The sequence below is a fragment of the Saccopteryx bilineata genome, chromosome 11 (assembly GCF_036850765.1).
Source record: "Saccopteryx bilineata isolate mSacBil1 chromosome 11, mSacBil1_pri_phased_curated, whole genome shotgun sequence".
Classification (NCBI taxonomy): domain Eukaryota; kingdom Metazoa; phylum Chordata; class Mammalia; order Chiroptera; family Emballonuridae; genus Saccopteryx; species Saccopteryx bilineata.
In genome coordinates this window covers 3,499,927-3,562,759 of record NC_089500.1, presented here as the reverse complement: position 1 = coordinate 3,562,759, position 62,833 = coordinate 3,499,927, and the positions used below count along the sequence as shown (strand labels likewise).

At 49.7% G+C, this 62,833-nt stretch overlaps 1 protein-coding gene and 1 long non-coding RNA gene across 2 annotated transcripts; both read right to left on the bottom strand.

Moving 5' to 3' along the window:
- Nucleotides 1–6,079: 6,079 nt before the first annotated feature.
- Nucleotides 6,080–10,964, bottom strand: LOC136315552 (uncharacterized). The gene is made up of 3 exons (XR_010727524.1): nucleotides 10,827–10,964; nucleotides 7,014–7,073; nucleotides 6,080–6,231 (listed from the first exon to the last, which is right to left on the bottom strand). It is a non-coding gene; the product is annotated as an uncharacterized lncRNA (long non-coding RNA).
- A 21,261-nt stretch (nucleotides 10,965–32,225) lies between these two features.
- Nucleotides 32,226–61,731, bottom strand: CYB5A (cytochrome b5 type A). Its single transcript, XM_066246348.1, has 5 exons — nucleotides 61,475–61,731; nucleotides 39,660–39,788; nucleotides 38,262–38,291; nucleotides 34,144–34,178; nucleotides 32,226–33,572 (listed from the first exon to the last, which is right to left on the bottom strand). The coding sequence occupies exons 1-5, from the start codon at nucleotides 61,601–61,603 to the stop codon at nucleotides 33,491–33,493; spliced, it is 405 nt and encodes a 134-aa protein (XP_066102445.1). The 5' UTR covers nucleotides 61,604–61,731; the 3' UTR covers nucleotides 32,226–33,490.
- Between the last annotated feature and the right edge of the window lie 1,102 nt (nucleotides 61,732–62,833).

Sequence of the window (62,833 nt, the reverse complement as noted above, 5' to 3'; positions counted from 1 at the left end):
CTTGGCGGAGCTGACTGCTTACCAGACAGTATTTCCGGTCCTCACAGGCCGGCCAGGGGCTCCCGTTTCACCAACGGAAACATGGGCCTCTTGGTCCTTGGGAACCAGAAGTAGGATCTCTCACTCAGGCATTCAGTCTCTTGGCACCTTTTAATGCCTCCTGGGTCCACCCAATGAGGGACAAGCTGCTTCCCATGAGAGGACTGGAGCCAACCCCTTCTGATTCCACTTCCATTCATTCCCCCACACACATGCCTCCCAGGGTATAGATGCCACAGATTACAGGCACAGTGTAAACAATATCCCAGTAGAATGGATGGCAGGACCGAGTGAGGGAGAACCACTGAGGAAATGTGCTCCTTCCTATTCAGTGTGGTCATCACTGAGCTGCTGAGCACCAGGCTCATCACCAGAGAGTCATCAGGACACAGACATAAAGAAGTCACAGCAAGTGACGCAGCCCAGGCTGAAACCAGAGCATGCATCCTCAGCTGGCCTAGTTCAAGGCTGAACCAGATAACGGTGAGCTCATCCTCTCAGGACCCTCAACTCAACATTACCATGTCATCAGCCTTGCAAAATGATACCCACAGGTCTGGGGAGGGGAAGGTGGGCATATCTTTTAGCACCCCATTTTTCAGGAGACAACCAGTAGTGTCTACTAGGCAGTGACTGGCTCAAGGTCGTCCGCTTGGTGTGAACTTGGGACCAGGGATTTGACCCCAGGCTTGTCTGATTCTCCAGTCCTAGGAGTGTAACCATTGTCTGATGGAGTGTTTCACCTTGACCTGTCCACAGGTCAGTTTCCTTGTCTCTCAAAGGAGGATGTTGTGATAACCATGTCATCTTCAGGGTTTCGGGGGGGGGGGGGGGGGCTTTGTCTCTAAGGAGGCTGTCCTCTTACTGAGGACAGAACCTTAGCAGGGATTCAGTAAGCACACACCCGTGAGATCACCACAGCTCTGAGATGCTTCCCGGAGTGAGGTGGGGGGGGGGGGGGAGACTGTAACAGAGATTTCCCCAGAACTCCGACGTGACATTATGTGCCCCTGCATGGCTCTGCCACTCTGGGGTCTGCTCCCGTGTGGTCACTCGGCATCTTGGTGATTTAATAGAACCCACACACAGGAGGTAACTTTCTGAAGGATGTTTAACTTGCCGCACAGGTCAATGATGGGACTGTGCCTGGTGAGAGCCAAGAAAGTTGCCGGAACACAGCTTTACTGGGCTCTCGTGTGTCGGAAGGGAAGTAGGAAGCTGAGGGTGAGACACGGTTTCCAACCTACCACCCCTCCATTTCCCTCCACCCCCAGCTGAGCTGCCCCCTGCTCCAGGCTGCAGAAAAGCCATTCAGGGCAAAGTACCAAAAAGTAAGAGAGAGTCCACTGTGTTATAAGTAACAAAGTCCTGCAAGGGAAAAACCTCGCCTTTCATGGTGCTTTTTCTGCCCCTACACAACCAGAAAACCACAGATATTAATTACTCTGCAGGGATGGTACACCGTCTGTCATGGGGCAGATCAGATGTTGGGAGCCTTGGTTAGAAATGACCACAGAGATTCGGTGGTCCATGATGACCACGGTTGCCACCTGCTCAAGGTTTGCACTACAGTGGATGTCCTGAGTCCCAAACAATAAATCAGCCTTTCGTTCAACTTAGTGCCTTTTACAGATGTCATCACAGAGTCCTCCTGACATGACAGCCAGAGGGAAAGCTCGCTGGGACTTTTCACTAGCAACAGATGTTAGAAACACCCTTTGGCTCTCTATGGAAATTACGACACTATGAAGTCGTATTCACAGAAACCAAACAGCACATGACAGTTCACAGGAGACCGGCCTTCAGATCTGAGCGTATTTGCAGCACAAAAAGCAAGATTGGGTTGTTGAATGTGTTTAAAGGGTTTAGCTTTATTAGATTCTGCCATTGGGTCAAAATAATTTACATAGCAAAAAAGGAAATAAATCCTTAGCTCAGAAGCCTTTTTAATGCGCCCATCCAATATCTTGTTTGAAATTATATTGAGCAGAACTATGGAAAATGTATTCAAGCTATTTTATATGCCTGCTTTAAAACCTTGTCGTAGAGTTCAACTGTGTGTTAAAACTGTGGTCTGGAGTTATCACTGAAGAGACATGATTTCTTTATGCTGTGAAGTCTGTCTTCATCCACTGCACTCTGCACATAACACTTCCATGATCACTGTCTTTTTGCCCTACCCTCGCTCGTTATTAGGATGTTAGTTAGAGGAGTCCTGCTTCGTCCTGCCCTGTGATTGTTTTCACACAAGAGAGGACATCAGCTGCCCAAGTTCAGATGCACCAGGAAGTGCACTGTGGGAGGTGAGGTTCCGTCTCACTGGGGCAGGTAAGATCCTATCTAACTCTCCCGCTCAGTGTGCTGAAGGAGGAGCCTGTGAGCTCCAAGGCATCAGCTCTGCACCATTGATTGCTTCTTATTTGAGCCCTGACCGGGGCTTGAACCAGCAACCCTAGATTGAGCCAGCGACCCCAGGATACAGCTGGTGACCTCAGGATCCAGCCAACAACCCCAGGCTTGAGCCAGTGACCTCAACACTCTGGGACAACGCTCTATCCACTGCACCACCAGCCAGGGCTTTTGAGAAATCTTGACAGAACAGTAAAAATCAAAACAGTATTAAACTATGATCTGAAATTATTACATTGATTGTGGTCATGTCATTAGGGAGGGGCACAGCTTCAGAGCTAGATAAGCCCAAGAATGAAACCCTTGTTCTGCCCCTGACTGGGCTGAGTGATGTAGAGAACTTTACTTAACCTCTCTGAGTCCCAGTGAATCTGAAAGTGACATGGAAACAGGAAGTGTCAGGCGAACACACATGAGTCTGGCATCCAAACAGCTCATACACAGAATCTGCAATCACCACTTCTGTTCTTGGTTTGCTCAAATACAGCCATTCACATTGACTAAGACTGGACATTTCGGGAATAAATCACAGCCTGTCACCTGTGATCCTGACCCATTTCAGCTTACCAGGCAATGCTGGGACAACAGGAACCCCTGAAAGGCGTCTGAGGGTTGCTCGGCGGGAGTGATGGATCGGTGTTGACCTCGTGACTCCGAAGGCTGTGTTGTGGTTCTGTACTGAGTTGTGCAAGGCTCACAGCTCTCTCGGGAGGCCATAACAAAGCGCCACAGACTCAGTGGCTTAAACAATGATTTAATTTCTCATAGGTCTTGAGACAAGAAGTTTGAGGTCGAGGTGTCAGCGGGGTTGGTTTCTTTTGATACCCCTGTCCCTGTTCTCCCTGGGTCTTCATGTGGTCCCCCTTGTGTACATCTCTGTCTTCATCCCTTCTCCAACGAGCCCCATTCTTACTCGATTAGAGCCCATCCATAGGACTTCATATTCACTTAATTTTATCTTTCTTTGAGGAACCTGTCTCCAAACACCATCACATTCTGAGGTCCTGGGGCTCAGAACTTCAACTTAGGAATGTTGAAGGGATACAATTCAGCCCATAAACTAGGGGAAAGTCCTTGTTTGCGGGAAATGTGCACTCAAGGATTTAAAGTCAGCCCTGGCTGTTTGGCTCAGTAGTAGAATGTCAGCCCAGAGTGTGGAAGTCCTGGGTTTGATTCCCGGTCAGGGCACACAGGAGAAACGAACATCTGCTTCTCCACCCCTCCCCCAAAACCCTCTCTCTTTCTCTCTCTCTCTCTCTCTCTCTCTCTCTCTCTCTCTCTGTTCCCCTCCGGCAGCCATGGCTCAAATGGTTTGAGCAAGTTGGCACAGGGCACTGAGGTTGGCTGCATGGCCTCACCTCAGGTGCTGAAATAGCTCAGTTGTCGAGCAATGAATCAGCGGCCCCAGATGGGCAGGCCATCACTGTGTAGGGGGTTTGCCAGGTGGATCCCAGTCAGGACACATGCGGGAGTCTGTCTTTGCCTCCCTGCTTCCCTGCGTCTCACATAATAAATAATAAATAATAATAATAATAAAGATTTGAAGTCATGTGACATCCTGCTGGCATCTTATTCTCAGATGATGTAAGAAAAAAAAAATGAGTTCTTCATTCTGCACTTACCTGCAACTTTTCTGTAAGATGGAGATTGCTTCCAAAAAAAAAAAAAAATCTTCAAGAAAAGTAGCCAGTAAGGGACATTTAAAATGTTGCTAGTACAGAGGTGAGTCTCCCAGAATGAACTAGACGATGCCAGGAGCACTTAGAAACCTCAGTGCTGCACGCCCTGAGCTCTCTCTTCCTATCCTTTTACCAAGATAAATGTTGCACTAAGCAAAGCCTGCTTCCCGTGACCCACTAGCAAATGTTGTCATGAATTGTTAATATTCTGAAAGAAAATGACCCAGCAAAGTATAAAATATTCACAGCCCGCTGTCTGTTCCGCCTCACTTGAGGAACATTCTCGTCTGTACACAAAGGCTCTCCAGCACTTGGGAACAGATGGCGGAAAGGAAGAAAAGGACTGAAAAATGCGAAGATGGGCATCGGAGCGCGGGGCCCAGCAGAGGGTGCCATTCTCCTGGGGCAGCAAGTGTCTTCATGTCCTTGAGACAAAGCACTTGAACTGGTATTGTCGTTTTTAGCTCACCCGACACTGCCCATGACTCCTCTTAATTTTATATAAACCTCCCCTCCACCCCCCGTCACGATGTGTTCTTACCCAAGGAGAGTGCCCGACAGCAGGCTAGAACCACCACACAGGTGTGGGGCGCAAACGTATTCATTCCCTCCCCTCTGCAGGATGGCTGGCTGTTACAAAGAGGACATATGTGTTACAAGGAGAACTCCTTGTTACAAGGAGTCCATCCAAAATACCCTCACCTTCCTCACTCGCCTCCGTGCTTCGGCGGGCAGCCCATCACTGGGACCCGGCCCCCATTCACGTTCTTCGGGTCCATTGGACCTGGTCCCAATATCATCTTAATTGAAACACGCTGCCATGAGGTCCCACCATCGCATCACCAGCTACCTCAGGACACCATGGGTCCCTTCACCTTGGCAACACCGCAAGACGAGAGAGCACATCCGTGCTTCATGAACAAACATCCACACAACATGCCCACGTACACTAACGTACCCCGACTTGTTTAGACCAATAAAAGTCAAGCACGCCCTAGGACACTGACCCTGCTCTATGGTGCATTGGATATTAACATATCCTTCCTGAGCCTCGTTACAAATCCATAGACCTACGGAAATTAATTTTATTTGAGTTCAGGGCGCCATTTCCTTTCTGAATGCTGAAATGTCATCATCAGATTATCAGGAAGCCCTCTGTGCTGGGTCCTTTGTGCTCACATCACCGAGAACGCCCAACACGGGTTATAGTACCTTCCTAGGAGCACTGGTGGGGGTGGGAGGAGAATGTTGAAACCTGTCACCTGCCTCTGCCTGGGCACAGGGAAGTTGGGTGAGTCACAGTGATGCCCCCCGCTGCCCGTGTTGGGCCACTTTTCTTGACAATCCTGGAGGAAAGCATCTATTTTCAAGGTCATCATTTTAAATGAAAATTAACTTCAGTCTAATTGGATTTGATCAGTTAAAATTGAAACTGAGTTTAAGTAATTAAATATTTTTAATTAAAAAAATTTTTTTCCTGTGTCTACTTTATTTTCTCTGAAACATTGACGTTTTAATTCTCAAACCTCTTTCTAAAAATATAACCATGACTCCTTCTCCTTAAGAAGCTCCACTTGACTTCTGAACAACTATTCTGCAGTCAGTGTGTTGACAGTTTCCTTCATGGAGCCCACCAGCCTTGTGTTTGTGGAATTAAAATCATCTTAAACAAAAGGGTGGCAGCTTAAGACTGTGGAATATAAGGCACAAGCCAATGGGAAGGGAGGGGTTTTTTTGGTGGGCAGGGAGAGTAAGCCCTTCCCAATTTCCTTAAGACTCCCACCTTGGGCTTGGTCACTCTGGCCACCATCACAGAAGGAGGCCATTTCGAGGACCTCTCGGGCCACCCCACCTCCGCAAGGCCAGTCCCCAAGGTACGTTCTGTCTCACAGGAAGTTAGCAAAGTGGGAGTCTGTCCTCTGGTTTCTGGAAATCCCATGCGGTAGGTCCCACTGCTCACGTGCCTCAGGAAAGTGAGACGGCTCTGATGTGGTCACCTCAGCAATGCGGATGCCCGACAGCTCCCTGGAGTCTTTAGGAAGCTCTTTCTCCACTTGCCTCACTGCTCTCTAACCCGTGCTGGGACGGAGTTGGGCTTCGATACCTAGAAACACAGGAGGAAAGCCCGCTTCTGACATGGGACCATTGGCAGCCATGGAAGGGCACAGTGCTCTCTCCTTCCTTCTCCTAGCCACTGTTCTCCTCCGACGAAGCACAGATGTGCCCATCGAGGGGGAAAGGGTGGCCACACAGGGCCCTCTCATCACCCAACACATCAACTTAGCTTGCTCTACAAAGCAAAACCCTTGACGCATCCCAGTGACGACTTCTGTACCATGGGACGCTGTGAATGACATAGGGAGGGGGATGCTGACGTCAGAACGCCTCAGGGCATGAAGGGCTAGAGGGTGCAGGGGGGACCCTCCTTCCATTGCAGATGTTGTCCCGGGTAGCGCTGCTGCTTCCCTTTGTGCGGAACACTCCAGAAGGGTCTGGGGGACTGTCGCTTAGGGTTAGTCTCCGTTTCCCTCAGGAAAGGAAACCTGGCTATTTATAGCACAACCTGTAATGACATGCTTGCCCTGTCGTCTGTTTGTTCTAGATCTGTACGTTTATGTTTTTGAAATTAGTAGGTTCCCTAGAGCCAGATGTTGCTGCTTCCAGAGCTGACAAACACCACTGTTAAAATTTAGAGACATGTTGCATATTCTTATCATGTCCCCAGTTCTAAGATAAAACGAGGCCTAGGTGTCAGAATACAAAGCTTAAGATCGAAAAATTTAAAAAAAAAAAAAAAACTGAAAACTACTAGAAAAAATAAATAAAAAGGTTTTGTTGTTGAGCCAATATTTGGAGGTAATAAGGAAATGTCAAATACACAAGTACCAGGTTAAATCTGCTACCACATCTTCCTCCTCAGCCGTTATAATCGACCAGTTTCAGCAACTATTGGAAAAGGGGAAAACAGACAAAAATACATTAAGCTAATTATTTCAGAATGGTGACTCTGAGGTCCTAATTATCTTAATTAAATTTTCAACTGCTAATTGGGTTCACCAATTCGATTTATATGATTCACATGGACTGATATTCGTGTTCTTTCATTGTTATGGTGGCGGGAAAACCCTCTGGAAAAGGGCCTCGCGGCCTGGGAGCCCTGAGAGGCAGGGCGCAGGGTCACGGAGCTGAGCAAGCCTGAGTGATCCATGGCTATGATTTCAGATCTCTAAGGGCACAGGCTACTGGTCATTTAGCTTTTCACAGCTGTATTCTAGAACAAATGGAAGGCTTTATTTCTCTTAGCATTTCACAAGAAGAAAAACATCTTAAGACGTGGGGATACCAAGAGAAAAAGCAACGGCCGCTCATCGAATGACTAGAACATATTCACATTGGGCAGGGTTCTCTCTGCCAAACTCATGTAATAAACAGGAAACAGGCAGAGAGGAGCATTTAGAAAGCCTTTCCTCTTACAGCCACTTGGACTCGCCTGGCGGGCACGCAATGGTCTAGGGCGACCAGATCGGGAGTGGGGATGGGGTGGAGCTCCACCCAGCACGCAGCCCTTCCCGTCCAAAGGGGCAGGGCTTTCTGCACACTGGCCTGTTAGAACAGCACGGGATGGGACAAAGTCCAGTGTGATAAGAACAGAAGCTCTGGTCCAACAACACACCCTTCCTAGGCAGCCAGGCAATCCCCAGGGGCTCTGAGAAGAAGGAGAAATTCAGTCACATGGGCCCTGCAGAGTTCTGGGGAGAGTTTGGCAGCGGGACGGGTTGAAGACAGTGGGGGACTGTCCTGATACACGAGGGTGATGGGTCAGAATTTATCCTCCGGGAAATGGGGGAGTTGTAGGCAAAGGACATGCAGATTAGACACATTTTAGGGAGGTCACCAGCCCTCAACGTGAGATCTTTACAACCACAAGGTCCTGGCTTTAGGACCTTTACCTGATCTAAAAATGCAGCCCTTTTTCCTATAAAAGCAAGATGTTCAGGCATAAACGCAAATATCTGGAATGCCCGAACTGTCAGGAAGAACACATTGATGTCAATCCATGGTTTTGTTTTACAGTGAATACTTCAATTGCTTCATTTCTTATTGTAACTATAACGTGTCTTTATGTTTCCTGACTTGAATCAGTTTTGCCTGTTGCAAACTGTTTGTAACCCTTGTAACACAGGTTTGCTGTAACCTTATATTAGTGGTGATGTATAATTTTCAACAGTGGTATTCTTGTTCTAGAATTACCTAATAACAAGTCTTTAATAGAGGATTGTGTTCAAGTTCAAATAAGAATGATTCATACCCTAATTGCTAAAGTAGATGCATCCAGAATATTCCCCCAAATTTGGTGTGCAGTATCTCTGCTAGGATGCTTATTATTGCAATTTAAAAGACCCCATCAACATGGCTTAATAAAGGGAACTTCTTGGCTTGCATAAAAGAAAAGCCCGAGGCTGGATATGGCTTCAGGTGGGGTGGACTCTAGGAGTCCAACCTCAATGGTGACACAGTGTTTTCCCGGTCCCTCCACTCGGACTCCCAAAGGATCAGCTTGGATCCCAGGTCTGGTCTTCTCTGGCCCGAAAGATGTCCGCCCACAGTACCAGAGATACCTGCCTCCTTGCTTACAGCCCAAGGGTTAAGAGCATCTTCTCCAACCATCAGAGCCTCGTTCTCACCCCACGCGCTTAGATCACAAACCCTCCTAAACCACTGTGGCCAGACGAAGTGTGGCCTTGAGCGGTTTAGAGAGATTCTCACTGATCCCTGAACCAATCACTAATGACTGCCCACAACTCAAGCTGGGTCTGGGTCTATGTGAGCCCAAACAGCATGGTTACTAAGCCGTGGGAGGGAGCAGTGGGTCTCAGGGAGACAGCCCCAATGTGCCAGTTTCCCCGTCTGGTTATTTCCCCACTGACTGGCAGGTGGCAGGAGGGGTCTGTGGTAATCTATCCTGCCTATGTGGGCTACAGCAAAAAAGTCCGAGACCAGGCAAAGCTGTGTATGGTATTTGTGGCGGGCTGATATCCTCCAAAATATGTGTATCCACCCAGAACCTCAGCCAGGGGTCTTATTCGGAAGCCAGGGCATTGGAGACATAGTTGAAGATGAGATCACACTGGGTTAGGTTGGGCCTTACATCAAATATAACTGGGGTCTTATATGATAGAGCAAAGGACACAGAGACAGAGCGAAACAGCCACGTGAGGATGGGCGTCAAGTTTGGCGGGACATCGCTTTGAGCCCAGGAACACCTGGAATCAGCAGAAGCCTGAGGAGGCAGGAGAAAAACCCACCCCAGAGCCTTCAGAGGGACCATGAGCCCGGAGCACCCGGCTTCAGACTGCCAGCCTCCGCAACTGTGGGCAAATAACTATGTTGTTTTAAGCTGCCAGGTTGGATAAATATTGAATAAAGAATAATATATAGATTGAATAAACATTTGGAAAATCTCCTTTCCAAAAAAGACTGAGAAGTGGCACATAAATTTTAATGCCATGGCAGTGGCTGAGCTGACTAAGGGTGATAGTAGCGTGAAGAGTGGAAAAAAAGGTCAAGCCTGACCAGGCGGTGGCGCAGTGGATAGAGCGTCAGACTGGGATGCGGAGGACCCAGATTTGAGATCCCCGAGGTCACCAGCTTGAGCACGGGCTCATCTGGTTTGAGCAAAGCTCATCAGCTTGGACCCAAGGTCGCTGGCTTGAGCAAGGGGTTACTTGGTCTGCTGAAGGCCCGTGGTCAAGACACATATGAGAAAGCAATCAATGAACAACTAAGTTGTCACAACGAAAAACTAATGATTGATGCTTCTCATCTCTCTCCATTCCTGTCTGTCCCTATTTATCCCTCTCTCTGACTCTCACTCTGTCTCTGTAAAAAAAATGGTCAAGAAGAAAAGGAGATAGGTGCCAGACACAGCCAGCTGCCCGAGTTCAGGAAACATCAGCTGTGGTTCCTTCCCAAAGAGAGAGTCTGGTGCCACCTACCTTCCAGGTGTAATAACTTTTTGCTCTTATGTCTATGATGACATCACCTTCATTTGACTCTTTTTCTATAGATGTCCCTCACCTCGTCATCTCCCGACAGAAAGGAAGAAATCAACATGATAGTATTTAGCGTCACTACACATGTTCGTCATGGCTGACTCTATTTGGTCCAGTCGAGCCAATATGTAGGACTGTGTCCATGAGACAAGCCATGTTCTACCTGCCACTGAAACAGCCCCCGTGACACACCCTGGGGTTTGGACCACAGATCCATCCATTGCAGTCCTCTGATAAATTTTGAATCATAAATCAAACTGGTTTGTCTCCCCAAAATGAAGACTATGTCTGATGGATGCTGTCATGTCTCTTCCGCACTTTGTGTGCAAGCGCGCGTGCGCGCGCGTGTGTGTGTGTGTGTGTGTGTGTGTGTGTGTGTGTTTCCACTTTGTGGTAGATGATACAAGTGCCCAGGCATATGCCCTTGTCTTCACTAATGTTGTGTTATCGCCCCGTGATTAACTACCGGCACCTGTGTCAGCAGAGGGTGGGTGACAGGTTCTGAGCACCGCCCCAGCCTCTGCCATTCGGGGACTATCCATTTCCTGCAGCCACCACAGCAAATGACCACAAACTCAGTGGCTGAGAACAACCCACCTGTATTATTTCACAGTTCTGGGGGTCCCTGGTTCATCGTGGGTCTCACCTGGTTAATTAAAATCAAGCATCAGCAAGTTGAAGGCAGGTCCTTCCCGGAGGCTCTCGGGAGGGTCTGTTTCCTCAGCCAGCTGGGTTGCAGACAAATTCCGTTCTTTGCCATTATGGGACCAAAGGCACTGCTTTCTCGCCGTTTGTCACTTTGGGGACATTCCTGCTCCTGGGTTCCTGGTCCCTTCTTCCACCTTCAAAGCCACCAACAGTGGCCTGAGTCCCTCTCACACTGAATCTCTTCTGCCTTCCTGCGTCAGACCCAGCCAGGGGGCAAGGCTCCACTTTCAGGGGTCACACGATGAGGGTGATGATGAACCCTGCCAAGCGTCAGGGCCCTGGCCCGTCGCAGCATCCGGTTTGAAACGCATCTGTGTCAGCTGCCGAGGTCGAGCCTGTAACCCCTCAGACACCCCGTTTTCCTAACAAACCCCATTTGGGTTCAGAGAGAAATCGGTGCCTTGCTGAGCCACACTGGAGACTGAGGGGAGAAAAAAAAGTCAGTACTTTTGATCCTGTCTTTACCCAAAATATTTTTGTTGATCATGGCATTTGGTATTAATTTTTTATTTTAAAAATATTTCTTAAGTGTTTTATTTAACTCGGTTCCTGTGTTCTGGGCACCCTCCCCCAGGCCCCGAGACACAGAGTCCTTGACTCCGGTCCAGGTAAGCAAACAGCGGCCCAGATCCAGATTTACAAGCTGCTTAAAAGTATTAAAATGACTCCACATGACAGAAAGATGAGACCTAGAACTGAAAACTGTTCAGAAGACTGAAACATACCCAGTCGTAAGTCAGAAGAGGGAGCTCTGGTTTCTGTTTCCCCAGCACCTCAGGTTTTTCGGGAGGGGGGGGTCTCTTTGTTTTGCTGCCTGAAACATTTGTCTTTTGCCATTTTTCTGTTCTGTCCCCAAACGGCTCCGCTCCACTCAGGGGAGTACGGTCACCCAGGAAGCACAGCCATCTTGAGAGAACGTCTGTGTTTCCTGCACCGGCGACGAGACCAACGCCTTCCCCCTTCGAAGCCACTAGAGGGCCCCCGGCACCCACAACGAAGAACGCCAGCTCCACGGGTCTTCATCAGCCCGTCTCTAATTGCTTTAGAGAGGCATTCTGTTTCGACAGTGTGTCTTGGCGATAGCCTTCATGAAAGGTGTTTCTTTCGCAGGTCCACGGTATACATGATTCACTGTAACAGCAAGACCCATGGCTCCTTAAGCGCAATTCAACTTCAGTTGTTTACACAGCCTCCGTGGATGCAGCAGTTATTTATAAATCGCAGCCTGCGTCTCTGTAACAGCCTGTCCTGGCCAGTGAGGCCCCAGAATTGCAACAGACTCCACGCTTTTCTTCCAGAATGGAAGAATGAGAGGCATAAACTGGTACAGTATCGGATGGCAAGGGTCAGAGTCGGTCCCTGCGCAGGAAACGCTACGGCTGGTGAGACGGGGACCAGGAACCCTACAGTGACCTACTGAACACCACCATGTTAACTTTTTATAACCTTTTAAAAGCTTTTTGTTGTTACTGTTTTAGAAAAGGGAAAAACAAGATATTATTTTCTCTAAAAGCCATGCCGTGTCGCCGGGTCAGGGACTACACCCCCTCCTCCTGCCTTGAGAAGTGGGTGCAGTCTGAAATAGGCTAGCTGTCACTGTGTCCCCCGCTGGGGGATGGGGGACAACAGATGTGTCTTCCCTTCTGTTTTGCATACGGGAGCTGGAGGAGTCTGTCCTTCAGCAAACAGGGGCAGAGCACGAGCCCTGGAATTGCTACCATTCTGACTGAAGGCCACCCTGTGTCCTGCTCGCCTCTGGCTTGGTCCTGGAGCTGCTCACCTTGGAGAGCAGTCAAGGGACTTCTGGAGAACTGGGCTCAGCCCCTCTGTCTCCAGACGCTCGCAGGGTTGTAAACCAGGGACATCAATCAACTGGATGTGGACACCAACCCGGAAAGCCAATGCCCAACAGCCGTTCCCTCTCACTCCCAGTGATCACAGCCAGGGGGCTGGGGTGGGGGGCCCAATGGGGCTCACAGGCAGAGGGAGGGAAGGGCCAGGCAGGCCAGGGATGGGGAGGGCAGCAGGGTGCTCAGGAAGCGCTGGTGGAGGGGCCAGGCAGACGCACCCACCCAGAGGGCCTGCCATTCAGACTCCCGAAAGGAGGAGGCCACTAAGCTTTTGGGAAGGAAGGGCCCACGGTCAGACTAGGGACATCTGTGGATCTCTGAGCAACAGAGGACGACCAGACAGAGAGAAGAAACGCTGAATGCAGGCACCCCAGAAGGGATGCTGCCCAGATGACAGTCTAGCGCAGGAGTGACCTCTGGGCTCTAAGTACTGACGCCTAAACCCTAGGGTCCCGGGGGAAAGGGGGTCACTCAGACACATGATCAGTGCAGGTTTAGTGCTTGGATTAACAGCGGCGGTACAGACACACGTGGACACCTGCCCTACACTAACCCCCATGCAGCTGTGCTGCACAGAGCCCAGTGGGCCAGGAGGCCAGGTGGCCGATCGGAGGGAGCTGACCCAGACACAGCGGAGGGTATCTGTGCCTGGCAGGAAGTGGCTTCTGGCCTGGGGACCCAGGTGACATTTGGCCAACAGACCCTGCCAGAAGAGAAAAGAGTCAGAAAGGAAGTCACCAGTGGGCTACCGTGACAGACCCCAGACTGCTACTGTGCAGACCCTGTGACAGGTGGTCCGATGAGGGCTGGGGGTCCTGCATTCGTGGGCAGGGCAAGAAGACCCAGGTGACAGGCTCTGAAGGGGGTTTCTCTGGCCTCAACGACGAGCTCCTCAGTGGGGGAGCCACGAGCTCCCTTTGTGGGATCCCATGCCCCACAGAGAGCTTGTCCTGCAGGAAGCTCCGTTTTGCTGGCCCACGTGTGACAAGAGCATGAAGGCTGAGACATGACCGTCTGATGACCGACAAGCACCTCAACAGAGGAGAAAGGCATGGGCAGTCCCAAAGCTGAAATGGCCGGTTTTCAATTTTATGTTCCAAGGTGACCACGTGTGGCCTTACTCCTCTGAAGGTGAGATCTCTGTTCCTGAGATGTTTTCTTTTCCTTTAATTTTGAATTTCATCTCCACCTCGGCGTGGTTAAGTCCCTGGAAGAGGCTGCGGCCCCCTCACCTTGGCCTCCAGCGGGCTGCGCAGTGGTACTCAGTCGGGGACGCTCTCGGCGACCCGCACAGACACGTCCGGTCGGCACCTTCCTTAGAGCAGAACGCGGCAAGGCGTACTTGAGTGGCCCATGGAGAAATGTTTACATGTGGGCTGCAGGTGCAGAGGGGACCGCATGGTGCTCCAGAGCCGCCTGGCCAGCAGGAGGGGCCCTGTCTCCAACTCTGATGGGAGCGGCCTTGGACCCTGGCTCTCCATCTCCCACAAAGGACAACCTGAGAGGGGCTTACCTTTGGCTCCCTCACCTGTAAAAGGATGGTCCTTGTGGGGGGTTAGCTGTGTCCCAAAACAGGCATGACGATGTGGCATTATATGGAAATGGTCTTTGCAGATGTAATTGATAGGTAAATTAAGGTACAGGTTTAAGGTGGGCCTTAAATCCAGTGACCCTCTTACAAGAGGAGAAAAGACAGAGACCCTCAGGGGAGAGGGAGGTGGAGATTGGAGTGACAATGACAAGTCTATAAACCAAGGAGCTCCAGAGAGCAAGAAGGGCCCTCTAGATAGCCTTCGGAGGGAGGGGCCCCACCACACCTTAATCTGAGATTTCTGGCGTCCAGAACTGTGTGCTAGTAAAGCTGTTATCCTGAGCCCCCCAGGCCGGGTATGCTGTTCCGCAGCCCAAGAAACTCAGACAGCATCCCCTCCCTCACAGGCTGCTTAGGAGGATTAACAGAGATTATGTAAGTGAATTCTCACAAAGTGTTGGCTATCTATCACCCCCTTTTCTCTCCTCTTCCCCATGGACTGGGAATATAAATACACCCAGAAAGGGCTTGGCTGTGACCTGAGAACGCCTGGCTTTGACTGATTTGATACATGCACAGCCAGACTGCATTCAGCTTTGGCCTGCCCTGCCCCTGACATCTTGTCCCGTGGGACAGATTGTTGGTCCAGGCTGGTCACTGGAGGTTTCTGTTGACCCAAATCCCAGCCAGATTGGCACAGAAGCTTGGGGGCATTGTGCTAAGTGAAACAAGATGGAGAGAGAGACACAGTGCGTGATCTCACTCACGTGTGGGTTCTGCAAAGTAAAAGTCACACTGAGAGAAAGAGAGCAGAAGAGCAGCGTCCGCAGACCCGGGCGAGTGGACTAGGGAAAGGCTGGGCAAAGGATGCAAACGTTCAGCTAGGAAGTGAGCGAGGCCTGAGGATCTGTGGTATCCATCACCGTGGTTATAGTTGGTAGCACCATACTGCATCCACATGAAAAAAGATAAAACACGTGAGATGGTGGTTAACTGACCTGAGGGGGGAACCCTTCCACAATGTCTGTGTGGCTTAAACCACGACGCATGCTTTAACTATCTTACCATTTTATATGTCACATATGCCTCAGCATAGCTGAGTCTTTAATAATGTTTTTAAACTGTGTCTAAGTGAAGAAGGATGCTGTTAGACTAAGACGTGTGTTCTGGGAAGGTCGCACACTGCAAAAGTGGAAGGTGAGACTTTGTTGGCTCTGTCTCCCGGGCATGAACGCCACGGTTATTAGAAGACACAGGTGGGGGCACCCAGGTCCCTTCTCACCGGCACCTGCTCCCCTTCTAATCGCCAGTTCAGTTTCTTGGTTCCAACACGGCCAATACACAGATCTGTGAGCTACTGGGGAACAAACTGACAGCGTGTCTAGCAAACCAATCTTGTGTAAGTCAGGCTTCGGTAGCTGGTCAGAAACCAGCTCATGCAAGTTTAGGCACAAAAACAATTTGACAGCCCCCTGCACCACCACCCCAATCCAAAGTAGACTTAAACAGCCAAATGCCAGGAAAGTCACAGAAGCAGCTGGGCCACAAGGCTCTCTGCGGCCAGGCCTTGAAGCTGGCAGGAATGTCCTCTGGCAGCTCTGCTTAGAGCAGCTGGGTCTCTTCACCACTGGAAACAGCTAGCCTGGCTGCTCTGGCCTCAAGGCCTGGCCCCTCCTCCAGTAAGTCCTGGGAGATAACCACCCGGACCACCCTGACTGTGTGCTCAGCGAGAGCCCAACAATTCCACCAGAGCCACAAACACTCGTCCCCCACAGAAGGGGCAGGTCGAGTGAGGAGCAGAGAGGAGAGGGTGGTGTCATCACCCGGCAACACACAGAGACATGTGTCATGGCGAGGCAGGTGGCCGGAGTCACTCTGTAAGGGCTGCTTACCTCCCAAAAAGCAGCTTACTGACGTCACCAGTCTTACATACTGAAAATTCAGACCCTGGATCAGGACCAAACTGTCAGGGGCTCTGGGACACAAAGTCTGTCTACAACAGCTTGGCATCTTGCCTGGTAGGTCGCGATCCAGATCGGAGCATGCTGGAGAATCTCATTTTTTTATTCGGTATCCAAGTGACAAGGAAGTGAGCTAATTTGGGGTGGTGTTTGCTTGTTTGTTTGTTTCTTATGGCAATTTACTGGGGTCAGAACATACACACCTGTTTTCTATGTTTTTAATCCAGAGTCTCAATGTTGAGGCTGCTATGCAGAAGCATGGTTGTCAGCAGGTACTTAAGGCGGGTCTAGCTTGTTTCAGGCTTAGGACAAGTGCTGAGGAACCAGTGATCAGAGAGGCCTGGGCCTTCTTATAGACCCTTTGAACTCATTGGCCAAGTCCCTGGGAGAGTTAGTCTCTCAAGATGCTAGCTTCTGATCAGAATTCTAGAGATCATTAACACCCACTCTAAGGTGGTCAGCAATGGGGGACAGTCACATGAGAAACCCAGACCCAGGAACTTTGGCTGGAGCCACCCATACTCATGAGCGCCAAAAGAAACTTCCCAGGAGTCCACTGGAAAAAGAGCGACCGTCTGCCAGCCAGTGAGATTTCACCAAGTCATATTAGCTCAACCACCCTAGAGACCCTTTAAATATCCCCCATGCAGGTCACCTCATGTGACTTCCCTGGCCTCTGTCCCCGAGACCAGGGAACATCATCGGACAGGATGCGCTCTGTACTCAATAAAGCATTTATAATTCCACATTTCAGTGACTATGCCCTTCCTTCTTCCTCGGCAGGGAAAAAAAATACCTTACGCCCACCTTCCCCGCTGTAGTAAGCAGACATACTGCCCGGGCCCAACACTCTCTAAAGCATCCAAGACCAGCTACGTTCTACTAACTTTTTGATGGTAAACTGGTATTACTCTGATTCATCTTCATTGTGGAAACCCAATCATGGCAGAAATGGTTTCCCTTCAGTCGTTTCTGCTATATTAGATGTATAATAATACTTGTTTTTAAATTCAAGTGATGTTTGTAATGTGACTGACAGTTCAGGACTATTTCCGCTCTCTCATTAAATAAGAGTTAACCCAAAACATCCTGCCTCGTGTACTCTGAATAGAGACTTAAATAATAACAGCAGGATGAGAACAATTAAGTCTTTGGAAATGACGTTAAAAAAGGAGAACATAAAAAAAAATTTTTTTAACTATTTTCAAGTGTTCTAATACAAATCATGTCACAACGGTATAAGAACCTTTACATCGGTGCAATAGGGCCGACGTGGACCTTATTGACGTGATATTTTTTTTCAAAACTTAATGAGAATTAGTTGGTCACGGTCTTCAGGTCTCACGAGCACTTTGGAACTTCCTAAATTAAATAAAAAGCAAGGCACTGAAAACGCTTAGGTGCATTCACCAACCCCATAATCACACAGGTTTGGTTCCAGCCTTTCTATTAATTACTAGTAGACTTAGACATGGGAGTATCAGCTTTCCAGCGAGGATGCCCTCTGAATCACCATCTGATGTAAGGCAGCAGGTACCAAGTACACACCCCTACCTAAGTGGCCTGGCCAAGAGCAATCCCTTCCTCCCAGACCTAAGACATCAAAAATCCCAGAAAAGACTGGGCTGTCAGGGCCTGGTGCCGTCAACAGCGCAGAGGAATCCCTCCCTCCCGCCTCCTCCTCCTCCTGCTGCTGCTGAAGTCAGCTGGGTGCCGGAAGCCAAGGCAGCTTAGGAAGATAAATACCCACGTGTAATAACAAAGAGTAGTGAGCTGGTAACAAGTGTTTTACCTAGTTCTCCTTGTAAACATTCGTCAGTGGGCTGAAATGTTTATAGCTTATGCTGTGTGCACGCAGAATGAAAGCTCTTCACAGGAAAGACGTAAGCTGAAATGACAGGATCATCACGGAAGGTTCCAACCAAGCTAGTGTCGCTGAGTCACACATCTGACTTCTGAAAATGCGACTTTACATCAGAATAACCAGACGCAGTCTTCAGTCTTCACTGCAGGAAATGACGTATAAAGGAAGTTCTATTTTTCAACTTGCCTGTCTAATCATGGTTTTACGATTTCCATATTGGCCAGGATTCCAGATCTAGGATATTTTCCACTCTCAGGATAAGCATGCATGTGTGTGTGAAGGAGAGCTAAAGAAAAATGTCATTTAAACAACAAAATAGGGCCTGTCCGATTGTGGATAAAGCTGCTCTCCCTTCGAGGAGCATTGTCTGGAGTATGGCTTATTATGTCGGTCTCATCAGTCTAAACGTGTTACGATTCCAGCACAGACTTTGTACCTAGACACCAACTGACAACAGAATCCCTGAGAACAGCTACCATTTAACTGAACACGTGCTCAATACCACAAAGTGTCCCAAAACCTTTCCACAAACCAACTCACTGAATTCCCATGGGGACTTAAATAAGCAGAAGCCATTACCTTCTCTTGTATGAAAGACAAAACCAAGACACAAAGCGTTCAGACAAACTGCCCAACGTCATCGGGGCTGGAAGACAGAGCCAGCATCCCAACTCAGGCAGTGTGGCCCAAGTGCAGATGCTTGGTGCAGGTGCCATTGGGACAGCCCCGGGAACCAGCCACGGCCTGGGCTCACTGTCCCCCACCGGGGAGCACACTGGGGGAGCACACCAGGAGGCCTCTCAGGGGACCTGGGGACCACATGCCTCCACCTGCCATGGCTCCCAACTGGCGCTTTCCCCTTCACACTCAAATCTTTTCATGCTGAGAGTTCTTAACAGTTTACCCAATTCCAACACTCCCCTCCAGGGGGTCAAAACGTGACTTTCTTGAATTGGCAACGTGGTTTCTGTGCACCCCCCCCCTTCCCGTTTTCTAAACATTTGAACAAAGTGATACGCCCCAGACCCACTGGGTCAGCCAGGGCCGGGTCAGAGAACAGAAACCCAGCTAGTATTTAAGAGCACAAACTCAGTGCAGGAGGTTTGTCCAAGGGACTCAGAAGGGACACGAGGATCAGGGAGGCACACCAGAGCGAGCAAGCCAACAGAGGGAAGGACGGAGGGGCAGAGGGTGGTAAGGAGGGAGAGAAGGAGGGACAGAGGGACAGCAGAAAGGACAGAGGGGTCACCAGCCTCGCTGAACGCACTGCCAGCTTGACCAGAGGTCAGAGCCACCGTGACGCCCCTGAGGCCGGGTCAGGGCAGCCTGCCCCCTGTCCCTGGCCCTCTAGCCCGGTGATCCTGCACCTGAGCTGGGCCCGAGCTGGCCACCTCGGGTGCCTGGGAGGAACACCCAGTATGGAGCAAGTGAGGGCCACCCTCAGGGACACAGAGCCCAACAGGAGGCTAGTGAGGAACAGATCCGCTAAAGAACCGCCAAGAACCAGCATGTGGCTGCATGGCAGACCGGGGCTGACACACAGGTAAAGCAGGCTGTGCTCACAAAGCTGAGCCTGGGGGCAAGGAGTGGGCAGGAGGTGAGGCACGGGTCCTTAGGACCCAGGATCGATGCTTCTGAACGGACTCCGTGATCTGTAAATAGAACTTTGGATGTGACTGCACAACAGGAAGAAAGAAAATATGGTGCAGGAACAATCGAACAACCAAATATTTATGTCAGATAAAGTGTTCATCAATCCCCACATGACATTCTGGGCACCGTAGATCTCTTTAACGTCGGGGACCATGGACCAGCTCTGGGTAGAGCTGGACAGGTCAGCAGTCTCGCCCCCTCTCCCTCACATGCACCCCACTCCGAGACACCTCCCAGCTCACAGAGGTATTCAAGACTGTACAAAGGTAAGCACAGGCTGCAGGTGTAAAACGCCTCTTCTGCAACCCTGTATGTGTCCTTGTCAAGACAGAGCAAGTATTTCACAAGATGTCACATCAAACTCTAACTACAGTCTGAGGTCGCAGCGGCTACCACCCGACCTCCAAAGCTGCACGAGGTCTAAGGTGACTTCAGGTCACGGGCCACCTCTGTCCACACACACTCTAATTTCTGGAGAAAGAAATCAAAATCACAAATATTACATTCCAAGTTGCATACAGTGTAGCAATTCCTGATTTTGAGAGTTACCATTTTTTATAAAGGAGACTGGTCAGCCATGGTTTTTATTTTTAAAAAATTTTTTTTTTTTTACTATTTTAAAATCTTCATTATGGAATTTTCAAATATATTCAAAAATATAGAAAATAGTATAATAATCTCCATGTTTGTTACACAATTCAAAAATCATCCAAATTTTGAGGGATCATCAGAAAGCCAATCTCAGAGGTCATGTGATGTCACCTGTAAATGTGCATCTTTAACCTCACACGGCAACACCATTTTTACAGCTAAGAAAGTTAACAGTAATTGCTCAGTATCATTCACCTCCTTCCCATGTCTAAAGTTTTATAGCGATCTCATGTCCCAGCTATTGCTTTAAAAGCCCCACCCCTCTGCCTCCAGTGTGGCTGGATGGATTCCTAGTAGGATGAGGGACGCCTTCCTACTCACTCAGCGTCTCAGGCATTGCAGGAATCAATGAAAGAAAGGCCCAGGCAGCTTCTCCTCTTCCGGACCCTTGGGTCTGTAAGGCTAAGGAAATCCTACAGCTGGAAAACATTAGAACTAAGTGGTGGCAGGTTCTGGGAGGCTGGAGGTAGTGGAGGGAGGGAGGCAAGGAAGGGAGGAGGGAAAGAGGGAAGGGAAAGAGGGAAGGGAGTACAAACTGCATTTCTAAACTTACAGAGCATCTTTGGAAAAAGACCAGAGAGCAACAGAAGGACTAGAAGGCAAGGATGAAGGAAATTCACTTTTCACGCCTTTAGAGCTAAGTCCTTCAGCCACGTGCTTGCGAGTTTCAAGGAAATCACATAACGGACACGCCCACTCAGCTCAGTGCACACACACTTCATAGAAACAAAGTAGAAAGGTGGGTGCCAGGTGCTGGGGAATGGGGGGCAAGAGCTGTATAACAGGGATGGAGTCTTACACGGTGAAGAAATTCTAATGACCTGTCGCACAATAATGTGAATGTATACTTACCACCACTGAACCACACACTTAAAAATGGATGAGATGGCAAATTTTATTGCATACTTTACCACAAGTAAAAAGCTTTTAAAGTGAAAAAACTCCCCCCTCCCCCCAAAAGATCCAGGCTTTAAGATTAGTTCTATGTGTTACTCATTTGAACATCCCTTTTTAAATACTCCCTTACTTGATTATTCCAGAACGGAGCGCTCAGAACAAGAGGACACTCGCTAGGAGCACAATGTTCCAGTGACCTCTGCCCCAGAACCTGTGTGCCTTCAGTAAGACACCCAGCTATTGCTCAACCCCCGGCGGGGCCTGCCCCACAGGTGGTGGGGTAACCCACTCCGGCTCCTTTACCGGTGCAAGAGGTTTCATACGGCTGCGACCGGAATGACATACAGCACACAGGGTGCCTTTTCATGTGTTCCCTCAGTGCCAGGGAACAGCACGTCCTTCGCAAACCAGCACCCCTAGCGCAGGCGTCAGCTCGGGCCACACCTGGTCACACACTCCATGCCTTGTCTTTCCCGGAGGCTCCCCTGCCCTGACCCAGTACCGAACGTGACTTTCTAGATCAGAATCCATGGCGACCATGTTTTTCCTATACTGCCACTGATGCAACAAGATATGCTCGTCACGGGTCCACTAATCCAGGATGGAAGAAACTGGGACCCAAAGAAGTGGAACTTGTTACCCAAGGTCACAGTTACTTAGTTACAGGCAAAACCTCAAAAGCCCACTTCTCGTGGCCCCTGACCAGGTGCCCTTTCTGTCCCACCCCTTGGTGCTTGCCAAGGACGGGAGACAAGCTCTCATGCACAGCTGCGGGAGATCACCGTGCACCAGCAGCACGGGCCTTCCCAAGCATCCCAAGCGCAGTCAGCCCCACTGACCCTTCCAGCCTGTGTTGCAAGATAGTTGGAAATGTCAATTAAAATTGCAACAGAATGGACTTCCAATGAAACCTCTGAGGCTTTGGACAACCCTCGGTCTCATTTAGGGATGGGAAGGGCATGTTTTATTTCAGGTTCTGCACGTCAAGTACACTAACTTTCTCCCTTGTCTGCCTCTCCTTCCAGGCTCCCCTGGAACATGGAGCCCACCTGACACAGAAGGTACCCCACGTGGCCACCTGGCTTCGTGCACATGCCCCCCGCCTGCACTGGTGCGTGCAGCTCTGCGTCTCTAGTAACAAATGGCTCCGACAGATGGCCGCACTTGGTGAACACGTGCTCCACAAGTGGAAGCACACACAGTTGAGGGATCATCACACACTTGAGGGAGTGACCGTTCCTCTAGCTATAAGGCGACGTGCACTGTGACACGTTTTGTTGGTCTGTGCCATCAAGTAGGCGATGTCTTGCTTGAACCAGTAACAAATGAGGTCAAGTCCTTCACGCAGATATCTAATAAACGAAGAGCCAACAGACACAATTCCTAGAGTATCTGTTGGAAGAATATTTACAGGTGGTGTCTTATTCTGTAGTGGCATCATACCTGTACTATTGGGCATTAGCACTAGGGGGCCAATGTGAGCACTTCTTGTTCTCGAACCAGAAATTGTCTCATGATAATATGTTTTATAACTTACTAAGTTTTTGTTGTGATTTATTTAGAATAGTATTTCCAGAAAGGAAGATGAAGAGATGATAACCTTTGTAAGCATTAGCACTAACACAGACTTGATGGAACCCACATTAGTGAGGGTGACTGGTCTCCAGAGAAGTTTGTGTGTCTCAGACTAGGTGTTACCCGGAAGTGGACCCTGGGACAAGCCTCCAAGGGCAAACAGGTTCAGTGTGAGGTGTCCAAGAATGGGAAGCGACACAGGGAAGTTTGTGTTAATGAGGCAGGGGCGTGCTCATAGGCACTGGGGTCTCAGTCCCACAGGAGACTACAGAGCATGCCCCAGCACTGTCCTGGAGGGGAGGGGGCCAGGCTCTTTGCTCTACCCCTTCCTGCTCTCTTGGGGAAGTTGCTCCTAGGACACTCCCTCCCTGCCCACTGCATGGTCAGCGGGGTCCCAGGCAGGGGCAGAGAAGGGTGTCAGGCAGACACATGCAGGAGCCAAGAGTTCTCACCAGAACTGATCCAGAACGACTCCCTTCCCAGGTGCGGACCCAAAGCGGCAAGGACACGGGTGGGGGGAGGCCAGTCTCGCCTGCTCCCGCTAGGCCTGGGAATGTGGAACACATGCAGGAACTCGAGGGTCCCAGAACCCCGCTGCAGTGCTCTGGCCGGGAGCGAGCTGAGCCTGCACCCGCCACGCAGCACAGAGGCCCGCCAGAAGCCACGGAAAGGGGAGGGCCGAGAATGCGCTGCCAAGCCACGCTACAAGACTGGAACAGGGCGACCGGGTCCGGCTGGTCTCCTGAGCCACCCTCTCCTTCACGACATCCAACTCAACTCTGTGCCCAAAAGTCAACGTGGCCCACGTGTTGCAGTGACGGGAAGTTTTGATGAGATTCTTTCTGTGAGCTAACAGAAAGGCTCCTCTGTTGCTGGGGTCAGAGGCAATGCTGGCAGAGAGGTGGGCACAGGTTGTCAGCCATACGCTCAACACAGAGCTTCAGGCAAAGACACGCCACAGTGTGTCCATTGCAAACGCCCCTTCTTCCCATCAGAGACCGGAGATCTGAATTCCGTTGACGATGGTGACCTTGGAGGTGGAGATGCTTGACACTTACCTACACGTTCACCTGCCACCGAGGAGGTGCCCAGGGTGGGTGTGGCTGGACAGCACCTTTTGGCAAAGCTCTGCTCCCAGTGAGGGGCTGAGTCACCTGCCCGGGAGGGGCCAAGCAGGTGAGAGGCTTCCAAATCAGAAGCAACAGCAGAGTGCCACGAAACCACCTGGGGCCCAAACCATTCCTGATGCAGAGATTCAACAGGAAGAAGCGTGTGGGCCTGGTTCTGGGTTCCGTGGGCAAACATGCACAGGGCACGCTCAGACTTGTAGTTGTGTCTTCCGCCCCAGCTGGGGTAAGTCCCACTGGCATCCTGCCTGCCCTGGTCTCAGCTCACCTGGCTCATCGAGGAATGCCCCTGGCACACCCAATGTGCCCCTTCAGTGTGTCCTGACTGTCCCTCAGCAGCTGCACTGCAGGACACACCCCCACAGCTCTGACACCATCTAACCAGCGGAACAGAGCGAGGGAACTGCCTGGTGTCCCCATCAGTCAGGACCTCGGTGAGCTGCCCGGTGTCCCCATCAGTCAGGACCTCGGTGAGCTGCCCGGTGTCCCCACCGGCCAGGACCTCGGTGAGCTGCCCGGTGTCCCCATCAGCCAGGACCTCGGTGAACTGCCCGGTGTCCCCACCAGCCAGGACCTCGGTGAGCTGCCCGGTGTCCCCATCGGCCAGGACCTCGGTGAGCTGCCCGGTGTCCCCATCGGCCAGGACCTCGGTGAGCTGCCCGGTGTCCCCATCGGCCAGGACCTCGGTGAGCTGCCCGGTGTCCCCATCGGCCAGGACCTCGGTGAGCTGCCCGGTGTCCCCATCGGCCAGGACCTCGGTGAGCTGCCCGGTGTCTCCATCGGCCAGGACCTCGGTGAGCTGCCCGGTGTCCCCATCGGCCAGGACCTCGGTGAGCTGCCCGGTGTCCCCATCGGCCAGGACCTCGGTGAGCTGCCCGGTGTCTCCATCGGCCAGGACCTCGGTGAGCTGCCCGGTGTCCCCATCGGCCAGGACCTCAGTGAGCTGCCCGGTGTCCCCATCAGCCAGGATGGCCTTGGGCGCTTCCCTCCTCCTGGTCCTGCATTCTCGGACTTCTCCAGGAGTAAGGAAGGGCAGCCTCACATCAGCCCCCCAAATACCTAAGGCTGAACTCTTGTGGGTTGGTGGCACGAAATTAATTTTCTGTTAGTTATTTTATCATCTTAGGTTTGATTATACTGGAGATTCTTGGTTGTTTAAAAAAAAGAAAAACTAGGTTCCAGGTTGCCATGCTAGCTTGCATGATTTTAGAACAGGGGTTGGGAACCTTTTTGGCTGAGAGAGCCATGAACACCACATATTTTAAAATGTAATTCCATGAGAGCCATACAACGACCCATGTACTTTACGCATTATCCAATAAAAATTTGGTGTTGCCCCAGAGAACAGCTGTGATTGGCTCCAGCCACCCACAACCATGAACATGAGTGGTAGGAAATGAATGGATTGTAATACATGAGAATGTTTTATATTTTTAACATTATATTTTTATTAAAGATTTGTCTGCAAGCCAGATGCAGCCATTAAAAGAGCCACATCTGGCTCACGAGCCATAGGTTCCCGACTCCTGTTTTAGAAGTTTTTCCAAAAGGGCTTTCTAAGCACATTTTTAAAAAAATCTCAGTTTCTTATGAGCAAGAGGTGAGACATTTAGGCCATAGGAAATTATAGTCTGGGGGTGTCATACACAAAATTATGATATAAACCTTGCTTCTTCGTTTACAGTTTGGCGAGCCTTAAGACCAACCCTTCAAAGTAGGCACCCTTGCCATCCCAGACTTTAGTCTCTACGAAGTAGCTGTGACCATGAGAATGACTTTCTCATCTGAATCTCAAACACCGCACGACCCCGAGGCCTCAAAGGCCCGCGTCAGAAAGGCGTTCTTCCGCACTTGGCCTCCAGAACAAAGGTGTGCCGCATTGCCGGCTCCTTGAACTCTGCTCCCGGTGACGAATGATTACCTAACTGGGCATGTACCAACCCATAAGCTGTCCTGCGTGGGTTCTGGTTCTGTGACGAGCTTGTGAACATTTTCCTAGGGACAGAGTTTAAAAACAAAGTGGTCAGGGGCAAGAGACAGAAAGGTGACCATATTTGACTAATAAACAGTTTCGATCGACACCCCTGCCTCGAGGGAGGGCACTCTTGAGTGGAGAGGTTTGGCTCGCGAGTGTGTCAGCACCGGGTTTCACCACACTGGGTTCAGGTCACTGACGACTGGCAAGCAAAGCCAAGAAGCGTCAGAGGCCTCGGCCGACCTCCACAGGCTGAGCAGAACCCAAGCCTTGCTTTCTTTGGCTTATGGGACAGTTGTCGCTCCTGGGGACGGGCTCCATCCCAGCAAGGCCAGGGTGGCCATGAGGGGAACAGGCACACGGTCCTCCTCTAGATATACTCGTTCCATCTGCCCACACCCGCCAGGCAGCTCTGCCGGAAAGGAGGAGGGGCAGAGAGTCCAAACACAGGAGGAAACGGAACCATGTTGCATAGGAATGCCATAAATGCAAACTGACTCAGGATGTCCTTTCCCCCCAAGGACAAGAAAGACTGTCACCTGGTGAAAGATGCTGGGTTTATTATTCTAAGTAGTGATGGCTCCACGTTTGCCCTGCATTCACAGAGCAAACTAGAGGAGCAGGAAACACTGTCTACACTGCGCACGTTTTAAACTGGAAAAACTTCACTTGCCCGCCACACGGGCCATGCTCCGACGCAGCCGGCCACACACAAATCCCTCCTGGCCATTCCCAAGTGGTCAACTTACAAGGACAAAAATGCCAACACCGGCGTCTTGTGTGCATTGTGAGTCCTCTTCACCCATTCCTATTACTCGTTTTCAGCCACACTGATGTCTCAGATATGGGATACCCCCCCCCCAAAGGAAGGCTCCCATCCCTAGACCTCGAGCCTGCAGACATCCCCTCAGGAAGCGTGGTCCCCGAGCGGTAACTCACATTCAACTGGCTGGTCTGGGCCCCCGTCAGCTGGGCCAGAGTGACCAGAAAGGTCTTCCCTTTGAGTTTCTGCTCTCATACACTGACACTCGTTAATGAGAAAATGCACACGACACCAGCGCACACCACAAACGGGAAGTGTGAGTTGATCCTGGGATGGGCAGGAGCAAATCAGCAGTCTGGACTCGGTGGTGTAAGCTCCACAAGGTATCCCATCAGTCCGTCCCGGCGGCTCACTCCTGTCACCCAGCAAAACGTCTGTCTCCAGCCACTCGGACACACAGAAGCAGCGAGGCCCCCAGCCACAAGGTATCTGCCTCCTGGTGTGCCCACAGCCCTGCTCACCCTAGAGAATGCATGCTTATCGCCTGTCCTGGCTCCAGCCTGCTTATCCTGCCCATTTCTGTAATTGCAATTAGCACTATTAATTAAAATTGACATAACATGAAAAAAATATTTGTGCAAAAGGAGAGATGTTCCTGTATTGGCTGCAAAGGCTCAGCTGAATGTATTTGAAAGTTCCGCTGAAGGGGCCGTTAGAAGGGCTGGTTGGGTGTGGACACGACAATAGAAACCAGGTAGAAAGTTCTCAAACTCTAGGAGTGTCGGGAGCATCTTGGTTTTCACTCTGCCTTCAAGTAAGAGAAATCTTCAGTGATGCCCTCGTTACTCAATCAACGGGCCAATCAACACAAAGAGAAGCCCCTGACAATGAACAAACATTTGGGTGAATGAAAATGATGAGGACTTCCCACTTTCCCACATTTGGAAAAGGGTTCTGGGACCCAGATGCACTTGAGAAAGACGGGACCAGCCAAAAAAGGGCACACGGCTCCGTGGTGATGGTTCTGAAAACTAAATCTGCTCCGTGGTTTTCCTACAAGGGCGGTTTGCTGTAATATGTACACTTCAACCAAAAACACTGCGTTGCCTTAAATCATCACTGCCGGCAAGTCTGCGAGCTGCTCGGTGCCGGGGGTTGGTTCCTGACCAAGCTCAGCCTGAGAGGCAAGAGAAAACCTCTCTCTCTCTCTCTCTAGTGAGTGCTCGGTCTCTGTCATGACTCTGGAATGCTGAAATCATCACTATTTCCCCAGGAGGAAAGTGTCACTTGGGGCCCCCCAAATCAACAGGTTTTAATTAAAAGGGAGGCGTTTACGTGCTGGGCTTACTGTCAACTTACAAGCTTGTTCCAAATCCGCTAAACTCTGGTCCAGGGCAGGTTTGCTGAAGTCAGGAGATAGCACAGCTTGGCAGAGATAAAAGGGTAAGTTAGCACAAAATTCATCAAATGCGCAGAGCTCCGACCTTCGGGCATGCAGCCCGCCCTGCCCTCCGTCTGTTTGCTCCTGATAACCCTGCGCCCTGCCTGGCCCTGGCCCCGGCCCGTCTGGACAGGCTCCGAGATGGAGGCGCTCACAGGGCTTCAGCCGCCAGCAGCGCCGTCAGGCTCTGCACATCAGTGCGTCCTCAGGTCGATGACATCTCTGTCTGCCTCTCGCCAGGCTGAGGAACCAGGGGGGTCTAAAGGCATCTGAGCTCCAACATTAAGAAACCCAGACAGCTTCCCCCGGCGGCAGCTGTTAGACCTCACTGTCTTCTGAGGCTGGGCAGCTCCCACACCATGTGGACTCAGTGCCAAGAGTGATGTCAAAGGGCTGTCTCAGTCAACATAATTGAATGATGGGAGAAGACATCAGAAACAGAGACCAAAGGATGGTGGTCATTGATTCGTTTAGTTATTCAGTCAACAAATGCCTCCTATGTCCCAGGAAAGGGACAGGCTCTTTAAGGAGAGTCATCTCCAGAGTTCCCTCATGGCTCCAAGAATATTAAAACAAATTAAAAATCTAAGAGACTCTTTGTAATAATGTATTTGAGCCAAACAGAGAATATCTACACCTAGAAGCAAGATCTCAAGACTGAGAAAAACGCTTCTAAATCAAGTCTCATCTAAAAACGACCACATGCCATTTTAGTGGCTTCTGAAACTGCTTGGAGTAGGGGTGGCATTTCTGCCAGTGCATACCTTGCATTGGTTTCCCTGGAACCTAAGGGGTGGATACAGAAAATTTATTCCAGAGGCTTTTTAAGGGAGTGGTGATTCTGGAGGGCCCCGCAGCCCCACCCCCAAATGGATAAGTATTTCTAGGCCAACCCTCGAGTCCCCTTCAGCCTGGTCCTAGAGGCTCCAAATACCCCCTCCCATGCCAGGAGACCATCTCTGGGATCGGGCATCTCTGAGACCACCCACCCTCCTTAAAACAACTACCCTTATGCCAGAAGTTTACTTCCAACCCCACCCCCACCCCGGGCTTTGGTGCACTGACTCTCGTGACTCAGGGACCCTCTGTGCCACCAGCCTCAGCAGGAAGCGGTGACCGGGTGGACACCCAGGCCGGCGACGAGCTCAGAGGGGAGCATTTAACAGCAGCTCCCACTTCTCCATTTTTAGGACTTCAGACCAACAGATGGATAGACGCCACTGTGCCCGCCCACGACTCGGGACTCACTTCCTATCAGGATGGAAACGGTCACACCAGGCCACCAAAAATCAGATAAGACTGCAATGTATGTTTCAGGATTCACATGGTGGTTTTGTGACTGCTCTCAGGTTCTCAAAACTTGTTTCTGGGTTGATCGCAGCAGAGTGTGTCTCCTGATGGCACCCTCTCACCCCGCCCCTTGCCCCACAGGCACACCTGTAACCCTTCTCTGTCGTCTCTCAGATGGACACACAAACATCTCCCTGCTCAGCTGCTGGGGCCGACACAGAAGTCCAGCCCCACCGATGGACGCCGTCTGTGTTCACACACGAGCCCCTCCTCCCAGGGGCACGGGGAGCACAGACCCTGCCCCTGCTGACAGCCGAGCAGGGACCACGTGCCCTCTTCACCCAGCAGGAGTCGACCGCATCTCTCCAGGGCGACCGACTCCTCCACCCCCAGTCCCAGAGCTCCCCACCCTGATAGGGAGCCAGGCCCATGGCACGTCTGGATAAGGCAACAGAGAGAACACACGTGCAGTCAGAGATGAACATCCGCGGGAGTCTGGAGACGGGGCACGGGGGCCCCACCCCAGCGTCTTGTAGCCAGGCATGACGTGGCTTTTCACTGTACATGTTGCAACTGCAATTCCTTTTTATTCAAGTTCCAGCCACCACAGACCTCAAAGCAGCCACTTCTCCGAGAGAGCCAGCCGGAGGAAGGGAAGTGCACACACTCATCCCACACGCCCAGGTGGGGGGGTGGTGAGGGCTGATGATCAAGCCCAGACCATAACCCTGAGAGCCGCCACCCCCTCCCACCTGTGTGGCAGACTCCAAAACTGTGAGATAAGAGTTCCTGTTTTAAGCCACCGACTCTGGGGTACTTTGTGTCCCCCAATGCCATCTGCATCTGCAGACCCCATGGGAAGCCCGCCCTCCATTGGGAAAGGCGTTCCCAGAACCCCCACGGGGCACTCCGCAGACATCTCCCCTGAAGGCGGGCAGACAGATGCCTGTCCAAAGGAGAGCAGGTCCCAGGATGCAAATGCAGGAAGGGGACTGGGCAGGAGGGGAGTCACCCACAGGGTCAGATCCAGCCCCAGGGCCTGGTCCCAGGACAGGAAGGGGGCTCACACTCCTGGGGGGGGGATGACTTCCTGCCCAACAGAAGTCAGGAACCAGACAAGGAGGAGAAATGATACCATTAGCTTCATGAAAACAGAGAAAAAAACGTTTCAAATTATCTTTCCTTGCTTGTGATTCTGGCTGCATATAATAGGTTAAAATATAAAATACACCATGTCCTTTTTCTCCTTTGTATCATGTTGTTCCCAAAACAAAGGAAGAGAAACTTACAAAACAGGGAATGAGTGAGTCAGCAATAAAAGTGTCAATGTACAAGTGTTCTTGATAGCTCCCAAGAGCCACACTTCTTAAACATCACCTGCTAGCCCACCCTTGAGTCGCTCGGATAAGATATACCCCCTGCCACTCATCTCATAGCCGATTTAGGAGCGGGTTTGTAAAAGTACTAACATTCCAAAGTTTATAAGCTAAGAGCCACAACCTTAAAGAGATGGAAATGTTTACACAGGGCCTGTAACACGTGTTATAAGTTATTTTGAAATACCGATCAACATAGTGACTCCAGGTTACACCTTTTTGTTCTACAGCCCTGCTTTTTTCTAAGAGCACATCCCAGCAACATGAGGGAAGAGGGAAGCAGAAGTGAGAGGAAGGGAAGGGAAGAGAGAAAAGGGGAGAGGAGGAGGCAGCCCCGGGTCCCCATGCCGGGGGAGGGGGGGCTGGTAGAAATCGGGGGGGGGGGAGGCCTGGCGGAAATCCGCGGTATGGAACCCCTTCTGTGGGGTCTGTGCAAGCGTTTACCTCCGTGGTGAGGCCAGCTCCCTGAAACATCCATCCCCGCGCACCCTTCGGAGGAGTGCAGAGTGCAGGGCGAGAGTCGGTCAACATGCACATGCCCCCACCACGAGGCCTGCAGTCAACGGACAGGCAGGAGCAGCCACGGACAGAGGCTGAAAGCCCAGCTTGAGGGTTTGGCAGTCATCACGAAGACAACATAACATGACTCTTGTCATCGACTTGCCAGTGTCTGGCGGGCAGTAAGTGCTCAGAAGTGTCAGTTCATAGGAGTGACAGTAATGTGACACAGCAATACAATGACCATAGGAACTGCCATGTGCGTTAACACAGAGGGAACTGATACGAGACTGATGATAAAATCACCACTGTATCCTCTGGTGCAAATGACATTCTTGGTGTGTACTTTAGCAAACTAAAGCAACACCACAATCCAGCGTCCTCTAGACGCAAATAAATGGTCAACCAACCAAAAGAAAAAATACCTCTCCTGGAGTAATTTTAAAATTTGAACGTACTCAAGAAAACTGTTCCAAGCTTTCCTTTTCAAGCTTTCCTCTCTACCACAGCAACGCGGTGGGTCTCCATTAGCGACTGCCCACAGGAGTGCGCTTTTACTTCCAGAAAGCCCTGGGAGTAGACACTCCTCTCACCTTAATCCCTGGGGTTTATTACTCCCCCTCCCAGATGCACCCTCCAGCATGAGAGCAGTGGACCAACCGCTCTCCGTTCCTAGAGGAAACGCCGGGAGTTCTCCGTGGAAATCTTAGACAAGTGTCAAAAGGCAGCAGGAAGGTCCTAACATTCCTTTCTGGTTCACGTCTGAGCTGCCCGGGCCCAAGGCATGGTGCCAGTATAGTCAGCGCCCATGGGCTCCCGGGTCATGGGCGTCCCAGAACTGAGGTGCATGTCAGAGCACGGTGAGTCCATCACAGGAGGCGTGGCTTTGTTCCAGGCGTGTGTTTATTGAAATGTGAATACAGGATTCATTCCTCTCTGCAAAGTATTTTCCCATGTGCCACAACACCCTTCCCCAACCCCTAGATTCACACTAACTTACCTTGCAAGTGACAAAAACAGCAAAAGGGGGAAACACGCCAACGGTTATAAAAAGTTATACTCTGTAATAATAAAAAATATTCCTTTCCAATGTGTCAGTGGACTCTGACGCATCCCAGTGCTCGGCACTCAGCTGGTGTGCCCACAGACCACTATGTGTACACATCCACCCCGTAAGCTCCCACACTGAAAGGCCAGAGGCACAGGGCAGAAGGGACCAATGGAGACGAGTGACTGGGTCCTCTGGGGCCACGTCAGAGTCTCTAGCGGCTCATCACCCTCAGCTCGGTGTCTTCAAAAATCAGATTCCTAATGTCCCACAATCTCCAATGTGTGTGTCTTGATGGGTTAGGAAACCGGCATTTCCTTACAAAAAAACACATAGACAATTTTCCCCTCCAGGTGAGGACCTTGTACCACTTTAGAACCTCTGTAACTGAGCACTTCTCTGCTCGGTATTCGTGAGCTGGGTGAAGAGGTGCAGCGCCCTCTCATGGCTCACAGGGTTGTGTTTTTGCTGCTGGTGCTAAAATCTAGTCCAAGAAGAGGAGCAGTCTCCTAGGGGCCACCTCCTCTTCAGACCTCTATTGTGGGTAGGACAATTTTTAGAAATCCTTACACTACCATTTCCGGGGCCTATCTTGACTTCCTTGAACAAGAAGCTAAATGGGCAACAGGCGATCATACCGAGTAACTCAATCAGATACGCCCCCCTATGTTCCTCGTGCCCCACGGACCCCGTGGGCCTCAGTGGCAAGCATGCCAGGTGGCTCTGCTGAACTACTGGAGGTGTTACATGTGAAAGACAATGACATCCCCAATCGACAGGCACACAGGGTGGTTGGTGTATTTGAAAAGCCAGATGCGTTTTTTAAAAGATGGTGCCTACACTCAGGAATGTTATGGCACCAGGGGACACAGAGACCAAGTCGGTGACTACAAAGGCACACTGCGAAAGGTCAAGGGCAGAGGGAACAGAACGGTTCTTTCTGGTTCAGTTTTGTTTCTAATACAGGAAGGAAGGGAGATGGGCGTAAGAAGATGACTTTTCGGGAGAAGGTTTCTGTTGGTCGAAGCAGGGAACACGGGCTTCTCTCTTCCTGCTGCACGGCGCCTCCCGCCCCTGCGGGCTGGGGGGGGCGGGGCTGCATCTAGTCTTCCGCGGTGTAGAGGTGGTACATCAGGGCCACGGCCAGGGCTGACAGGGCAGGGATCACCCAATTGGTCCACCAGCTGAAAGGAACAGCAATGGTGCTTGTGTGTGTGTGTGTGTGTTGGGGGGGGGGGGTTCCACTCACTTGCCTTGGAAACCGCCCCTCTGACCTCTCTGGAGGAAAAGACAGTTCTGAGCTGCTAAAAGGGCTGCCAGCCGGTATTCTGGTGTTTCCTCCATCATCCTAGGCTGGTAGGAAAACTAACAACCGCCCCCCGCCCCTCACGTTCACTTCAATCTGTTTCTGTGAACTGACACAAAGAGCCACCAGTCACTCTCCCCAAACACACGACCGAGGACTAGTGACGTCCCCTGGGGGGGAAGGGACCTCGCTGAGCTCCTGCTGCTCCTTAGGGGAGGTGCGGCTGGAGTGAGGACTTTGGGGTCGTTCTGAAGATTGTCCAGAGTTCAGGAGGGAATGCCCTTGGCAGCGCAGCTGCCGAGTGGACATGAACCCTGGAAGTCCCCCGAGGGGGGTCAGGGGGAGCCCCAGTGTCAGGCCCACAGGGCGGGGAGAGGCCAACAGTCCGGCTCTGTGAGTCTGTGAGCCTGATCATCACAGTGATACTTGAAAAGGAAACAACCACATACCTAGAACTCGAGTCAACCGTAGTAATGAGAGTTTCCTGGAATGCGAGAGAAAAAGTAAAGTAAGTTAAAGGGAACTGACTGAAAACCTGTGTCAAAGAAAGATCACAGTTCTTCATTCAGTGCATTCTTCAAAACACAGCAAAAGGGGAAATTACATCATCGACCTCTTTCCACTCAAATGCATGATTTCATCTTATTTTTTTCCCAGAAGAAAATACTGAAGAATGATCTATACTTAAATTACTTACAAACACAACCTAGATAACTTGAAAGAAAATGTTAAAAACTGATAGGCTACATAAAATATCCTCTACATTACAGATATTTAAATATTTTAACAGAGAAAAGGACAATAGATCTATCTGATTTACACACACACACACACACACACACGGCCCCATCATTACCTTTAGGAAGAAAGTTTAATTCTTCAAGTCCATGAATAAAACATTCAATAAAAAATATTCATTTCATTCAAATCTTACACAAGGTAAAAGTGTCCCAAATTATGTTAAAAGACACATCAATCGACAAGAAAAAATTAAGATCTGCCATTTGAACTGCAGAGTTTGTGACAATCTTTCTTTAACTCTGACAGGACAGTTCTAAAAAGACACTGGAGGCCTTGGGGACCAACTTCACACTGTCACCCACCAGGAAACCTCCAAATCAGGACGCCCTGGGCCCTGGGGTCTTCCCCAGTTCGGGCCTGGCCACGTCCCCGCAGCTGCTGAGCGTCCCTGATGGGACCGGGGAAGTGACCCAGCATGGCCCCACCTCGGAGAGCGTGTCCTCTCCCACACGGCTGGAGAGCCAAGGCCTCGGGAAATATAAACTTTGCCAGGCTTCCCAATGTTAGGAGCATTCTTTTAAAATTCCACACCAGCGAAAGCATTAGTGCCTCAAAAGAAGGCAGCCATGAATAAGGCGGTAGCCCAGCCCCCGGAGACCCAAGCCCAGCAGAGCAGACTGTTAGCAGTGCAGGCAGTGGCAGGGCACGGGTCCACGCGAGGGCAAAGCTCCACACAGCCAGGCGGGTTAACAAAGGGCAGAAACTGGTCAGGGACAAGCAGGCAAAGCAGTTGTGGGACCCACCAACCTGGGAACACAGCCATTACGATTCCTGACACAGGAGAGGGGGGAAAATAAATCGTTGAAAAAGAAAACTTCACATGTATTATCTTTTTGAGCAATGTTCCATTTTTAGAGGCTACAAGACGTATTCACCACCCACTATGGGGTGATTTTTCAAAGTCTGTACGTTAAAAATAAAACTAATCAAGATTCTTAGAAGTGAACTGGAATACACAAAAATACAGCTTAGCGATTAGAAGAAACACAATCAGCTCGGAAACCCAGCAGTTCATTGGAGGTAAAATATTATGGTCATGCTAGAAAGTTAAGCCTGCACCAGAAAACATCAGGCAAACACACTCCGTTACTTTGTTACCCTGAGCACAAACACGTGCATTTACTCAACATGCTGACAGCTCTGTGGATACTCAGCTGGCCTGGTCTTCCCCCTCATCCCAGGCTGCCTGCGCCCCCCAGGGCCAAAACTGCTAGCAGGTCACCACCACCAGCACGCACAGTGACCACATCAAGAGCTGACCTTTAAAAGATCTCATAGCTGTCTGACTGCTTCTCATCTGTGAGGCTCTTAACCCAGGATGCTTGAGAGTGCAAGCAGGTTTGAATTGCCCATGGGGTCTACGGCCATACCACCCTGAACACCCGATCTCGTCTGAATCGCCCAAGGGCACTTGGATGAAAAGGAAAAGGTCTTCCCTGTCCAATGCTCCAAAGAGGCTAAACTGGTTTTGGGTACGTGTCTAATCAATATGTCAACAAGGAAATGGGGAGAGTGGACCATGGTTTTTATCACAGGCTTGGCCACCTGTTCACTCAGTGACCATGAGGGGTTCAATTCCAAGTGGGTTAACAGTGAAAACGGTACGTGATATGCTCTCATATATACAAGCATGCAAAGCCCATGCAGCTTTGGCCAAAGTCGTCTCATTTATAAGTTCACCTTACTCAGCCCCTCTCCTGAACTGGAACTCTTTCCTAAAAATACTGACAGATTGAAGCTTTCATGCAAAGTCTACAGCCTCCATAAGGTTAAGAGATTGTACCTGCCACACCTGACGTGGGGACCAGCCATGGTGCCTGCCACCCAGTGTGACCCTGAACAAGATCACAGCCTGGGACAAAGCCTGAATCCCACCATCTTCACCATCCCTGGATCCCACCGGGAAATCGTGAGAACCAAATCAAGTCACAGAGCAATCCTTTGAAAACTACAACCAGGGACAGGGGCTGCCAACTACTGACACCCCTCACGTGAGCCCATGTGATAGAGACAAACTTGAATGACCATGAGTCATTTCTACGTCCACAAAGACCTTGTTCTGGCAAACTGACATCATGTTTTCCTTTGGGCAAATGGCCGCTAATCATCTGGGGTGCACTTATTTCACAACTCAACTAGATATTTCAGCAGGCAACATTTCAAAAATTTGGACCACGGCACATACATGCACCAGTCTGGAGATAGATGGAGGGTTATACAGACCCACATGACAAAGAAATATCTGAGGACACTCTCTTCTGGTAAACCTGGAGCACAAGAAAGGTCGATCGCTGTATTTGCTTACGGCCTCTAGGAAAAAGAGCATCATCTCCCCAGTTGTGCTCTAATGTAAGCATGTTCTAGCAAACAGAGGAGAAAAGAGTCTGTCTTTCAAAAATCAGGCAGGTATGGTGGGAGACCTCAGCCCTCACCAGTGCTTTTTGCTTGATGACATCCTGGTTTGGGACACAGTTGGACCTGCGTTAGACCTAAGTTCATGTAATAAGCCTTATCAAACTGTTGTTGATTACAGCCGAATGATTTACACCAAGATTATTAGATACTGAACACCTAACAGGGTTCTGGCTTTGGAGAAAAAGCAAAAACTTCATGCACCACAGAATTTCAGTGGTCCAAAGAGTAGTCAATAAAAATGGTGCTGAAGCCATCTGGACCAACAGCAAGGATTCTAAGCAATTGTTCAGAGGCAATTCAAAGTCTGAAGTCAACTTTTTATCTGCCCAGAGTACTGAGCTTTAAAAGATAATACACAGTACTGAGCTTGCCAACACCGAACTGCAGCCTTCCTCAAGCAGGGAGAGGACAGAACATACGAGGAACAGCCTCACGCAGACGTACACTGGACTCTCTGCGGTGCCAGGGTGAACGTGGCCTTCGCGCTCAGCTGGACTCACAGCTTGGTTTTCTTGAGAATAAACTGAGACAAGGACTTGTCGTCAGCAGCAGCTGGTAAATGGGTTTTCCAGATCTTAACCCGAGCCCTGTGCGGTCTCACTTGAAGGAACCAAGAGCCAGACCCAGGAGAGAAAGTTACACTTTCTGCCGTCTGTTTTAAGCACAACACAGTCCCTTAGTTACAGGCTAAGAACTGTTCACCCTGCTTGCACGTTTCAGGAGCTCTGGCTGTGGTCACCAGTGCTCACTATGGACTTATCTTCAGATATGAGGGAGGTAATCAGCCCAGAGAGAAGGGCTATGGAACCAGGGCACAGACCCAGTCTTACCAGAACTCTTTTCTTTACCTAAGGAGAAAGGCATCAAAAAGTTAACTGAAGTAACATGAAATTCATCCAGTAAGTACTTACTGGGACATCGACTGTGTCCCAGAGATGTGGCAGCAGAGACATGGACAGTGTCCTCAGAGGTTTACATCTGAAGACCTCTGCCCAGTCAGATGTCTGGTTCTCAGAAAAGAAGGCTGTGCCCAACCTGTCACTCCACAGGTGGCGTGCCGGTTGTAAAACGTAGCTCTTTAAAAGGTGTCCATTGAGGGTCACGATGAAAAAATTATGTTAGGTACCGAAAGTCTTTTGCAGAGAACACATGACTCTCCTAATGAAGCATCACGGCTGGTCTGCACAAAGACAGAAGCTCGCCGAGCTGAGCCCACAGGTTACACATTCATCTAACCTATACAAAGACGCCTGTACTGGCCTAGTCAGCTCAGCAAACGACCTTTACTCTCCAGTTCGCGGGGATGAGATACAGTGCCGATAGCTACAGCCACTGATATGGCCACACTCACCGGAGGCTTGGTTATCTTTGCTCTGTCATCCTGCAAGAAAGAAAGAAAGAAAAAAGAAAGGCATATTACAGAGTGAAAACTGTCTACAAGAGCACTGTTTCCAAAGTGTTTCCTTTCATTGAGATTTCTAAAAAAAAATTACTGTTCCGTAATTCTCGTGTTAGGTTCAACTAGGTAGGTTGTGAAACACAAAGTCCCCTCTGCCTTGACTGCAAAAAAGAAAAATGATTAGCAGATTAAGTCCTGAAAGGTGTTCTGATCCAGAGTGAGTTCCAGAGCTGAGAACAGCACCCATGCAGTCAGAGCTACATGTTGCTGTGGATATGCTGCTGTCACAGCCAGAGCGCAAGGTTTACTCATTTAACAGGGCCAACCTTTTTTATTTATTTATTTATTTCAGAAGTTGGAAACGGGGAGGTAGTCAGACAGACTCCCGCATGCGCCTGACCGGGATCCACCCGGCATGCCCACCAGGGGGCGATGCTCTGCCCATCTGGGGCGTCGCTCTGCCGCAACCAGAGCCACTCTAGCGCCTGAGGCAAAGGCCATGGAGCCATCCTCAGCGCCCGGGCCAACTTTGCTCCAATGGAGCCTTGGCCGCAGAAGGGGAAGAGAGAAAAAGAGAGGAAGGAGAGGGGGAGGGGTGGAGAAGCAGATGGGTGCTTCTCCTGTGTGCCCTGGCCGGGAATCGAACCAGGACTCCTGCACACCAGGCCGACACTCTACCACTGGGCCAACTGGCCAGGGCCAATAGTGCCAACTTTTTTAAAAATTAAAATCTTTTTTTTAGAATAAAATATTCTCGGCCTGACCTGTGGTGGCGCAGTGGATAAAGCGTTGACCTGGAAATGCTGAGGTCGCCGGTTCGAAACCCTGGGCTTGCCTGGTCAAGGCACATATGGGAGTTGATGCTTCTAGCTCCTCCCCCCCTTCTCTCTCTCTGTCTCTCCTCTCTCTCTCCCTCTCCTCTCTAAAATGAATAAATAAAAAAAATAGAATAAAATATTCTCAAACTAATGAAAATAGAAGGGAGGGTCTTAAATATATATATATTTTTTCATCCAAAAAGTAAACAATAAAAAGTAAAACTATACTGGGTTGATTCTCTCCCCCTTCTAAAATGTGCTGCTCCGTAGCCCTTCACTGCCGGAGACACACTGTCCCCAGGGCCACGGCCACGGGCAAGAGGATTCGGACACTAAACTCCAGTGGAGAACGCAACCAGGGGAACACAAAAAAGTTTCCAGGCGATTTGTTTACGACAAAAATAGTGTCGTAAAATCAGAAGGAACTAGTTTCCTTTACTCCTTTTGAAACCTGTAAGTCTACAGACCTGAGGAGGGTCACCCCCCTAGCCTTCAAGAGAAAGACTTTAAAAGGTCCTCAAAAGCCACTTACTGGATGCAGCTCCCCGATGATAAACGTTTTGGACAATTCTCTGGCATCCGTCGAGTGCCCGACGTCCTCGAAGTTTTCAGTGGCGTCCCCTCCAGCTTGCTCCCGTAAGACTTCCTCCCCCCCAGGGTGCTGTTCAAAGGACAGACAGAAACAAACAAACAAATGTTTCTTCCCCAAGCAAATGAGATCGAGGAAGTGGCCAGTCTATTTAACCAAACTGCCTATTCCAAAAGTTTCAGACGACAACCTGTGGGCACACCTCGTCCACAGTGTGGGTGAACACGGTATATACTCCTTTCTATCCCAATGCCTTCCTGGGCGTGTGATGGAACCTTCGCGGACGGGAAGGTTGTTCATTTCTCCAGGCTATTCTGACGGCAGTAAGAGCATTAGGCAGATATTTCCCCTGCTTTGGCAACGTCCTCTTTGCTTTACCATGAAGATCTTAAAATTGCTCTTCTTAATCTTTATCTAGTCCTTTTTCTTACGTCCCACCCCTTGACCTCTTAGGTCTAAGTGTACATGGAATACACACCATTCCATGATCGATAGCTGCCAAGTACAGGCTACAGTCTGACGGACAGGTCAGCGAGCCCCCATCTCCTGCCGAACTCGCCTTCTAGGCGGAAGGACAAGAAAGCCAGCAGGTGCACGGTGACTTGCTCAAGATTCTGCCACAGGGATATGTACAGAAGCAAGGGGGAAAGGGTTCAGTGCTACACAGGGGAGGGGAGAGGGAGCCTCTGTATAATCAAAAGCATTTCAAGCCTGACCTGTGGTGGCGCAGTGGATGGAGCGTCGACCTGGAAATGCTGAGGTCGCCGGTTCAAAACCCTGGGCTTGCCTGGTCAGGGCACATATGGGAGTTGATGCTTCCAGCTCCTCCCCCCCCCTTCTCTCTCTCTGTCTCTCCTCTCTCTCTCCCTTTCCTCTCTAAAATGAATGGATGAATAAAAAAAATGCAAAAGCATTTCATTGCTCTTAGCTGCTTTGCGATGCAGGGAGCGGGGGCTGATGGGAGGCGGGGGGGGGGGGGGTGACCAGTCGTGAAAGTGGGTGAAGAACTCAGGCAAGGGAGGATTGCAGTCAAGTAAAAAGAAAGCGCTCACTTATTTATACTTCCACAGGGGAAACACCTACTTAAACTGAGCTTCATTATTCCTTAGAGCAAATTCTTCTGCCCTTGAACAAAGCACCTGCAAGTGTCCAATAATTAAGGTAACAACCCCTGCTTGAGCAACGGACTGGAGACTCTTCTCAATTTCTCCCAATAACGGAAGGTGGAAAGACACGTAAAATTTTAGGAAGGTGGGCAGCTATTCTGTGTTGAAACCTGTTTCTCTTCCTCCTTTGTTTAAATATATCTACGGCTAAATAATTTCACTTACTTTTTCTCTACTCTTTGTACAAGTTATCCATCTATATTGTAGAAAAATTGGAAAGCACTAAAAGAAAACTACAATCACCTAAATCACCCATTAACTTGCCATCCATAGAAAGCTGGATATACACAAGCATGTATGTAACAATTTAAAAAAGAAAACTGTGTCAGCTACCTTATACACACCGTTTTTGTTAGATAGAAAAAGCAGATTACAATACAGGGGAGAGAAACAGTATGCCCTGCGGTCACCCCTGCTACGTGAACTTGGGAAAAGAATGATACTTAGTTTTTGAGAATTAAATGTGTTGTTCTGTGTGTCTGGCACATAACATACGACCAATAAATGTTACTCAGTATTTCTATTAAATATTTTCTGTGTCATTATTCTTCAGTGTGGCTGCTCCAAACTTATTTAAATGCCTCCTATTGGGGCATGCAGAATTTTGGACGTCCACTTAAGCAAGCATGTGATGCACACTGGAGGTAAAGGCAGGTGGCAAGCCCACCCCCAAAGCCAGCGAAAGCTTCCAGATGCATCTGTGGGCCATGGCCATGGCCATGACAACGTGGTTTGTGGATCTGGAACCATCTGTTTATTGCTGGACATGAATGGAGAAGTTCAGAACACAGGAGTCATAAAACGACCAGTCTAGCATGTATGGATCATACAAATTCAGACAGCTGTTCCTTGGGGGGGGGGGGGGGTTAACTCCCCAGTTCTCTAACTTGCGGTTCCTGCTATGGATCTGTGAGGGCTGACAGATGCCCCAGGTTAAATTGCCACGTCCCAGGACAGCCTCGCTTCAAAGGAAAGTTTCAAGTGAGGCTAAAAACAAACAGCCTTTTGTAAAGAATCCTAAAATTAGGCAAGTTTAAAAAATACAGAATTTGAACTTGCTAAAAATGAAGAACGTAAACATTCTATTTTGTTGAGAGTAACACAGCTTTCTTAACCTGAAACAAAAGGACAACTTCTCAAGGTCTGACCAGGCACAAGAAACAAAAGGGCATGTGTTTAAATATATCTATGTATATATGTATGTTACCTATCTTATCTATCTATCTATCTTTCTATCTCCCGGCCTGTCTGTCTATAATTTAGACCCTGTCTAAACTACTTGTGAGACAATTTTCAAAGGAAAAAACAAACAATAACAAAAAAAAAATGAGAGGAAAACACCTTGTGTTATGCTAGTTTCACTGACACGGTTTAAAAAAAGAATAAACTATAGGATAGGGCAAATAAATTGATGCTAAGATCCTTTTGCCCGACCCTCAGAATTTTTTAAACAATTAATAAGAAAAACAAAGCCCCAAAATTGATTTTTGGGGAATAAACAACTCAAGACTTGTTAGACAATAAAAAATTACAGGAATGGCTTACTGGCATACCTGACATTTTCCTTGAAATATGTGTGTGCTATGGGGGCAGAGATAAATGGACAGAGACACAATGCCAATTAAATCTAACCCAGAGCGCCTGAACAGGCAGTGGTGCAGTGGATAGAGCATCAGACTAGATGCAGAGGACCCAGGTTCGAAACCCCAAGGTCACTGGCTTGAGCATGGGCTCACCAGCTTGAGCGTGGGATCGCTGGCTTGAGCATGGGATCATAGACATGACCCCATGGTCACTGGCTTGAGCAAGGGGTTACTCCCTCTGCTGTAGCCCCATAGTCAAGGCACATATGAGAAAGCAGTCACTGAACAACTAAGGTGTCACAACAAAGGATTAATGCTTCTCATCTCTCTCCCTCTCTCTTCCTGTCTCTTCCTATCTGCCTCTCTCTCTGTCTCTGTCATAAAAAAAACAAAAACAAAGAAAACCTGAACCAGAGCCCCACACAAGGCCTCACACACATCCTCGCTCCAGAGCCCTCTGCCGACTCTCAGACTAAAAACAATCCTGCCCCGTATCCCAACCCCACAGGCTCCATCACAGCACTTAGCACCACCTCAGGTTACAGTTACGTCCATGTGTTTGTAAGACTCAAAAGGCAGACACGATTGTCTTACATGTTCGTCCCTACTGCCCTGATACCTAGTGTAATGTTCAGCACATGGCAAACACAAAGAAATGTCTGTAAGTAATTTCTGAAAAAATGTATGAGATAAGTACCCATCATTCCACGCTGGTTTTGAACCTATCAGCCATAACCAGTTTGCAGCTGATAACCTCTTCCTTTCAACTTTATTCCACTCTTCTTTTCCTGAACTGTAATAGCTCTGACCATATAATGTCATTATTCAATCGCTGACTAGCCCACTTACTCAAAATATTTACTGTCTTGTATGTGCAAGGCATTGTGTGGGACACACAAAAGCACATGGGAAATAAAATCAAATGTGATTTGATCCTGAAAAAGCATGCCATTAATTTGAGGTTAAAGAAATAACACAGAAACAACCTTTGGCCTTCACTGACACAGCCTCGCAGCTTGGATTATTCATAAATTACCCAATAGGTCCTAAATGTGTCGTAATGTGACCTACGAGCGTGAACTGGAATCACTTCCCAAGAGGCAGGGATGAGTCACTCAGCGACTGAGCACAGCCGTGGACTGCGCGAACCTTCTTCAAGACATGGAGACCAGCCAGGGGGAAATAAATGGAAGAGGCATCTCCTTCTGCCCTCCGCCCCAGGCGAGAGGCTCGCAGGGGAGGCTCCCAGGCGGAGACAAGAGTTCAGCACAATCCAAGCCGCTCCAGAAGGATCGCTTTCGTCAACTGAGCCATCCAAGCAGGAGTGGCCGGCACAAAGGATGACGGTGGCCTGGCTGAGGCCCAAATGTCTCTGTGGCTACGTGGCAAGTTTCAGGAGCAGGTCGCACCTGTTTTACCATTCTGCCAACCCCGGGGCCCTAAAGAGTAAGGATAAGAAGTTCCCGTCTGCATAACAACGATGCAATCAGAAACCTCCTGCATAACAGGTTGCTTCAGTTCCTTTAATTTAACAGAAATAAAAATAATAATTTAACATAAATGAATAGTGTTAGGGCTTCGGTCCTCCTCTCTCCATCACGGGAGGTCTGAAGTGGGCTCTGAGAAGCTTCTTCAGTTACACTTTATTCAGTGTGAGAAACACAGTTGCAACTGTACCTGTGAACTTGAGGATTTGTCAAAGTCAAAGGTCTGCCAAATATTGATACATACAAAAATGAGAGAGGGACAAGGCAGAAAACAGAGAGCGATAAACGAGCATTAGTGAACTCAAGAAGGGCGGACAGCTAAGGCATCCCTCTGGCCTTTGCTGGTCTCTCTCCACATGCCCAGTGCCTGACAGATAGGGAGGGGAGGGTTGCCCCTCCCCCGCTGCTGGTCATTTTAACAGACAGGACAGGCTGAGCCATCTGTGGGGCTCAATGATCTAAAAGGTAGATCCCCTGTTTTCTAAAACAAAAAAAGGAAGATCTCAAAAAGAGCATAGTACAGACCTGATACATTTTTCTTCCCTGGGCACCAAATATCCATAAGGAAGGAAGCAATTTGGACAGTCCTTTGGACAACGAAACCAACCGTACAACTTGAAGTCTCGTTCCATCTTTGATCAGCAGCCCCAGGTTTTCCGGGTAAACTGCTGAGCTGACCTGCAGCAAAAAGTCCACACACTTCAAACCAGCGACCACTACGTCCCTCTTCACCTCTGGCGCCGAAGCCAGCGTCACTGGGGGCCCCCTCCCCTCCTGTTTTCAGAATACACTGTAGCGTAAGAAGTGGCTCTAACAGGATGAACACTGAGTGCAGGTGAAATTCAAGCGCTCTTGTGACTGTTTCGTGGAGGAGACATATCAAGGTTTTCAGGGCTGACCCCACACTCACGGCCTCACCACCACGGCCACCGGGTAAGCTTCATTCCTGACCCAAGTTCCAAGGATCGCGCCGAGATGTGCAGCCCCACCTTGAATGCTACGCAGCTCAATCGTTTACACCGTAGGTCATTCCAAAAAAGAACATGCCCCAAACCATCGCACGCCCCATTGAGGTCACACCAGTTCTGTCCAAATGGTAAAGGCCAGTCACGGGGGGGCTGCTGCCTGCACTGCATCTTCTAACTGACTTCAGTGTTGCTAGGCATGAGCTACCACATGCAGCGTGGAACTCGTTTCAAATGGAGTAAGAGTCCAATTTCCCACTCACACATAAAAAAAAATAAAGTCAGACTAAAATAGCAGAGCACACAGTGGAAACAGGTCCGGCACAGAATGGGCACAATGGGTGATGGCGTGGTCTGCGGTCACTTCTGCACACGGGCAGGCTAAGTGCACACTCCACGCCATGGCAGCGGCATCTCAGGTCCCTTGTAGGACAAGGCCAAGGAGAAATGCTACACGAAGGAATAAAGGTTATTACTAGACAACCCGCGGTCCCCGGGATTGATTACATCGCAGGGAAATTCTCTTTCATGTCTAACAGTGTACACTAAAAATGATCTATAAAAACTGGCAAGATACAAAAAAAAAAATAAGACTTAGATGCCCTCCTGACACAGACGATTTCAGTAAGTAAATTCTGAATGTGTAGGCAATAATCCCAAGGAGACAGACAATATAGTAAATAAAACTGGTTGCTTTGGACTCAACTACGCAGTCCGCAGCGTTAACTCAGAAACCCATCCCTGAGGGGAAACACCCACAGGTCCTCTCTTCTCCACTGTGTGTTTCTAGGAATGTCTGACAGATCCTGAGATGCTCTACCCGCCCCCCGAGAAAAGATGAGTATAAAGGATACTTTTGGCATCGCTTTTGCTAGTTATGTTCCCCCTTTAATACAAATTAGGTTAGCACAGTTTAACCACCCTAAAATATGTCTTTCTGGGATATCGATTATTTTAAAGGGGTTAGTTTTAAGCAACAGCAGATGTGGAGGAAGCTCTGAACACCAGCAGGTCTTACACTCCATGAAAAGATGTTTATATTTGTGGGGGAATTCTTGCGCCCCCCCCCCCCCAGCTGCCCTCACTGTACCTGCCTTCCCTCTGTGGAGAAGGCGGGACCTCCATCTGCTTAGTAATCTTTCCCTCTTCCCCTTGTCTGTGCTCTACCTGTCACCTCCCATAACTGACTTTCTGCCCCCAACACCTTTTCTGCCTTTAGGTGAAACTGTTGTTTAAGGTAACATTTTCCACCATTTTGACAAGTTACTCACTGTCCCTGGGTCTCCCCTGCCCGTGTACCCAGGAGGTATATATATTATGCAACTTGAATTTGTTTTTCTCAAGCTACATCTCCCTCATGTGTATCTGATTATTAGGCCAGTATAAGAACTTTGAGGCCCCAACAGTTCCATAAAAGAGAGGGTATTAGGCTTGATACGGAGCCATAGTTTTACTTCGTCTTTGACCTTCATACTCCCCACATTTTAAGGGCTTTGGAAAAACAAGTGAAACAATGTCCAAGTCAAGGGTTAGAAGATCTTGTTTATGTGACAGGAAGGCCTTGCATTCTTGTAAATAAAGCCAGGGTGGGCTTCTCATCACCTTCATGGCTCCAGCCACGGGACAGGTCTTCCTCAGCCCACGCCCTCACCCATTCCCAACCATCTTCTACATCTGCTAGACGACTCGCCCTCAAATTACCAGGCCTGTGCCCTCCTCAGAAATCTACAGTGGTGAATTTCTGCAGGCACATCAAAGGCCTCCTGAATTCTCAACAGAGCTCCAATGTCTACTGAGCCCAGGAGGTAGCCAGGTGCCAAACTGCACGGGCTGCAGGGAAAACTGCTTGTTGCTCCAGCGCCTGTTTCTCCCTTGCCCCAACACTTCACCCTCTGGCTGGGAAACAGCTACTTCGAGCAGAGGCATTTTCTCCCAGGCTCTCTTGCAGCTGGGTATGCCATGAGATGAAATCCTGGCTAATGGAACGTACGCACAAGCATCAGGAGAGCCTTCCGGAAGCCTTCTCTTTAGAGTGGTGTGCCCCCCTTTAGCCATTTCTCTTTATCCCTTTCTTCATCCTGCTGTCTGAAATGGGGTGCTGCCTTTGAACCTGGGAACAGGGTCAGGTCCTAGAAATGGCTGAGCAGTGGGCTAGAAGCCGAGCCCCAAGGGCTCCCCGGAGCACCGCCGCCCGGCACGCTGCACCTGGACCGCAAAGCACGGGTCTTCACAATGGGTGAATAAACTTCTTATCTAAGCACAGTTGTTTGGGGTTCTTCTGAGCTTAATTCTCGTGACTACATCCGTCACTCTGTCAAGAAACACCACAAGCCAGCACTCAAGTCCTGAAGTACGTGAAAGATGCAGATAAACATATGCCCGAGTAGTGAGAAACCTGAAGCCAAACTAGGACAATGGTCTTCACATACGTTAACCAAATAGAGAAATATTGAAGAACCATCTTAATTTATCCAGTATCTAATAACTGGGCCATCTTAATAAAAATCTTTAAGCATACTCTAGTCCCCTTCGGGTTAGAATCTGGAGGAACAGAGGAGACACAGGTGAGTCCCATCACAAGGAGCCCAAGCCCGAGGGAAGGCCTGGGCTGAACTGTGCTCAGTGCACTGGCTGAGGGAAGAGATACGTAGTTTGAACGAAGCAACAGCCGCACTGGGCCGGGGATGCCCGGACTGAACGCCATTTCCAGGGTGTGTCCAGGAAGGGGTTTCCGGGCAAGAGTGGCCTTCGAAGCCAAGGACTCAGTAAACCAGCTGACCTCCTGTAATGTCGGCGGGCTCCCTCACACCCATGAAGAGCTTGACTAAAACCAAAGGCAAGGAACTGACCCTCGTTCCTGCCTCACTGATGGGGCTGGGACATGTCCTCATGTCCTCTTACTGGACCCTGCCCTTGGACTGGGGTTTACACCTCTGGCTCCTCTGGCTCTCAGGCCCGTAGAGGGACAGAGGGAGCCAGCAGCTTGCCTGGGGCTCCAGCTTGCAGACATCGCACCTTGGGACTCCTTGGCCTTCCTCCTAATAAATCTCCTCCATGTGACAGATCGGGTGTGTGTGTGCACACGCGTGTGTGTCTCCTATTGGTTCTGTCTCTCTGGTGAACCCAGAATGACACAGGCAGATGGCTGGAATGGACCACACGATGGAAGACCCTGAAGGCCAGTGTGAAGGGGGACACTAAGGGGTCCTGAAGAGCAGGGCAGCATGGCCAGATGGCACAGGGTCACTGTGGGAACAGACAGGCTTCAAGCGCAGAGCTCTGCTGCAGGCCTGCGGCCGCCTGAGAGCAATGGCAGCACAGGGCTTCTCTAACCCCCGCCCTCCTTACCAGGCACCGGCTGCAGCCTTAGCAATAAAGCGGTCTTGGCCTCCTCCCTTTACCTGTGAGCCTGACACCAAAATCATAAAACCCAGCTGGAGAACTCGACTTGAAGGTCAGGTCAAAGGCTCCAATTCCAGAAGCTCAGGGTTTACAGGACCTTCAGAGACCCAACGTCCTCCCGCACTGAGGTGGAGAAACTGGGACCCAGAGCAAATAAGCCCGACATCACACGGACAGTTCATGAGGGAAACAAGACAAGCGCCCCAGTTTCTGACCTACTTCGCCACCCCCCCCTTTGGAACATGGGTATTCAATGGCCATTTTTATGTTTCTGAACAAAGCAACTTTCGATAGGAAGGCTTAAAAATAAAGTTTCTTCTTACATTTCCCCAAAGGGGAATTTAGAGGAAAATCTGTCTCGCTTCTTCTAGACCCCAGCAAACTGTCATCTGTCCTGGGTCTTACCCACTAATATTCAAAAGACAAACCTACACACTCCGAGCTCAGAGAGTTACCCGGGCAAGCAGGTTGTTCCGGAAAAAAACCAGAAGAGTGCAAAACTACACTTGGTGTCACAATAGGCACTAAGCGAAAAAACAAATAATAAAAACCTTTCCACTTAGAGGTAATGCCATGTGGACCCAAAGTCCAAAGCCCTGGAGTACTTTCAATGCGAACACTTCACACTGCCAAAAAAGGTGGAGTAAACAATGCCTAGGCAAAACAAACACACAACAGTGTACAGGGATTATCTGCAATAGTTACCAAAAATGAGAACAACTCAAAGGAGTTTGGAAAGCAATCGTTTAAAAAAGATTTAGAGCAAAATAAGCCGCCCGACCAAATAAATGTTCTTGATCACTTCCGGATCCTGTTTTTCCGAGGAGGCCCAGAATGAAGGCCTGGCAGCTGGCGGGAGTCACCAGACTTGTGTGTGAGGCCCCCAGCGTGGAGTCTGTGGAGGAACATTCCTGCGCGGCCCTGCCTGGGGCTGAGTGTGGCCCTCATGCTGTCTCAGAGCTGCAGGACCGGGCTCACAAGCCTCGCAGTCTCCTGGTTTCACACTGAGGATACCGGGGCGGAGCCTACAACAAGGCCTATCCATAGCATGGCATCTGCCCACCCAACAGCTCCTAAATTACCACGGGGGGGGGGGGGGGTCATGGCCCTGGCCTCAGGCGTTCCAGTCGGGTGGGTGTGGGGGAGGTCGGACTGACAAGCAGTCAAGGGGAGCCAGCTCAACAGCTGGAGGGGTCACCCTGCCCAGGAGCAGCAGGCCAGGGAGGGCACGCTTGGGCTCTGGTGGGCAGGTCCAGGAGCCGTTCACCAGGTGACCCAGCGAGCTGGGCACTCTAATAAAGGGAAGAACGTCGCAAAGGCTCAGAGGCAGAAACACAGTGGCACCTTGGAGGAAAGGCAGGTGCTGTGACTTGTTTCAGGGGGATAAAAATGCTTGACGCAAACCCCATCAGGGCGGAGGGTCCGCGGGAGCAGCTGGGGCCCCAGGAAGTCCACGCCCTCTGTGTAACGGGAACGCTATAGGCAAACTCTGTTCTAGGAAAGCTCTGTGGTCCTGCCGTGAGCCGCTGCACTTCCTCCTCCCGTCTATAAATACCCCTCCACCTTCGCACGCAGGCCAGAGTGTGCACGCAGCTGCCACGTAGGCATGCTCTGGGTTGCAACCCTTTCTCTTCCCTCAAGCAAATCCTTTTTGGTGACAAAACACCAAGTTGATATTACTATGTATCAGTTCACAACTGATAGTTTCTTCACTTGTTAGTAAATAGAAGGAAGGCCATTAGAAAGGAGAATTAAGCACAAATCACACCTCCCAACTACTTCATAAAGAACGCCTTCCTGTATCATTTACCTAAAAGTTAAAAGAGACCCCTCATGAGTCATATATTTGGCACAAACCCCTTCACCTTTGTAAGGCCTGCCTGACCCCTCAGGGGCTCCAATGTCTACCTTCTTCCATTCCCCGGGTTCCCACGCCCTGCTCTAGAAGTATTCTGGAAGTCATGGATTTTTCTCCAGCGGGCAGAGCCTGCAGGCCCAGGCAGCACTGTGCTACAGAGCAGGCAGAGGCCTGCAGGTGAGGACCCTGACCACAAGGTCCAGCTCTGCCACATCTTCAAGGCGAGACCTCCCCCACCTTACACTACACGGAAGAGTAAACGATATACCATGTTTCCCTGAAAATAAGACAGCGTCTTATATTAATCTTTGCTCCTAAAGACGTGCTAGGTCTTGTTTTCAGGGGATGTCTTATTTTTCCATGAACAAGAATTCACATTTATTGCTGAATAAAAAATCAACATTTATTAATATACTGTAGTCATGTCATCACAAACATCAGCATAACCAGCCAAACTCTGAATTTCATCAAGAATTTCTTGTGACTCTATTTCCATATACAACAATCTACCCTGTTTCCTCGAAAATAAGACAGTGTCATATTAATTTTTGCTCCTAAAAACGCACTGGGTCTTATTTTCAGGGGAGGCCTTATATTTCTAAGCTTGAAAAAAATTGCACTAGATCTTATTTTCGGGGAAACAGGGTAATCAGTAGAATGCCGGGCATAATAAGCATTCAAGTCATATCAACTGAGTTTCCTTGTATCCCCAATTCATCTGATAATGTCACAAAGAACCTTGTACAGGCCTGATACAGTTCCCAACCCTGAAATGTTCAAGGCAAAGTCCAGCACCAACAGACCACCCCCCCACCCCCGCCCCATCTTCAAGTGATTTCTACAGATTAAATCAACTGGCCTGATTCTACTAAAGCACAGAACCAAATGACAAGAGTCAACATAAGAACAACGAACATCTTCAGCAGGTCATATAGTCTCAGGGGTCCCTGGCGTGAGGACAAGGGGAGAACCAGCTGTGAGCTCGGGAGCTGGCACCCCCCCTGCAGAATGCCAGTGCAGTTTTCTCTCCTTGAGCAGGACAAGCAGAATTCCTGGTTATTTTTAGAGTTGAGAGAGTCAACATTTGGTCCAAGATACACAGCGAATCAAAGCTAATGGGCTTTTGGTCAGTGTGCCCTGACCAATGATGTTTACTGTCACCACTGCTACTCATCAGGGAAGGCAAAGTGGGTAGTGGGTGAAGTGGAGACACAAAGAAGGACCCAGGGACATTCTCTCAGCCACCCTGCTCCCCTTCTATGTAAACAAGCCCCGCCTCACCTCAAGCCCATGCCTGCTTCCTCCCTGCCAGACTCAGCCTGCTGTCCTTTCTCCTCTCTGAACAGACACGCACTCCTGCACACACACACTCCTGCACATGCACTCCTGTGCACACGCACTCCTGCACACACACATTCCTGCACACATGCACATGCACATTCCCGCACACATGCACATGCACACTCCTGCATACGCACTCCTGCACACATGCATTCCTGCACACATGCACACGCACATTCCTGCACACATGCGCACTCCTGCACATGTACTACTGCGCACACACACACTCCTACACACACACACACTCCTTCACACATGCACATGCACTCTCTTGAACAACACACACTCTGTCTCTCACACAGCCTCTCTCCACACCGCTTGCCCTGCAGGCATTCCCTGCCCCTTTGCTCCCCCGTGTACTGAAAACCCTCTGAAAGGGTTCCGCCTGCTGCCTGCAACTCGCCTGCTCCCTTTTCTTGCAAACTCCACCAACGGACCCAAACTGCTGTTCTAAGGTCACCAGTGACGCTGTGTGATTGACTGCACAGGTGAGGTAGGTGAGCCCCTTTTGGAAAGTGTGTGAGCTGGTTCCCAGCACACCACTCTCTGGGTCTCCCTCCCACCTCACGGGTCATGCTTTCGCCCTTCCTCTCTCTTTTTTCTCAACACAGGAGTGGCCCTGGGTCCAGTGTTGCATGACCCCTAGGCCAGCCATCACATCCAATGCCATTGCTTTAAAAATGCTGACAACGCCTGGGTCTTTATCTCCAAGTCTCTCTCCTAAACTCTGTGTCACAGAGCCACAGCCCAGGTCGCACCTCCACCAGGACATCTAGTTGGCTTCTCAGACCCAACATGCTGAAAACAGAACTGACTGTCCCTCTCCAAACCTGCCCTGCCATCACCCTTCCCCATCTCAGCGGATGACAATGCTGCTCACCTAGTTTCTCTGGTCAAAACCCTAAACCTTCTCAGAACCCGCAGCACATTCTGTGGGCTCAATCTGTAGAACGTGGCCAGGATCCCACCTCAACCTCATCACCCCTCGCCTAGGGTCCCTGGCCCCGGACCACGTGCTCTCACCCCAGGAGAGCAACAATTTAAATGCGCATCAGCTCACCGTCACTTGGCTCCATAAACCCCTCAATAGCTAATTACACCACTGACTTAAGACTGAGGCTTAGCTCTGGGAATTAGGAACGTGTGGTCCCGGCGGATGAATGGGACAGAGCAGAGAACCAGAAACAGACCCACGCAAAGGTTTTCCATCAATTTTTGACAAAGATTTGTAAAAGCCGTCTGAGGAGGAAGCAGAGCCTTTTCAACAAATGCAGACATTGACCAAAGTAAGTGCTGGGAAAGACGTGCAATGGGACACATGACATGTGACAGAAAATTCCCCGTTTGACACCAAGCAGTTGTGACCTGAAGCAGGTGGTAACCAAGGGAATGCACACTGGGCAGGAAAACTAAGAGGAAAATTAAGACAGAGGCTTTCAGGCAGAAACAAGCCTGACTTGTCTGAGGATCAAAGAGGGCCTGGTCTGGGCGTGGAGGCCAGGGGAGAGAGTGACCAGGCCGGTAGGTGAGGTGGCAGGGGCTGGACCGCGCAGAAGTCATCAGACCAGGACTGGCAGTGGGGACATCATTCTAAATGCCACAGGAAACCACAGAAAGGAACCAGGCAAGAGAAGGGATCATCCGTTTCCACAAGATAAAGCTTTTTGATTTTCTTCCAGAAATCATCCTCTTTAATGAAATAACAACGTACATCACTCAAAATGAAAACTCAGTGAGCAACCATCAATTTGACAGGAGCGGTGAAATCCGGAGGACTCTGTCAGGACACGGGCTCTGACAGCCATGCCAATCCGGTCGGGCGACACGTGCCAACGCAGATGTGTGGGCAGACAGAGCGGTGCATGAGGACACTCAGGGGGCAGACTTCCACAGGGTCTCCAGATGGCGACAGTTAAGTGGAATGGGGACATTGGCAGACAGGGGAAGAGTGTCACACACAGGGGACAAGGACCCACAATCAGCTAGGGGGCGGGCAGGCCATTAGATGAACACTGGACAGATTTCATCAGAGTGGTCACCTCATCAGATTTCTGCTCAGAAAAAGCCCCTTCAGAAATCCTTTTGAAAACATTTAACCTCCTCACCAGTGCCCAGTACGTGTTCAAACCATCCCTCTCTCTCACACAATATGACACCAGCTCTTGAGACCACCCAGGTGCCTTCTGGGTCTCTCTTTACTTCAGACTCCTCTGGGAAAAGCTGGGGTGGCCATGCCCTTCACCTTGAAGAACCAAAGAAAAGGCACCACCTCCCTTTCACCTTGCGAGGGCTCCCTCTGTGTTCCAACATTTCCATTCACATCTTCCCTTTGCTTCCTCACTGGGTCCTACAGAGAATTCTGGATGAGGGGACAAAAATCTCAAAGCAAGTGACAGCAGCTATGTACTATAGGATGGCTTTTTGCTTTCTGAGCTTTCCTAGTTATCATCAAATCTCCTGCGGTCTCACACCCGTCACAGAATCAGCAGAAGAACTCGGACTAGGGAGTCCTACATCCTGGATTTAAGTCCTGGCTTGAAATTCTCACCAGCTGTGTCATTTGAGCAAGTCCCTGACGCTCCCAAGCCACATTTTTCTTGCTTTTAGAAAGGACATCACAACCACCAACACCAACCAGAGGCTTGTTCTCAGAACTAACAGTATAGATGCAAAGGAGGGTATTATGCACGTTGGCATCCTTTTGGGCATATGTGGAATGTCAATCCTTGCCCGGTCAATGTCCACTGCTATCCCATTAGCCCGCTGGGCATTGCTACAAGGGGAGGAACATGACTGACATTTATTTAATACTGTTGATAGAAACTGGAAAGTGGAAAAGCAGGATGGATATATTTTGTGTCCTAGCCAGTTTCTGTTCCTCTGCCGCTGACAAACCAGTGGGTGCCCAGAGACACGGGTAGAAACAGACACACTGAGGCCTTCAGTACGAACGAGACACAGGTGCCAGCCCCGCGAGCCAGGCACAGAAAACCCGCACCTGGGTGCAATGGCCGGGAACGCCAGCCACCTCCTCCCCCCCAGCATCAGTGCTGGTTCACTGTCACCGTGCTGAATGTGCTGGTCACACGGGCAGACTAGAGACATAGTTCATTCCATGGATGTAAGAAATTGACTCTTCGCCATTATCCGTGAGAGGTCAGGCCTCACTAACCAGAGGTCACTCGCCACCAGCCTACAGAGGCCAAATTCTACCGACCTGGCCTTGAACTGTCTTCTCCTCCCCACATCTTTAACTCATCCTCCTGGTCCCATGCAGAACCTGATAGAGCACACAGGCAGCCAGTTAATAAATACACAGACCTGGATCTTCCCAAGGCAACACAGTTCAAAGGTAACAGGGAGAGCAGTATGAAGACGTGGGGAACGCCCCTGAGCCACTCCTGTGTACGTCCACCTCGAGTCTGCGACCTGCAGCCACTTCTCTGAGCACCGGGATGTGGACGACTGCCAACGACCACACTCATGTGAAGATAACAAGGCATTACTTGCCGTAACTGCTCCTTTTTTCTTTTTTAACACTTAATTTACAAGAAAACTTTAAAAATGTTTTCACATGTCATTCCTGCCAACGTTCAAACGTAAGAAGGAAGGAAATTATTTAGAGGAGTTATCTGACTGGCCCAAGGTCACCTCAACAGTAGATTTAAGATTTAGATCTGGTTTTCCTCACCGCGATCCCACGCTTTCCCGCCACTGCCTTGTGGGACCACGGCTGTTCAGACTCCATCAGCTACAAAGAACAGATGGACAGCTGTCAGAGGGGAGGCAGGCTGGGGGGGCTGAGTGTACAAGGGGAAGGGATCAAGCAAAAAAATAAATGGGCAGTCAAGGGGGTAGAAGAGGGTAAAGGGGATAAATGGTGATGGAATGAGCTTGACTTGGGGTGGTAAGCACACAGTACAGTGTACAGATGGCGTGCCGTAGAACTGTGCACCTGACACTATACATAATTTTACTAACCAATGTCAGTCACCCCAATAAGCTTAATAAAAATTAAAAAAAAAAAAAAACCCACATTACTTATGGTTGTGTTCTGTGGTTTGGGAGCACTTTTAGAAGAGCGGACACTTGCAAGAAAGTGAAATGAGTGTTATTTACTCACAGTTTGCACTCCCTTCAATTTAGAATGCCTAGCTTCCTTAAAAATAAATAAAAGTTAACCATCTTGAGAGTTTGTTTTGAAACAATTTTTAAAAAGTAGCTTCAGCCTGACCTGTGGTGGCGAAGTGGATAAGGCGTCAACCTGGAATGCTGAGGTCATCGGTTCAAAACCCCAGGCTAGCTCGGTCAAGGCACATACCAGAAGCAACTACTACTTTGAGTCGATGCTTCCCACTCCTACCCCACTTTCTCTCTTTCCTCTTTCTAAAAGTCAGTAAATAAATTTTTTTTTAAAAAAAAGTAGCTTCATAGTCTTAAAACCTCTTCTCAACAGTAGCAAAAAGTTACCCCAAAAAAGTATGTAGAAATCTACAACAGCGGCCCTGCCCACAGGCTCACATTCCCTGCTGGCCTGTGAGACTGACTGTGCCACTGTCTACCCAGATGCCTGGCCACCGTTACCACCAAGGGTGCCTTTGTATTTTCCTTCTGTGGATTTCATAATTTCTAGTTCTATTCACCAAACTATGCAGGTTCAATAATAAGTAACACTCCCATTTTACATTTAAATACGTGCAACTGCAGCTTTCTACTAGCATGAGATTTAGAATATTATTCAACTTACTCGGGAAAAAAAGCAAAGGCACTTAGGATTCTAGCCCTAAATATGACAACCTTCTCCAGAGTCAAGATACAACAACCTCCAGGTTTTTCAGAATTCAGGACTCGTGCGTTTCAAGCACCCACAGTCTCCTCCGGATCCCCGGGGTACTGAAGTATATCAGGCTCAGAACCTCTAGTCTCTGCCAAGTAGGCAGCCACATTCATGGGAAATAACGAAAAGTCATTCTCTGTCACAAAAGCTGCTGTGGAGACCCTGCCTACGACTACGAAAGCAAGAGTGAGTCCGGAGCCAGCAGCTCGGTGAGGCAGAAGGGTGCTACAGAGCAGCTAAAACACAGATACCCAGCATCATAATCCCGGGACCGCTAGGAAGTGGTCTAGAGAAACACGTTTCTATCTGGACCACGTAAAGGAGGGGGCTGTCTGACCCAAAGGCATTCTGCTCTCAGCATTTTTCAGGAAGATACTTTTTCACAAATTGAACATCTACTGACTTGAAAGCAAGTTAACATAACTGTCACTGCTTCTGTGACACCTTTTTGTCTCCCACCACGGCTCTAAAACGCTGTATGCTGCTGCCCAAATCACAGAAAGAGAAAAGCAAACCTTTCTCTCTCTCAGGTCTCAAGTGTCTACTTTTTCATTTCAATAACTTGCCCTCAGCGTTCTATAATCATTAACCCTATTAATAACGCAACCATATATGACAAGACCCAACTTCACAGTCATATCTGTGAATTTATATATTCAAAAACTAGAACTGAGGATTGAAAAGGAGGGAGGGAATAACCCTAGTTCAAAATACAAAGGCAACTAAGCTCATAACCTTGCAGGCTGGTATCAGATCGTAACTGAACACCTGTTGCTTAGCTGGCTCTTCTACCCTCTCAAGTGTCTGCCATCCTCCCGAAAAATAAAACAGCTGCACAAGGCCACTATTTCAGGAGACAAAGCCCACTGCACATTGCACAACAAAGAAACTTCATGTTTGTTCTTAACTAGAAGAATAGCATTTTTTAGAACATTCTCCTGTTTCAACATCACCTACCAGATGTACACCTTTACTTAGAATCTCATATTAGCACTCAGCTATATAGAATGCTAGAGAAAGCAAGCCATTACCCCCGACCCCCACCATGCAGGTGCAGAAGTTTGCATTTATTGCATGGATCACATGCCTGCAACCATGTTGTGCAGAGAGCCAACATTATTCCTTTCAGTTCTTCTCATAATCACCTCCATGAAGTTGGCACCGTTATCATCTTCCCATTTTAACTTAACTAAGCCATCTGAGGCACAGAGTGCAGGCAGCAGACCAGGATGCCCTTCCACTACGTATCTTCTTAACATGAATAAAGACATGCGGGTATATCTATCATATTCTGAATGATGCTATGGAAACAGTGGGTCATATTGGGTGGGTCAATTCATAGTATAAGAAAATCTTGCCCATGGTTAAAAGTTCACTTTATAGTTTGGAAGCCCCTTTCCCCCCCTCAAAAAAAAAATACCTTCCATATTTAGGTAAATTAGTGAAAACAGAATATTCTTTGGTTAACACAGAAAAGATTCACAAATTTCTGAGGCTTTTATATCAGGGGTAGTCAACCTTTTTATACCTACCGCCCACTTTTGTATCTCTGTTAGTAGTAAAATTTTCTAATCGCCCACCGGTTCCACAATAATGGTGATTTATAAAGTACAGAAGTCACTTTACTTTAAACAATTTATAAAGCAGAGTTACAGCAAGTTAAAGCATATAATAATTACTTACCAAGTACTTTATGTCAGATATTTGCTAAGTTTGGCAGAATAAATCTTTATAAAACAACTTACTATAGTTAAATCTATCTTTTTATTTATACTTTGGTTGCTCCACTACCGCCCACCATGAAAGCTAGAACGCCCACTAGTGGGCAGTATGGACCAGGTTGACTACCACTGTTTTAAATGATAGTAAAAAGAGGGTGAGGGTTGGGGGAAGAGACAGATCTTCTGGACTTCCTCTGATTCAAAAGTAGGGATAAGATACCCAGCCCTTGCTTCATCAAATAATGGAACCGAAGAACCTAGAAAGAAGTAAACCACCTGTCAGAGTATCCTGCAGACCTCTGAAGGAGAAGGTGTGTGTTTAAGATGCAGGAAGCCAGGGCCAGGGATCCTAGAATGGCCATGCTGGGGCAGGAAGCCAAAGACTAGGACACTGCCTTAAGCAGAGACATCACAGAAAAGTGATGACAAACAGTAAAGACAGCAAACGGAAGATGTGCCCCGAAAAGTGGAACTGGATGCTCTGGGAAAGCTGGCACAATGGATTCCAGCTAGAACAGGTGGGCAGGCCTCCTCCCCTCCACATGCCACACACCTTCTCCTCGGTCCACTTCCAAAGCTTCGGCCACCTCCCTCTTCTACCTAAATCCAGCCCCGCCGTGAGCCTGTCTGGTATTTTCCACTCCAGCCCCGCTGAGCTGAGGCTCTATTCACTCACTAAAGCCCACCTGTGACACTCCCACTGCCCTCCAGAGACACTCCCGATGGCCGAACACAGCTTTCTGTGTCACCATTCCTATTCACATCACTGTCTTCTGTTATCCCTGCTTACTCTGGGGTTCCTGTGTCCTGAGACATGTGGAGGCCACAAGAGCTCAGCAAGTGCCACACCAACCGATCAGAAGGAAGGGCCCGAGAACAGTGCAGTGGGAGTCCCCTCAAGTCCTAGGGAAGCTGCTACAGGGAGCACTGGACCAAGCACCAGCCAAGAAAGGCAAGTGTATAGGAACTGCTGTAAGCTGGGTTTCATTTAAATGACCGTAAACAGCAGTTTCTTGTTATCTCACTCTAAGTTATCAACATTAGTGATAAACTCTCATCCAATTTTACTCGGGAGGCATGCTCCCCAAGCTACTTTCAAAGATAGGTGACTAAAAACTGAGAACGAGAAAGGAATCTATTGTCAGCTAACTTACCCACTGAAGGGGCTTGTTTGTATCTCTTCCAGTTATACTCAAAAAACAACAACAAAAACAACTTTGTATAATTCCCCATCCCTGCTTCATAAGAATGAAATGTAACAGTAAATGGCTTATAGTAAAGTTTAATGATCTTCTCCTACTATCTCCTTCTGAGAAATTTACTCAGACATTGTGCAAAACTCATTTCAGGGCAGTAATTCCTTCCAGACTAGGAATGATTCTTGTCCCCAAGGGGGCATTTGGCAATAACTAGGGACATTTTTGATTGCTAAAATCGGGGGAGGGGTGCTATCCATGTGGTGGGAGAAGGCCAAGGAGGTCTCCTATACAAAAGAATATGTAGAACAAAACCCATTAAAAAAAGAAAAAAGAAATGACAAATGCTTCATAATATAAAAGACTATTAATCTTTTATAAATGCTACACTTTTTAAGAGACACAAATAAAGAAAGTACACACTGTATGTTAAAGCTGCAGAATTACTTATATCATGCAAGGGGGGTGGGGACGGGAGAAAAAGAGTTCCAAGTAGACAAGTGGTGTCCATTACACCTGATGCTATGTTCTGGGTCTTTAGTTCAAGAAACTCTTGGCCTTGGCCGGTTGGCTCAGTGGTAGAGCGTCGGCCTGGCGTGCAAGGGGTGCCGGGTTCGATTTCCGGCCAGGGCACACAGGAGAAGCGCCCATCTGCTTCTCCACCCCTCCCCCTCTCCTTCCTCTCTGTCTCTCTCTTCCCCTCCCTCAGCCAGCGAGGCTCCATTGGAGCAAATATGGCCAGGGCGCTGGGGATGGCTCCTTGGCCTCTGCCCCAGGCGCTAGAGTGGCTCTGGTCGCAACAGAGCTACGCCCTGGAGGGGCAGAGCATCGCCCCCTGGTGGGCAGAGCGTCGCCCCCTGGTGGGCGTGCCGGGTGGGTCCCGGTCGGGCGCATGCGGGAGTCTGTCTTGACTGTCTCTCCCCGTTTCCAGCTTCAGAAAAATACAAAAAAAAAACAAAAACAAAAAAACCTCTTAACAGCAAATAAGCTCTGTAGTTCAGCAAAAGGGGCAGAGCAAATCAGACGTGACTCCCAAATAGAAAGCACTCTTAACTAAATTGGAACACTCTTTATCTTCCAGCACTCCAGCAAATGACAATGTTCATACATAGCAAAGTGGCCTACTGATAAATATCAACTCTAACCTTTTTAAAAAGTTTTTTTGTTTTTTAACTCTCTGCAAAACAAAATTCTCTCAATGTAAACTGTGGTCCAATTAAGCCCAGGCCTGTATCTGTTATCCCCTCAAACTTTGTAAAGAATTCCCACCATTAAACATCCTCCTTTACTGTCTGGGGGCAGGAAGGAAGGTAACTGTTAAGATTTATGACTCAGACTCCCCCACAGTGATAAAAACACCTCCAGAGGTAGCAAAGAAAAGCCCCCTGGAATTTATTGTAAGAAGGGTAACCCTAGAGCCTTATCAAGGGAACCTTTTCCTTCAAGCCAGGCAAAGTTCTTTTCCAGCGTTCAAAGCTGCTTCGGGAGCACGTCCCACGAACAGCGAGTTTCTGGCTCTGCCCTCTTCCTTCTTCATCACAGCCCGCCGCACACTCACTCAGTTCCCTGGGTGCCGCTCTGCACCTCGCTGCAACGTCCTCCCCCGGCGCGTTCTTAACGCCGGGGTGGGTGGGTGTGTGCGCCCACTCACCCTGACCTTGGGACGACCTCGGGGTTCCTGGGGTGTGGTGGTGCCCCCACAGCTCACCAGGTGGAGGAGGTGGTCTCCAACCTGCTCCAGGAGATCACGTCTGTGCAAACCCAGGGAGAAAATGGGTCTTGCAATATCCTTCCGATAGCTGCGCCCCTCGCCAGGGAAGCCAATCCAGCGGCGACTAGGTTTCCCACCGAGTGCTGGGTGGAGCTCGGTCTCACACGCCGGACCCGGGCTCCCGAGGCAGTGCCCGCCCCCTCTACGGGCCCCCTCCCCCGCCGCAGGTCGCCCCAGGTGGGCACGCACAGGTGCGCAGACGCGGGGAACGCTCCCAGGTGTGCGCGCTCTGACGCGCGGACTCGGGGGGGCGCAGAAGCGGGGACAGATCCCAGGTGTGCAGAGCAGAGACAGGTGCGCCCAGGAAAGCATGCAGATGCGAGGCCCGCTCCCAGGTGCGCAGCGCAAGGCGGGCCGGCCCCAGAGCGCGCGGACGCACGCACAGCCGCGCCGCGAACCACAGGTCCCGGCGGGGCGCCTCGCGCACTCACCTCCTCCAGAAACTTGGTCAGATCGTAGACCTTGTGGTGCAGGATCAGCCAGGTGCTCTTGCTGTGGTTGTGCTTCTGGATCTCCTCCAGGGTGTAGTACTTGACGGCCTGGTCCGACGGCGCGGCCATTTCGGAACGCGGCGAGCTTCAGGCCCTGCAGACAGTACCCGAGCCGGGCGGAGAACAGCGCGCCTCTCGACTAGCCAGGGCCGAGACATTCCCGGCATCCCAGCCCCGCGCCCAGGGAAGGGCCACCCGCATCTTGGCGGGGGGGCGGCTGGCTGGCGGCCTCCGATGATTGGCCAGAATCCGTATCACTCAAGGGGCCCGCCTTCGACCGACACCCTCCACCAGTCCCAGCGCGCCCCGCCCAGAGTGAGTGTTAATTGGCGCAGGGCGGGGCGATGCCCGCTGCCCTTGCGCCTGCGCAGAAGGAGGAGCGGAGGGGCAGTGGGGGAGGGGGAGTCAGGTGGCGGGCGGCACACGTGTGCGCAGGAAGCAGCAACATCCTCCACCCGTTGTCCTCGGAGGTCAATGCAGAGTCCACTCCGTGCTGGGCGGCGCCCGCACGTCAGAATCGCCGCTATTTCCCAATCAAGTCAAATCAGCCAGACCTCGACGTTCATGTCTACAAGTCCGCCGCGAGTCTCAGGGGCAAATGGTTCGCGTTCCGGGAGACAGAAGCGAGCCTCCTGGACGTTACAACACGCAGTTCTGTCCCTTGGCCTGTGTGAAACGAGCGTGCTGCTCAAAACAGACTGTCACTGCAATTTCGCTTGACTAACCATACCCCCCCCCCCCCCCCCAGCCGGCTCTCACGGCAGAAACAATCCCAGGGCTGCATATAGAAAACAATCAACAGACTTTAGCTAGTGCCATTATAATTATTATTAAACAAGATTTCCTTATTCACCTGACCTGTGGTGGTATAGTCTAGCTAGCCAATAGAGCATCAATTTGGAATGTTGAGGTCACCGATTAGAAATCCCAGGCTTGCCCAGTCAAGGTACATACAAGAAGCAACTGCTACCAGTGGATGCTTCCCACTACTCGCCACCCACCCCTTCTCTCTCTCCTCCCTTTAAAAAAATTTTTTTTCCTTATTCTAAAACACAAGTATGAGGAAACATCCTATCTAGCAGGTGCTCCAAGGTGAAGTAAATCTAGGCATATTTAGAAGCAAACAAACCTGATAAATTAAAGGAATGCAAATACTTGCAAACTCCTCCTGGCTTCCCCCACAGCAAAGAAATGTTTGTAAATATTTAGAAAACTAATACTAATCCTAAAGTTCCTCAGGTAAAAATATACTGTAAAAGGCACTCAGTTTTCTCTCCCATTATAAGACAAAAGTAGGAC

Excerpts from the sequence above, each read along its gene's own strand:
- CYB5A (XM_066246348.1), bottom strand. The coding sequence starts at position 61,603 with ATGGCCGCGCCGTCGGACCAGGCCGTCAAGTACTACACCCTGGAGGAG. Across the intron at positions 39,789-61,474 it reads TGACCAAGTTTCTGGAGGAG|CACCCTGGGGGGGAGGAAGT; the intron begins GTGAGTGCGCGA and ends TCCTTTGAACAG. Across the intron at positions 33,573-34,143 it reads ACGGTTGACTCGAGTTCTAG|CTGGTGGACCAATTGGGTGA; the intron begins GTATGTGGTTGT and ends TGTTCCTTTCAG.